This window comes from Motacilla alba, chromosome 14, assembly GCF_015832195.1.
Source record: "Motacilla alba alba isolate MOTALB_02 chromosome 14, Motacilla_alba_V1.0_pri, whole genome shotgun sequence".
NCBI classification, from domain to species: Eukaryota; Metazoa; Chordata; class Aves; order Passeriformes; family Motacillidae; genus Motacilla; species Motacilla alba.
The window spans coordinates 501,850-562,797 of record NC_052029.1 but is presented as its reverse complement, the minus strand read 5'-3'; the positions used below and the strand labels follow the sequence as shown (position 1 = coordinate 562,797).

The following is a 60,948-nucleotide window of genomic DNA, read 5'->3' as shown; positions in this document are numbered from 1 at the left end:
TTCATCCCTCTGCTCCTTCCTTGGCATGGGAACAGACAACCCAAAATCCCTCTTAGGCTGGGTTTGGTTTGGTGTGGTGCCATGCCATGCCATGTGGTGAATCCAGCTCAAAAGGAAAAAGCAGCACTGGAGGTGCCACCCTCACATCCCCCCGGCAAACGCGGGCACATTGGTGCCAGCCTGGCGAGAGCCTGGCGCCAGGGTGAGAGGGTGACTGCTGATTGCTGTGGGAGCAGGAATTCATTTGGGTTGTTCTGCATCCAGGCTCTGGCCCTTTGCCTTTGATGTTGTGTTCACCTCCCAAGTTTGCATTGAATTTTGTTCCTCCTCCTGTCGCCCTTTCCCCGAGGAAGAAATACCCCTGCAGCTCCACAAGGCAGAAGCAGAACTGGCATGAGAGCCTTGGTGTCCCCACTGAGGGGTGGCAGGGGGGCAGTGACATCCTGGGGAGAGCTGGCTGTGTGCAGCAACCATGGGACCAGAACAGAGCCAGGTTTGACTGAGAGCCCCCAGCCAAGGATGCCATCGCTCCCGGGCCTGCAGGTGCAGCTGCAGCAGCAGTGCTACTGCTGGTGGGAATGCCACGGTGCTTTCCAACAGCCCTGTTGTGGGAAGGACTTCAGTTACTCTTGGGTACCTGCTGCAACACTCCAGGCATGACAGGGAGCCCGGAAAGGTCACAGGTGCCGTTGTCACTAGTATCCAATGAGTCCTTCCCCTCCTCTGACCCACGTGGGCTTTGTGCATCCTTGTGTCCACTCACTCCACCGATCACAGCCACACCTGGGCCACCAGTGTGGCTTCACTGGCATCTCAGGAGGATGCTTGGCACACAGTCCCTCCATCGGCCCGGTCAGACCAGGGGGGTGTGGAGAGAGTGAGGAGGGCTGCGCAGTCCCAGGTGGGTGAAAGGAGGTGGAGGCTCTCGTTCCAGCACCCAGACCTTCCCTCTGTGCAAACCCCTAAGAGTGTTGGCACCAGCATGTGCAGGGGGAACCACACTGACTCCACCATGACCTCCATGGCTCCACCTGGGTAAGTGGAGGCTGAATAAATACATGCCGCAGGGAAAATGTAAAATGTAATGTTTTGAAAGGAAATTTGGTTGCCAAGAGCTTAAAAAAATATCCTTGCTGTGAATCAGCAATTTCAGGTGAAACCAAATTTATTGGACCTTTAGTGCTGGAGACCTGAGACCCAGAGACATTGAGTGAGTCCCAAATGAAGAGCATGGGAGGAGGAGAAGGAAGGAGAAGAGGGCTTGGCTCAAGATGCTGGACCACAATGCAGGGGCTAGGAGACTTCCAGCAGTTACAAAGGCTGGAGGGAGGGGAGCTCGGCCCTCGGGGCCCTGCTGCTCAGCCTCCCCGGAGACACGGCATCCCCAAAGCGTCACCACCGCCGCAACTCGTGCGTTCACGGCTACAAGGAGGCTCTTTGTTCCATGGCCACTCGCCTGGAAATGGAGCAACGAGCGGGGATGGGGCCAGATGATCTGTGGGAAGCCACCAGGCGGGAGTGGCAGCAGGGCCGGGGCTGCGGCTGGCACGGAGCTGGCACAGGAGGAGGAGACGGCAGCATCGCGGCGTGTGCGGCCACAGAGCTGCTCCGCCGGGACCTGGGAGAGGCACAGGGAGGCAGCGGGTGCAGGCACAGGGGGAAGAGCATCCTTTAGGGGCCCTTAAATTCCACCCTAGGCCCTGGGTCCCTGCTCCAAATATTGTTGCTGGTGTTGCTCCAGTCTGTTGGTGTCCTTGGGGCTTTGAAGCTCTCGCCAACGACAGCACCCATCACCACAGATAAATTCCATGGGGTAGGTATCTGGGCTCATCCCTGCCAGCCAGGATGCTCATGCCACTCTCTTTTTGGGCTCTGCACCTTGCAAGGTCCCCTCACTGCAGCCAGGCGGGGCACAGTGCTGGGAGAGATGCCCACTCCAGGTGAGGGCTGGTGGCAGCATGGCCAGACCCCAGCCCCAGACTCCAGTGAGCACCAGCAGGGCACAGACCTGAGCACCAGGGTGGGATGAGGCACCATAGGCCAGGCTCCATCTCCCCTCACCAGCCCAAATCTGGTGAACAAACTGCTGATTCTGCCAGTGGCCTGAGGGGTAAGAAATTCACTCAGTGACCAATTGCTCTGGACCCTAGAGGCAGGGATTGTCCTGTGATAGTGAAAGGTTTATTTGATCTGCTGGAAACACTGCTAGCAGTGACAGCCACCACCACAGAGCGATGACAATGATGACCACACTGGAAAGGAACATGTCCCAGTGTGGAAAAGCAGCAATGGGGGGAGTGGTGCTGGTGGTGGCAGTGATGATGATTGTGGTGCTGATGGCAGTTATGATGGTGGCAGTGGGGATGCTGGTAGCTGGTAGCAGTGGTGGTGCTGCTGGTGACAGTGCTGGTGGCGGTGGTGCTGGTGATAGTGGCAGTGTGCTCCCCAGATGGGACCCACAGCCCCTGCACCCACCTCTGCCAGGGCTCAGGACAGGGTCTGTCTCTGTGGCTCTGACCCCCAGCCCACTGCTCCTCTCTGTGCCTCCAGCCAACCTCTGCCATGGGCCATGTGCTGCATGTCCCAGTGAAGACCTGGTGACAGTCTGCCGCAAGACGTCTCCCTCTCAGAATCAGGATGCCCTGCTGCCAGTCCCCAGCACATGCCAGCCACCTCTGCCCACTGAAGTGCCAGGGCTCTTTGTGCTCAAGCAGCAGCAAGGAATTTGCCAAAGTAAATCCTGTCCTCAGCTTCCCTGTGGGCTCCAACAAGGCTGAGGTGGCCAGAAAAGTGGCAACACAGGGGAAAATGCAGGTGACCCTTGAGCAATTAAGAGACCTGGTGTTTTGGGACATGGAAAGCTCAGCCAGATTTGTGGCAGCAGGAACTGTTAATGACCCCCCAAATCCTGGGTAAAAGAATGGCATGAGTCACCCTTCCGGGATGGGCTATAGGAGCATCCCCCTGGGATGTTTTGGGATGGGTTTGGCTCAGGGGAGTGCCTGCAGGAGAGAGCAGGCGGCAGAGCCTATGGAGGGATGATACCACGGTTCAGACCCAGCCTACCTGCTTGCCTCGGTCCCGGGGAAAAGGATGGGCCGGGGGCTGGTTGTCACATGCAAGGGAGCAGGATCTATGGATGGGATGGAAGTAGAACTCCAACAGATGCTACTGGTACTGGACCCTCGGAGGATGTGGAGTGCAGGGGCTGGAAGGCCCTAGAGGGGACCCCCAAGCCAGCACAGCTGATGCCTCGTGGGAAGCTAGCAACAGGTCACCACAGCTCAGGCGAGGCGGCCTGAAAGGGGGCACAGCACGCAGGCAAGGCCCAGGATGTGCAGCGGAGGACATGGCACCGGGGTCACGGCACCTGGGCCACGGGACAGGGCACGGGGAACACGGCACACGGCGACGGGATGCGTCGTGGGGGATGCGGCACCAGAACACGGCACACGGACACGGGGATACGCGGCAGAAGCTGCGTCCTGGGGTCAGGTAACGGGACGCGGCCCGGGCGGTGCTGCAGGGACACGACAGGGGACAGGAGAGGGGCACGGGCCACACGGACACGACACGCAGACCCCCGGCCCGGGGCAAGGCCGCCGCCGTGCGGGCGGGGCCGCGGCGGGACACGCCCCTTATGCTAATGAGAGCTGAATCACGCTCGGCGGACCGCGGCCGTCGAGCGGGACGGGCTCAACCAGGCGGCGCGGAGGGGGGAGCGAGGGGAGGGCATCAGAGTCGGGTTGCCAGCGCAGCCAAGCTCCGCCTCTGCGATCTGGGGGCGGGCAGGGGAGCCCGGATACCGCTGACCTCGGCGGCGGCAGCGCCGCGGAACCGGGATCGGGGCGCGGGGAGAAGGAGTGAGGAGCGCGAGAGTGGGCGTCCCCCCTGCCGCGCGCGTGGTGTGCGCCGAGGGCGGGGCGGGCGGGGGCGGTGGGCGCGATCACGTGACGGGCGGGCCGCCGCCATTTTGTCCTGCGGAGGCCGTATTTAGGGCGCAGCGCGCGCGCCGCCGCCACTCCCGCCGGGACGGAGCTTCCGCGCCCCGGGCCCCGCTGCCGCCCGCCCCGCGCCCCCACCCCGGCTCCTCCTGCCCCGCCTGCTCCCGCCGCGCCTCCGCCATTTTGTGGCCGAGCATTGCCCGCCGAGGACCGGCGCCGCGGCGGAGCTTTCCGCCTGTCCCCCGCCCTCTCGTGCTCCGACTCTAGCGGCGCCTCGGCCCCGTCCGGCTCGCGCAGCCATGTCTTCCGGCGCCAGCCCCGAGTACGCCTCCTTCTTCGCCGTGATGGGCGCTTCGGCCGCCATGGTCTTCAGCGGTGAGCACCGACCGGCTACGGGAGGGGCCGGGGAGAGGGTGGGGAGGAGGGGAAGCACGGTGTGGGGGAAGTGGCTTCTTTTTCCCCGTCACTCCCTCGCTCTGGCGGGGCGCCCTCGTCGGCAGGGGCTGGAATTCTTCGGCCCTGGGGCGCCCCCCACCCCCTTCCCCGCTCCATCCGGGCTCTCGGGGGCAGCGGAGGGTCCGTGCCGGTGACGTCACCGCCGGCGGAGCCCCCGAGGCCACGTGACTGCGGCGGCGCCGCCCGGGCCGCCCCCCCACCCCCCTTCCTCCGGGCAGCCGCGGGTCGGGGGCCCCGGGTCGGGGTCCCCGCGGGGGCCCCGCGGGGCGCGGGCGCGGTGGTGCTAGGGTGTCGTGCCCGCCGAGTGCCCGGAGCTCTGCCTGCCCTGGCCTCCGCGGCGGCGGCGTTTCTCCCACTGTGAGTCGGACGTGATACCTGAACCATTCCCCGGATAACGCAAGACCGGTTTTTAACAGGATTAAACATAAATGTGCGGTCGTTTGGCGGGCAGGCCGCCTTAGAGACGTTAATGCCGTTGCAGGCAATGGACGGGCTCCTGAGCTACCCCGCGGAATGGGGATGCCGGGGCACGGGGGAAGCCCTGCTCCATGGCCCTCCCTCTGCGTCTCCAGGCAGCGAGCTCAGTGCGGTGTAAATTGGGTCATCCTGCGGCACTGCTATCCCCACTGAAGGAACACAGATGTAGAGACCATAAATGCTGGTTTACACCAGAAAGCCCGTCCTTTATTGCATTGTTTCTCAGAGCCTTGTTAAACCTATAGAAGGTGACTGGTGCTGGTCCTGCTCAGCGTTTGCTGGTCTCTGATGGATGCAGACCTGCTGTTCCCTTTGGGATCTAACATGGAGGAGGCTTCAGCTGTTTTTTTTTCCCAAATGCGGGTGTCACAGTAATTGGGAATAAAACAGTTAGGAACCAATCTGGCTTTCCTGTCTGAAGGCTTAGCCCATGTCTCCACAGATGTGAACATTCTTACTGCTCTTTGGCTCCTTTCTAGTACTGAATTCCTTGCAGCTCAAGCTGTGTAAGTGCTGTTGAGGTGTTTGGGATCTCATTGTGTTAATATGGCCTCTGGGATTGTGGCTGGGTCTGCAGGATGGATTTTGGGAAGCTGTTCTTGATTGATGCATGTGGGAGATGAAATCATGCAAAGAGCCAAGTGGACAGTGAATTAAAATTAGTGCTTGAGAGGAAGCTGTCTAGCCATGCTGTTGTGGGCACCATGGACTGGTTCCACACCAGCCATGTTTGTGACGTTAATTTTTGATAAAACAAAAGCTTGTTTAGGTGTGTTTAGTCTTGCTTAGTTTGTACATGGTAGTGGGATGCAGATGTCCATGCTGAGGGCAGTCAGTGGTCTGCCACCTTGGATTTCAGACATTGTACTCACGCTTGACAGGTAAAAATTTTCCTGAAAACTCAATGGTTGAAGTGACTTAGGAGCCAGAGTTGGGACTGCTGACCTACCTGCCTCTTGGCTACTGAAGATAATAGAGGAAGAAACTAAGACCCAGTTACTTGTTGGTAAAAACAGTTCACTGCATTTTGCAAAATGGTCCTAAACAGTGAGCTTTCCTTCCAAGAAAGGAGTTGCTGATTTCCTCTTGCAGAATGGATTTTGGAAGCAAAAGAACATGGCTGTATGGCTTTAGACACCACATTTGTGATGCGTGGGTGTGCTTCAGCTGCAACATCAGTGAGGGATGCACACTTGAGTCAGTGCTTTAACAGGAATTTGGAGTGGTGCTGGCATGTCTGAACCAGGAGAGAAGCCTTTCCTAGAAGCTGCAGCATCACAGCATGGTGCTGTGGGATTGCAAGGGGAAGGTTTGAGTAGGGGAATGCAAAGTCAGTGCCTAAGCTGTATTGATGAAGGTTTGGTATCTGTTATGTTGCAGCTGGTTTGTGAGAGGTCCTTGATGAAGAATCTGTCAAGTAGTCCTGGATTCAGTGAGCTCAGAGGTCTATCTTGACCTCAATGATGTTGCAATACCAGCAGGTCTGAGCCATGCAGGTACTCTTGCCAGGGCCGGTGGTGTGTTCAGGTGCTGGACAACAGGTTATAGATACTGCTGATGGGAAATTGTTTCTTAGATGTGGTTGTTCAGTGAAGCAGTTTGTATTTTTAAGGCAATACGGGAGAGGTGTCAACAGAGGATAAACTAAAACTTGCAGTGTTGTGTAGCTTTTGTAACAGGCATGTTGCATCACAGCGTGTTCTGATGGTAGTTGTTAAAAAAACCCCTGATTTTGAAGTAAGGAGCTAAATCTGGAGAAGCAGTTGAAACTCTAAAATTGTCCTGGATCCGTGTTAATTAGTGCAGTGAATCATGTCTGACTCATGCTATATCTAAAGATCACGTTCTCGTGGAGCTTGTAGTTCCAAGACATGTTTCTAGTAAACATGTTCAGGTTCTGTACTGTCCAGGCTAGTTTGATATGAAAACAAGCAACTTGGAGCAGTCCTATGTGCTATGTGAGTGTTACTTGCTGATGGTAAATAGATAGCAGAACTTGTTCTGGTCAGCAAGAGACAAGAGCAGGCTGCTGTGACCTTGGCTATCTTTGAGCCTGTCTGGTTATTTGCAGATTACAACTTGTTCTCATTGCTGCAGTTCCTTATTTCCCATGTGTGAAATGTGGTGGGTCAGGTGCTGTTGAGTGATTAAGTTATTGTAGCTTTTTCATGTGATTTGAGCACACCAGAATGGACAAGGGTGGTGTTGGGCAGAGCTGTCTGGTTCTGTGTGTGCTGGTGCTCTGTGCAAAGCTGTCACAAGTGTGCCCACTGTGCCCTGCATGGTGAGAGGAGTTGTCCTTAGGCCTGAACTCCAGCTGCCCATTCAGTGCCTTCAATAGCTGCTGCACTGCCAAGCAGCTGGAAGATTCTTCATGAAGAGAACTTTAGCCACCAGTGTTGAATTAATCCTCTGTCTTCTAATTTTTGCTGCAGTGAAATAGTACTTTTGTTTTAAACTAGGGCTTTAGATGTCGTAGCAGTCGGTTGGCTTTTAAGGGACATCCATGGTGAAATAGCTGGCTCAGAACATGTAGTTTGATGCAGCTGACAGCCCTGCACAGTCTGATTCTGAATGGCATCATGACTATAAACAGCTTGCATCCTCAAAGGCAAATGGCACCTGTGCTTCCCAAAAATACTGTCTGAGAGGTGGGGAAGTGGAACAGGAGAGCTGCTTGCAGGTAAAAATGAAATTGTAGAGTGCAGCTCAAGGTAATTTTCTGCTCAAAATGAGGGTGCTTGTGATGTGGGCAGGTGTGTGAGCGACCAGACTGTCTGCAATAGAGATTAGCTTCAGCTTTTGTCCTTTACAGCAGGTAAAGCAGTGGATGGCTAAGTCCTAAGTGCTGTAACAGAAGCGAGGTAGGCGATGTTTCTACAGCTTGAGAATGAGGGAAGGCGTCTCAACAAGGGCATCATTTCCTCTCAGTAAATGCCAGTCTTGGGAACATCTGAGAATGAGATGGATCATCATTATAAACCATTGGCTCTGCAGAACATGGCTTAAGCAGTTATGCTGCAATTTGTACTGTGACTTACTGATGGATCCCTGTGTCACCCTGGAGTCACTACACAGCCTGCAGGTACTTCCCCTGTGGTGGGAACACTGGGAGCAACGGTGGACATGAATGACAGCTGCCTCAGGACCTCTTGGTCAGCTTTTTTCCTTCCTAGAACTGGCCTCTTCCATCTCCAGAGCCTGACTGGTTGCACACAAAGTGAACAATATCCCAGCCTGACCAGGCTGTTGGGTACTCCTTGAAGCAGTGGTTTACAGCAGTGTGTGCTTCTCTAGTGAGGCATAACTGGCTGCACTCACTTCCTTCAGACTGTGAATCCTATGAGCCTGCGGCTTTAGGTCAGGCTGCTGTGGCCAGAGGAGTGTCTGCTGGGTGCAGGCAGGGGACATGAGCTGTGCCATGCCGCAGCAATGGGGCAGCAGAGCTGTGGGTGCTGCTGAGTGTTCTAGGCTCCCCTGAGACCTGCTGGTTAGGAAGGGGTCTTCCTACGTGATGTAACACACTGCTCTGCCAGTCAGTACCTGGAATACACTGGTCACCTGGTTTGTGAAACGGGTTGTCTTTAAGGTGTTGTGAGGGAGCCTCTTTGATGATAAAAATACATAAGAAGTGTCTAGATGGACTTTCCTGCTTGCAGAAGGACAAGCCTGTGCTCCTTGGTATAAGTGCATTACCATACTTACAAAATCAAAAGAGCTCTGTGTGCCGTGTCAGACAATCCAGAGTGCCAGTTGAAGCACTCTTGGACAGTTGACTGGCAGATCCTTTATTATTTTCCTTGAACTGCTGCTTCTGCTATTACAGCAATGTCTCAAGGAGCTGGTGGTTTTTTAAGTTCTCAGATGTACTGACCCAAGACTAAAAGGCCTGCCAGTCTTGGACAATTTTTGATAATGCTGTAGGCTGGCAGTGCTGGCAGCCTTTCATTACATTGTGGAAGAACAAAAAGTTATCCCTAATCCTGAAACAGGTGACTCACTAAAGGGTTCAGACCTTACAGCTTCCTCTAAGGCAACTTCACTGTTTACTCCTCGGATTTTCATTGGGGAACAGGCTTCAGCCAGTGTGATGGGAATTTGCATAGGCTCCAGTACAGTTCCCCCAAGGAAGCTTGTCTGTTCTGTGCAGATGCACCTGGGCAGAGCAGCAGGATTTTTCCAGAAGTATCCATTACTGTAACCTGAGGTGAAGCTGCTGAATGTGGTGGGGTGGGAGGGGCAGGGCCAGCCTGTGGGAAGCAGCCCGTTTCTTTGGAAGTGTCCAGGTTTCTGGTATGGCAAAGTAAGGATTGTACTTCATCTGGATGTCACCTCTAACATTTCTCCAGTCTTTTAAGAACAGCCTGCTCAGGGATGAATACATGCTGGTGAACCAGTGCCTGTCTGCTTCCAGGGAAGCCTGCCTACTGCAGAGGGCAGCCCATTTGATAATGATTAGTTTTAAAAGGCTCCAGATGTAAGGGCTCATTCCGAATGGTCCTTCATGCTTGCTGTGATGGTAACCAGTGGTATTATCCTAATTGGAAAGCTGACTTTTATTACTAGCTCACTTCTCATGCAGGTGAGTTCTGCATGTTAGTGCTCTGGAAATCTCACATGCAGTGCAGAAATCTGCTTCACCATGGAGGGACGTGGGAGGAATCCCTGGCTTTGAATGGACCAAATGCTGCTGGAGTGTATGTGGCTGGTTCTGAGCCTGTTCCTGGGATGAGCCTGTGTGAATGTATCAACTGGTGAAACTGGATCTGTGCTACTAGATCTGCTGACTTGGAAGGCTCCTCACAGCCCCTTTCTGTATCAAGGGAGTGACTTGCATCTGATTTAATTTCAAGGTTACTCTTTTTGTGTGACCTGACTGAGCACAGTCACCTGCTGGAGTTGGGAAAGGTTGGTTCAGGTGCTGGGACTGCCCTTGATCTGAAGAGCAGGATGCTGGCAGAGCCCTATGGAAAGCTGTGGCAGTGGCAAGAATACAACCAGTCTTCTATCTTTGACACTACAGCCTATCTGGCAAATGTCTGTCTAGTTTATACTTGATCCTGGAGCTGCACAGCCTCACTCCCTCTATCACTTTTAAAGGGACAGATATGGTGAGGTGCCAGGCAGCATATCCTCAGCCCTGAAGGGAGGGCATTTTGGCCCCAGGAGCAGTACATAAATCAATTCTGGGCAGTGAGTTCAAGGAGTAAATCAAGTATTTCACAAGGAGGTTAACCTTTGAAACAGGATTACTTGGGAGTATGTGGTCTTGAGTGATGTGCATTGCAACTTCTCTGTATTGTAATACCATTGAACTTCCAAATGGCACAATTCCTGGTTAGAGACCAGCATGGATTCTGTCTCTGGTGAACTAGATAGGTGGAATGCTTTTTGACCTGCCAGGTAAATGTTTTGACAGGTCTACCTCTTTAAAGGTAGTGTTTGGAGCTTGCTTGGCCTGTATGTTAGAGGTGAGGGAGCTGGATGAGCAGACGCAGAAACCCAGAGTCCTGGTATGAAGCACAGGTACAGCTCTTGTCCCATTTCCAGTGTCTGCCACAGAGATCTCCTCAAACACTGTTTACTGAGATTTTAGCAAACACATCCTTCCAATCGATCAGGGATATTTAAATGTAGCTTATGAAGTATATGTGCTTCATTTGTTTAGAGCTGCTGCAAGGTAGAGGTAGGTGAAGGTGTGCAGGAACATTGTCCAAGGTGTCCATAGCCCAGAACTGAGTGGCTGTGCCACTAGAGGCTGGGTCACGGTGGGAAGCAGGTATTGTCTTTGCCACCTTGCCTGTAATACTGAGATAATGTCAAAGATGCAAGGACTACTTGCCAGGCTAGTGAAGCTGCCTTGTAAGGTGCTGGAGATGTCTCTTAGTTGGGGTGATGGTAAAGGCTTCCTTGGGAGCAGATGTGCCAAGCTCTGAAGCGCTGTGTGGCCACCGGTGGGAGTTCAGTAGAGTTTCAGTGACGTCTAAGACTGTCATGTGAAGACTGGTAAACATAGGCTTTCTTTCAAACTGTATCTAAAACAAGTTCAAGGTATAAGATCTGGCTTCTTCTGGGATTTTGACTGGGAACTGACAAACTTGTGCTGCACTGCCCCTCCACAAAAGCTTGAGCAAGCTGACTTTCTTGTAAGTGGGGTTACAAAATCATCTTCTCTAATCCATCACTGCATTAATTGCAACACCCTTGAACAGCTTCATGCTTGGAGGAAGTGATGACTGATATAACTTTAAATAGTGAACTTCCCTCATAAGCCTCTGCAGTTTTGGGAGGTTTGTAAAAGATTGCAGACAGGAGAAGTGGTTTCTGCTAAATTCTCAGCCCAGGGTAGACAGTGGAACCAGGATTCAGGCTTAGTTCCAGCTCTTAAAAGGTGCTTCATCCGACAAAAAGGTTTTCTAGTTCAAGTCAGTGATTTCTTTCAAGACTTCTTAAGGACTAGACCCTAAACAGAGCCATCACTGATCCATGTGCTGATTTCCAGGTTCATCTTATATTTGCAGCTAGAACCTGCTCCTGGCTCAAGCTTCCTAAGTTGAGTTCTAGTTCTGAATAGCCCTTTACATCATTTGGTGCCAGTCAAGGTTCAAGAGCTTTGCTATCACAGAACAAATTGGTAGTTAATGAGACTTTCCTTTCAGGCTTTTTTAGCTGGTTTTAGTTTAGCTAAAACTGAGCTTCCTTCTGAGAATGATCCTTGTGTTAGTGCAGTGGTGCTGCTTGTATGAATGGTGTGGAATTCTAGTGCCAAGCCAGTAGGATGACTACTCCAAACATGGGCTTTATGGGAGTGCTGAGTGAGAAGCAGGGAAGCATATATCCAAACTCCTCCAAATACCTCCCAGCAATTCTCCAGGACAAGGTGCCCAGTCTCATTCTTTAATACCAATGTAAGGCAGTGACAGATCTTTGTGGAACAAGCAGGTTTCCCTTGGAGAAACCTTAGTTTTCTGTGGGTGGAGCAGACTTAACTATTTGGTCTCGGAACAGTACAAAGACTTTAAATGCCCACAGTTTAAGTATACTCCAGCAGCGTTTTAGAACAGATGCAAGAACATTTTCTTGCCAAATAGGATTGACCTCTGAGGACAATCTTGATGGTGTCAGAAAAGGAGACTGCCTGCCCTTCCATATGCCTGTCTCTGCTGCTTCAGGGACTTATTCCTGGCTGGCAGTTGACGTGCATATCATCTCTGGGTGATGGTGAATACAGTAGGAAGCTGTGGAGTTCCCAAAGTACTCCCCAGTAAGGCTGAAAGGAAAGGTGTCTTTTCAAGTACTGCAGAATCAAAGAGTGAGGTATTTGAGGAAGCTTCTGTGATGCTAATACAAAGTTTTCAAGGCAGAAGTTACTTAGGGGTAGTGCTTTGGACTCTTCCAGCTGGTCTCAGGTACAGGTGATAAGCCCATCATCCTGTGAGGGTCTCTGCATGCTCAAGTGTTGACAGAGATTATGAGTAAACCTTATACTTAAGGTGGTTGTGGTCCTCTATAACCTACAGGCCAAACTCTTCTTTGTAGTTCCAGTGGCTGGATTGACAAGTGAAGGACCGGAATCCTTCATAGGTGAGGTCACACTCTCCGTGTGCCAGAACCTTTCTCCAGTGAATGACGTGGAGCAGTAATATTTGAGTTGGTTTCTATCTCAGTGTGTCTGATGAAGCTGCAGTGGCACATTTAACTCCAGGGTCAGCGCATAGGCAAATGGGTTTTGTGGGAGAACAGGCCCCACAAAGGAGATCTGTGCAGCTGAACTCAGTGCAGGTGGCCCAGCTCTCAGCTGTGTTCTGCTGGGGTAGACAGATGTGCTTTGTTGAGCCTTGCAGTGTGGGCTCTGGGAGGACACAAACACTGGAGTTCCCCTTGGGACTTTTGAGTTTTGGTCCCTAAGCAGGGGCATGGATGGCTGCTGGGGGTGTGCCCTGCTGTGAAGCTGGCCTGGGAAGAGGTCCTTCTATCAGTAGTGTTTGAACAGCTCCTCTTGTTCATCTTTGGAATAGGACTCTGGGTAGGTCACTTCCTCATCCCTTAGGGGAGTATTCCTGGCTGTCATGTGACCATGTTAGTTTTGCACAATCCTTCCTTGTGCTGACTTAGCTGTTCTAACTGCAGCCTAGTGAAAGAAATGGTATTTGGGGATGTGTGTAATGCATTTTTTTTCTCTTACAGCCTTGGGAGCTGCATATGGAACAGCAAAGAGTGGCACAGGTATTGCAGCCATGTCTGTCATGAGGCCTGAGCTGATCATGAAGTCCATCATCCCTGTGGTCATGGCGGGTATTATAGCAATCTACGGCCTTGTAGTGGCAGTGCTCATTGCCAATGCCCTCTCACCTGAAATCACGCTATTCAAGTAAGTTGCTGCATCTGGTGGTTCTGTTTCAGACTGTCCTGTTGCTGTTTGATGCTCTGTGTGTGGGTGGTTTTGGCTCAAGGCCCCTGGAAGGGCTGGCAGTGCTAAATGTGCTTGGCTATGCTTAGGAGCATGGGCTGGATTCCACCTGTCCTGCCAGATGCCACAACCCCAGTGGAGTTGGCTGTACTGGCTGTCACAGATCAGTTGGGCATCCCACTGCTTGTGTGGTGGGGCTGTGGCTTGAAAGAAGCCGTGTACAGGCAGCACTGGGATAGGAGGCAAAGCTTGTCATGATGCCAGACTCTAGACCTGGATGCACAGGTGTTTCCAAAACTGTCTGAATAGATCTGCTGTTGCCTGGGAGATGCGAGTAAATAATTAATATTGCTTTTGCTTTGGTAAGTCAATCCTTGAGCTATACATCAGGCCTCTAGCAGCTACAGTCTGAAACTTAGTCTGCTCTTGGCTTCTGAGAACAGCTGGAACTGGTGTGATTGAGCCCTCTTGGAATTAAACAATGCTGCTGAAGTGTGACAGGTATCTGTGTTGCTGTACAGGCTGTACCTATGAGCAGTGTGCTTGGCCTAACAAGACATGGTCTAAAACAGCAGATACAAATGGTCCATTGCAATTACCAGGTGAGCAGACACTGATGGGAGCTGCTCCACAGGACTGCTCTCATTCTTGGAAAACCAAGCCGTTCCTGCCCAGCTCCTGCAGTGCAAGACACCTGAATGTGCTGTGGCTGTATATAAGGTTGCTCAAGGTTGGAGATGAGCAGCTACTAACAGGCTGCAAAGCACTGTGGGACAGGCATTGCTGCAAGTGTTAGTAAGTGCTGTTCTGACAGCACACTGAGCCTGCTGGTGGCCAGATGAGCCCAGTAACTCAGTTTTGTGTGTGAGCCACACATGAACATCAGGTGAAGATTCTTCACTGCTGCCTGTCTTTTAAGTATCAGAATTGGGAGTGTCAGTAAGCATTGCTTTGAGACACATTGGGTTTGTTGAAAGAGTTAGGGGCTTAAGGCTGGGTGTCTTGTTCCTTGCCACTGAAATTCTTCCATCTCTGTCCCACAGGAGCTTCCTTCAGCTGGGCGCTGGCTTGAGTGTGGGTCTCAGCGGTCTGGCTGCTGGCTTTGCCATTGGCATCGTGGGCGATGCAGGTGTCCGGGGCACAGCACAGCAGCCCAGGTTATTTGTGGGGATGATCCTCATTTTGATCTTCGCTGAAGTCTTGGGTCTCTATGGCCTCATTGTTGCCCTTATCCTCTCCACGAAGTAAATGTTGCGGTATGATGTAAAGAGATGTAACAAATCTACATTTAACAAAAAAAAAGCTCCAGAATGAAAATGGTTTCTCCAATGTGTACAGTTGTCCCAATTTGGTAGTTGATCTCTTGTAAATGCGCAATATATGTTAGTGACTCGTCTGTCCTGTGTGTACTTCAATATTAACTTGGATGGGTTGCTCCAGGCCTGCTGCATGGCTTGGGGTGGCCCATGTGCAATTTTCCACCCATTGCTGTTAGTATTTTATGTATAAATATGAACTAGAAATGTAATTTTTTTCTCTTCACTGGATGTTTATTTATAAAAGACTTGACATGTTCATACATCTATGGAGCAAGGATTTTCAATTTCCCATGCTATATATATTAATCTTATATATAGGTAGATTACACTGTGGGGTAAATTGTAAGTGCAGAGAATTCCTTGGATGTAATTTTGATTCTAAAGATTGCTGTAGTGTCCTGGTATTGGAGTATGAGAATTTTGTGTTTTATTACAGCAATTGTCCGAAACACTCCCGTGTTTCAATAGTAACTGCGTATGCTCCGGCATCAGTCGTGCACCCAGTGTTGGGTTACAAACTTCTACCATGTTTCCAAATAAAACTTCCTCACTACATCGCTGTAATGAGTCCCTGGCTCTGATTTCCAGCTGTTGCTGCTCCTTTGGGAAGAGGGTGAGGTCTCTTGAGGCAGGCAGGTTCCTGAAGTGACTGGGCAGCATGCCAGAGTGATGCTGCCAGCTCTGCCACAACTTTCTCTTTCTCCTAGGCCATGGCAGTGTGGTTCCCAGCTGGTGCCATGGGCCATATTCGTGGTGAGCAGGGATGCAGGGCTGTGCTCACCCTGATCACATCTGGCTCAGTGTGGTGCTCTGTAACCAGGGGTTGGGGAAGCTGCAGCCTGCGCCAAGGGCCAGGGAGAGAGGGTGCAGGCTGCAGCCTGTGACCAGGAGAGGAGCTGCCTTGTCATGAAACAAGTAGCCTGTCCTTGTGCTGGCCCTGCAGAAGCTGAGCTGCTTGGAAGCTGTACTGTGAATAGTAATTGCCTCTGAAGTACTTCAACAATAGTCTCATCAACAAAATGGCTTCAGTCAAGAACTTGTATTTTTATCTTTTATAAATCACAGGACCATTTGAGCTGGGAGATTCTGGTGCTGCAGCTGCTAAGTGCTGGAGCAGCCTCCTCTGGCCTGAGGATTTGAGTACTGCCAAGCTTATATGGGAAATATGTGTTGGACCCTTTCAGTGGTAAAGCCAAAATGTTATTATTCAGACACCTGGTGCTAGCAGTGCCTTTGGCATCAAACCAAGTTGATGTATTTGGAGGGATGTTTCACCTGGTTGGGAATGAAAATAAATATGTGTGTTTCGCCAAGATACCTGTCCAGTGAGTGATGCGAGTACCATGAAGAGCAGTGGCCAGAACATAAGGAATTCACTGAAGCTTTTTGGAGTGTCTAACCTGGCAAGGGTGTTGCCTAGCCCAGGCCTGGTGCCACTGCCTGCACCTTCTGGGTCTGCAGGAGACTGTAGCTATGAGATGGTTATCCTGTCTGGGTCAGCAGTAATTATTAACAAAGGAATGGGCTTATTTTTATTTTTTGCTGTTTGCTAGAATACTGATATCTATACGGTCACCTCTCAGTGGGCTGGTGCTGGACTGGGCTGGTTTTTCTTGGGCAGTGCTTTGCCTTGTGGCAGTGTTTGATGGTGGTGGGGCTGTACAAAGGTGTAAGCCAAGTGAAGGGAAATCCTGCATGCCTGCTGAAGCAGTGGCTGGCAGAAGGAGAAATTCCTTATCTGAAGGGTTTTGGTCATTCCTTTCCATCAGCAAAAGTAGACTAAATCTCTGAATTAGGCTTTCCCCAGGGGTCATAAACGTTTATAGAATCTGTAGGTTAATTGTGTCTCACACTGACTGCAGAGGGGGCTTTCCTGGTGCAGTGCGACAGCTTGCACCTGGGAGGTGAATCCCAAACCCAGGCTCTGGAGAGCATGCTGCAGCCAGCTTGCAGTTCTGCTGAGAGGAATGGTGTGGAAGGATAGGAGAGGGTCCTGTCTGGGGCTGCAAATATGCTTAACATTCTGTGAAGGGACCCTCCTGCCAGTCATGCATTTGAGAGCACAGGTAAGTGCTCTCATCTCCAAAAGCAATGAGCAATTGAAAGGCCCCCTGTTCCAAGGGACCCTAAGGTCCCTGGTAGGTTGGTGACATCATGCAGACAGTTAATAGGTACTTGCAGAACCAGTGCAGGGAAAAATCCCTTCAATGGCATTTTGCTTCATGCCTTAGAACATTAAACCTTTGTCATTAATATATAAACCCATGCAAGAAGAAAAGAGCTGGGGTGAGCATGGATTGGGGGAGGATCACTGTGCCAAGTACCTGCAAATACACCCAGGGACAAATTAACAGTCTCTAGTGCTTCAGCCGTTACATGTGATGCTCTCAATCCTCCTCCGTGATGACTCCCGGCTGAAAACTCCCATTTCAAGTCCTTTGCAGGTACTATTGCATCAGCACATTTCTCAAGTGACTCAGGCATTAAGAATATGAGGGACCTTTGGGGTTTTTGAAATTCTTTTACTGCCAGGAGCACACTGCAGATCAGAGGGCAGTCCCAGCTGGCAGGGATTGACTCAGTGGTCAGTTTGGAAGAGGGGAAGGGGGTGGCCGTGCTGGCACAGCCATGGTGCCTTTGTGTTTTGTGCGTGGCTGGGAGCGCTGCAGTGAGTCAGCCCTGCGGAAGGGAGAGGAGCGGGGCCTCTGCAGCAGCAGCACCACAGGCACGGGCCATCCGCAGTCAGTGCAGGCTCGGGGAGGTTCAGGACCAGATGCCAGAGCTGCCAGCACAGACAGTGCCTCCACAGAGCCTGCTGACCTTGTTCTTTGTTAACCCTTTCACACTGTTTTTTGTTTGGGGTTGTTTTTTTTTTTTTTTCCAAAGGCTGTGATTTATTTTTCGTTGCTGTTGGAGAAGCATTTTTCAGTACCAGCATTTTATCTGTGATTGCTCAGAGATTGGCTTTCCTGGGGAGATCTGGCTTACAGAGAAGCATAGGAACCTGGAAAAGTAAATAAGCTTTGGGGAAATAAAGACCTTGTTATGGGAAACTGATCCCAGAAACCAAGTTGCTGTTTTCAATTACAGAGTAACAGCAGAGCTAGTGACTGCAGCTCTCAGTGAACCTTATTTCCTTCCCAGGCTGGCCACGGGATACTGATTGGGGGGCATTCTGCTGTTTCTAGCCGACTGTACTGTCCAAACCATCACTGTGCTCAGGTGAGAGTTACTTGTCTCTGATGCACAGGACTTGCAACCTCTGGCCTTAGTTTTACAGCTATTAACCATATTTTATTTTTGACATGATTAAATTAAACCCAGAGCACATCTTTGCAATGCCACTTGCCCTGGAGTGGGAATTTTCTGTTTCACGGTCAAAGGATTTTGTCCCAAAATGCTTCTCCATTTTTGTTCCTGTTAAAGCTAATAAATGCTGTTATTTTTTCTTCAGTGAGAGACACAGCTTTGCAACTTGTATCAGTGGTTTTCAGCAAGCTGGTTCTTGTGTCACAACACAAAAGCACACAGGGAAAAATCCTGCCCTGACCTTATAGTATTTAGGGACTGAGGCTTTTGGCACCCATGCTGTACCCACAAGGTACCTACAGACCCCTGACAGCTCTCTCAGACCTGAGAGAGCACAAGCTGGGCAGGATGCAGCTCCTGGAGGACTGGTGGCTTGTCTTTGCCATTTTCCTTTTGCTGAGGGACAAGCTGCCCTCACCGCAGCATCAGGTTTGGCTCTTCAGGATTCATCAAGGAGATACCAGGGACTGTGTAAGTTCCAGAGCCTTTTCTGGCACTTTGAACTGCCCTGTCTGTGCTGTTACACCTGTGCTTTACTCCTTTGCCTTTGGCGGAGGGGAAAAGGGTGACTTGAGTGGCAGAGAGTGATTTCAGCCACCCTCTCCTAATGGCTGTCTGCATGAGTTAGGCTAAGGACAAATCTTGGAAAATCATGTATATTCCCAAGACTGGCAGTTTGTTCTAAGCAGCCTCCTGTGTGCCTTGGGACAATTTCTTACATGTCTTTGTGAATGCCTGTGAAAATCAGAAGACAAGGCCATATTTCAACAGCCCCTCATGCAGCAGCCGTGCTGGCCCCTGCCCCGGTCCTGCAGCTGCTCCATGTGCTCCCCAGCTCCTCCCAAGTGCGCAGGTACAACTGCTCTTGCTGCCAGGCAGTGAACCTAATTTGGGAATTGAGCCAGATTAAATATAACTCAACCTGAAGAAAAAAAAAAACACGTTTGCTAAAGAAAATGCAAGCAAAACTACAGCCTGTGATTCCTTCCGCCCGTTACTGGGGCAGTAGAGAGAAAGAATATGGAATTATTATTAGAGGAGTGTGCGGTATTGGTAATGCAAGACAGGGCTAATTTAATGCTGAGAAATAAAAGGAGAACATCCAAAGGATTAAGACTTTAGCAAAACATGCCATAAGCTGGGCTGGATGATATACCTGCAGCCTCCAGGAGCAGATGCCCATTGCTTGTCACGGGCTGTTCGGTTCTCCCAGCAGTGCAGACAGGAGGTCTCGGCACTCCAATCCAGGCTTGGGACTGGCAGACTGAGGATCTGTGGCTGAAGGGTTCTGAGGTGAAGCTGCGTCACTGCTCCAGGTGGGCTCAAGGCAGGATGTTTATGGTGGGTGTTCCTATGTTGGCAGTCAGTATTTGCCTTTACCTCAGCATCTCTTCCACTGCCAGCTCAAGTTACTGTCACAGCCCTGTCAGCTTTTGTGTCCCTGGGGAAGGGCCCTGTTTTGGCCACAGGCAGTTTGGGTGCTGTACATGCCTTCTGACATCCAAATTCGATTTAGCAGCTTGGATGGGCCCTTTCTTCTTCACAGACAGATAAGCAGGGCTGAGAGCTGTTTTTAGAATTCATCTTCTCAACTTCTAATTTTGGGGTCTCCTCAGCTCCACCTGCATGAAGCTAAAAATCATTCCCTGCAATACAGTGCTGGGTGTCCCAGATGAGCATAATTTCATGAGGAAAACCTTACAGCTCATCCACTTCCACCCCCTGCCATGGGCAGAGACACCTTCCACTGTCCCAGGTTGCTCCAAGCCCCATCCTACCTGGCCTTGAACATTTCCAGGGATCCAGGGGCAGCCACAGCTGCTCTGGGCACCCTGTGCCAGGGCCTCAGCACCCTCAAAGGGAACAATTACTTTCCAATATCCCATCTAACCCTGCCTTCTGGCAGTGGGAAGCCATTCCCCTTGTCCTGCCCCTCCAGGCCCCTGTCTACAGTTCTTCCCCAGCTCTCATGGACCCCCTTTAGGCCCTGGAAGGGGCTCCATGGAGCCTTCTCCTCTTCAAGTGAACCCTTCCAGCTCTCTCAGCCTGGCTCTAGAGCAGAGGGGTTCAGCTTTTGGAGCATCTCTGGCCTGAAACCATTCTTAGCCTCAAATTCCCAAAACAGTGCTGCACATTGTTTTCCCAGTCTCAGCCAGCACCATTCCCATCTCTCACTTTCAGGCCCCTTTCCCAGCATACTGCTGACAATAGGAGCAGCTTGTAGCATGGACAAGCACTGACATCATGGAATGATAAGCATGGCTCAAAACCTAATAAAAATCCTACTCCAGGCCAGACTGGGATATTACATTCATACACAATTACATTCCCCATCACTTTTCTTTTGTAGGAGAGATTCATCAGCAGTGCCAGAGCCCACATAAGCTGGGTGGAACTATACCTTGTCGACTTCCCTTGAGTACACAGGGGCTAATGGGCCCAGGGTGTCACGATGGGGGTCTTGGGATGGAGGTGTCTGGATGGGTTCTCAGCATGAGGTCTCACAATGCAGTCTAGGATGAGGATCTCCGGATGGAGTCTCACGAGGTGGGGGGTGTCAGCATGGCTTCACAATGGGGTCTCACGAGGAGTTTCGCCGCCGACCTTCTCAAGATGGCAGCGCCCTTCCCGTGATGGCGGCTCTCCAGGGCCGGTCACGTGCCGCAGGGCGGGCGGGGAATCCCGCCACGTGCCGAGCGCGCTCACGTGACCAGGAGTGGGCGGTGCTGCGGGGCGAGGCCACGCCCCCGGGTCCCGGTGCTCCCGGCGTGGGACAGCGCCCCGGGCCCGGCACTCGTCGGGCGCTGCGGCGGCGCCCGGCCGGCCGGCCTCGTGGGGCTTGTTCCTCACAGCGTCCGCTCAGAGTGCCGGGCAGGGCAGGGGAGGGAGCTCACCCTCCGCCTGCCCCGGGGGCGGTGCTCCGGTACCTCCGCCCCTCACCGGCTGTCCAGTCCCGCGGCAGCCGCTCGCACCGGAGCCGCGGCCTGGCCTTGCTTCGCCACGCCCGGTCCCTTCCCCCTGCGCCGGCCGCCAGGGGGTTCGCGCTTTCCGCCGGCTCCCGCTGCCCCGCGATGCCGTCCAACAAATCCGTCTCGGACGCGCCCATCGTCCAGTTCACCAACTGCCGCATCCTGAGGGACCACCAGCTCCAGAGGTGAGGGTACCGGCGGTACCAGAGTGGCTGGGGGTACCAGGGCTGTTGGGGGTACGGTGATGTCTGGAGGTACCAGGACTGTCTGGGGGTACCGTGTTGTCTGTGGGTACCAAAGCTGCGGCGATACCAGGGCTGTGGGGGCTCCTGGACAGGCTGCCGACCTGACCTGACACCTGCAGTGCCGAGGGACGGTTCCCAGTTCCCCCTGTGCCCTGGCTATTGGCCCTCCCCTGCCGCGCTCTACCATCCCATGTCACCTCCGCCAGGTTTTGGAGGGAGATGGGGTGGGTGTGGTGTACGGTCTCTGTTGTTTTGCCTCTTCTGCCAGCCCCTTGGTGCTTTGGCCATCATCACCACCACCTTTGAGGGGCAGTCCATGAAAATCCCACTCCTGTGAGTTTTGTAGAGCCAAAGCCAGGCAGAGAGCAGCTGTGCTCTGGCAGATATCGCAGAGCCCGTGGCTGGAGGTGCCGGTGGGATCCACTCTGCTCAGGATCACTATCACTGGGGCACAGCCACCTGCTCCACGTGCTGCAGATGGCACCAGAGCTTGGTGTGTGTGACTGTCCCTCCAGGGAGGACCTGTGGGTGCGAGAGGGGAAGATCCTCAACCCAGAGAAACTCTTCTTTGATGAAAAGGGCTCTGCTGATGTCCAGCTGGACTGCAAGGACAGCATCATCGCCCCAGGTTTCATCGATGTCCAGATCAATGGTACAGTGAAGCTACATGCACTCAGGGACTGGGGGCGTCCCGGGTTTGTCCATCCCTGACCCCCAGCCCCACTGTGGGTGTTCTGCCCATGGCCACGTTTCAGCTGCTCAAGAGTGGTGTAAGTCACCCAACCAATGACAAAGAGCAATTTTGCCTGTGGTAGCTGCCATTGTATAAGTGATCCCCTTTGGCCAGGTGAGGGTTTCCTCTGAACTAATTTTTATCTATATTTTATCCTGCCCTACCCTTTCCAGGATGTGGGAGGAGAGGGTAAGACTTCCCATAGGAACAATAACAATTAACTGCAACAGCTCTCTTCAGAAAGAAAGAGGGACTTGTTCTATGGTACCTAAAGTTGGAAGTCAGTTCCCTTTTCAGCTGGGAATTGTCACATTTTGCCCTGCATCAAAACAAAAAGGTTGTGCTTGCAAAATACTGGGGTGCTGTGGGGAAGAGCACTTATTGAGGGCAGTGATGGTGAGATTTGTGGAACCTTGGAATGTAGGACAGAAGTGCTGGTGGAGCCCTCTGTGTCAGCGCCCTACAAATGGAATATCTCCCTCCAGTCACACAACGTCTTTCTTCAGTGTTTCTGGGTGGAGCACACCCACTGGGGAAGCAGCAGTTTCACCCCTGTTTTGTTTGTGGAGCAGGAGGCTTCGGGGTGGACTTCTCTCTGGCTACAGATGACTTCAAATCAGGTATTGACCTGGTCAGTCAGAAAATCCTGTCCCATGGAGTGACCTCTTTCTGTCCCACCCTGGTGACCTCTCCTCCATCTGTGTACCACCAGGTAAGGGGCCTTCTCGTCTCCCATCCACAGGGTGATCAGAGACTGAGGATGGTATCAGGAGGTGGGTAGGCCAAGACTGGGATAGCTGCCAGGACAGAAAAGCCATGGGCATGAGGAGCTGGACTCTACCCTGGATTTCTTGTCCTCAACCTTTAGAATGCTGAGACAGCCATGTATCCCAAGTGAGCTCTGCACACCAAGGCTTGGAGACGGCTTTTCCTTTGTGGGTTGTGATGGTCCCAAGTGGTCCAGCTACAAATCTCCCTGCAGACCTGACATTTGGGTCTGATTTGGCAGGCTGGAGGGCCGTGTCTGTGTTGCCATGTCTGACAAACCCCTTTCTCTAGGTTCTCCCTCAGATCAGTGTAAGAAATGGTGGAGCCCATGGAGCAGGAATCCTGGGTAAGTGGATTTGTGCCTCTGTGTTGCTACTCTAGGTGGGCAATTATCTTGTTCATGGTTGAGGTGAAAGAAGTTACAGAGCACAGACAGGGGCTAGAACTCTCAGTGGGAGGAATGCACAGGTGGGCACAGACCCACCTTGTCCCTTAGTCTGTGCCTGGCTTTTACTGTGTTTTCTGTTGTCATACACACACTGCTCCAGCCCCTTTGGGGCCCCTTTGGAGCTCCAGCCCCTTTGGAGCAATGGCAGTGGCTTGGCTTGGCTTGGCTTGGCCAGTGGCCAGCACTGCATCTGTACCGTGCTGAGCTCACAGTTGCCTGAGACATGTGTTTTGCTGCAGAAAAATGGCATGAGTGTGACTGGAGCAGAGTAGGCACAGCAGGTTTCTTGGTCCTTTGCAGGGGAAGGAAGGGTCATGGTTCTTTGTTCCTGTTTGGACAGGAGCCCACCTGGAAGGGCCGTTCATCAGCAAGGAGAAAAAGGGTGCCCACCCAGAGCACTGCCTCCGCACCTTTGAGGCAGGTGCTTTCCAGGACCTGCTTGCCACCTATGGCTCCCTGGACTGTGTCCAGATAGTGACCCTGGCCCCTGAAATGAGGAGGAGCAGTGAGGTGATCCGGGAGCTCACCAAGCGGGGCATCTGCGTCTCCCTGGGTAAGGGCTGGGGTACCCAGGGCTTAGGGGAGCTCTGGCCGCCCCTCCCTTGGGGCTGTGGCATCTCTAACAGTGTCTCAGTGCAACTGGATGGGGTGGGATTCTGGTTGGAGATGACAGACCTGTCACAAATGGGGACCTCGCTTGATGCTGTCAGTCTGTCGTGGCAAGGGCCAAAGTTTGTATCGACTTAGGAGCCCCTGCAGTAAACACAAGGTGCTGTTCTAACACAGGGAAGAATAGCAGTCCTAGTTGCAGGTTTGATGATGTGGAAGGTTCAAACTCTGAAGTTCCACTGCTTTAGGCCTTATGTGACAGGTGAAATCATTTTCCAAAGGTTACTGTTGGTTTGATAACTCTGTTTTTCAACCAGAAGTATTGTAGGAACCTCTCCCTCCAACATCTGGCTGGCCTCTGACTTAAAACTGGCTGTGTTTTTCTTTTCCTTTGCTTCACAAACTCTTCTTTGTCTCAGATCATTGAAGAAGTTTTGGGTTTTTTTAAGGGGGGAAGTTATTCAGGGTGAAATTAAACCTCAAGTGAGAAGGGCATTCATACAGCAGACTATCTCTTATCCCAAAGCCACACAAAGAACTCCAAAAAGGCAAGGTTAGCCCACAGAGCTGCTGTCCTGTTGGGGAAACAGAAGTTTCTTTCTGGATAGTTTGATTCCCATATGTTTTCCTGGCAAAGTTCCCACTGTTGTGAGGGTGTCCTCTGATAATTCTCTACAAAACATTTAAATATCTGAGGCCAGCAGAAAGGTGTATCATTGGACCTCAAACTCAGCCTGAAGACAATATGCTGTGAGCAAGGCAGCATTGTGACAGCTGTGATATGAATACTGAAGGAGTTCAGGTGAAGCACCCACCCCCAGAGTCCCCCGCAGGTCATGGCCAGACACATGTGTGTCGAGGCTGCACCTGAGACCTCAGGTCAGGGTGGGCATTAATTAGAGCATAGTCCAGTGATGGAGTGTCTTTGCTCCTGTAGGGAAATCAGTGGAAAGATGGGCAAAGGAATTAGGCGTTGGTCTGTGTTCCCAGGTCACTCAGTGGCTAATCTGTCCCAGGCCGAGGAGGCTGTGCAGCACGGAGCAACCTTCATCACTCACCTCTTCAATGCCATGCTGCCGGTGAGTCCCCAGAGGCACCTGCCCTGCCCCAGGGCTGCTTTTGGGCTTTCTCTCCTGCTCCCCACGGGTCTGTGTTCTCCCCAGCTGGTTTTGTACCATGCTTTGCAACGAGGTTTTGGCACTGAACCTCTGGCTTCACATTCCTACTGCTGGATCTGAAAGAAAGTCAAGGATGTAGCAGACTCTTGAAGTTCATCACTGAGAAGGACTAGAAAGTGTTGGTGGGTGAGAACTGGACATGCCCTTGCTGTGTGCACCCAGACTCCCTCCTGTGCGTGAGCAGCAGGGAAGGAGGGGATTCTGCCCCACTCAAGTGAGACCCTACCTGCAGAGCTGCCTCCAGCCCTGGGGCCAACATCAGAAGGATGTGGAGATGCTGGAGTGAGTATGGAGGAGGCCACAGAGATGCTTCAAGGGCTGGAGCTCCTCTGCTCTGGAGCCAGGCTGGGAGAGTTGGGGTGCTCACCTGGAGAAGAGAAGGCTCCAGAGAGACCTCAGAGCCCCCTCCAGTGCCTAAAGGGGCTCCAGGAGAGCTGGAGAGGGACTTTGGACAAAGGCCTGAAGTGCCAGGACAAGGAAGAATGTTTTCCCCTGCCAGAGGGCAGGGTTAGATGGAATATTGGGAAGAAATTCTTGGCTGTGAGGATACTGAGACCCTGGCACCCAGAGGAGCTGTGGCTGTCCCATCCCTGGAAGCATTTAAGGTCAGGTTGGATGGGGCTTGGAGCACCCCGGAATAGTAGAAAGTGATGCTGCCCATGGCAGGGGTTGGAACAAGATAAGCTTTATGGTCCCTTCCAACTCAAACCAACCTGTGATTCTGTGATTCAAGGCAATGCCCAGGTTTGCCTGGTAAAGCTGCCAGGCACTGTGTGATAGAGATGGCAGCTGCATCCCCTGAAGTGAAGTCTCAGCCAGTGTGTCCTGGTCCTCCACAGCTTGTCCCCTCTCTCCCCTCGAGCAGTTCCATCACCGTGACCCTGGCATTGTGGGGCTGCTAACAAGCGACAAGATTCCTGCTGGGCGGAGGGTCTTCTATGGCATGATTTCTGATGGCATCCACACCAACCCCGCTGCCCTGCGCATTGCCCACCGAGCCCACCCCAAAGGTAAGCCATGACAGTCCCCACAGTGTTACCAGCCACTCCGAGCACTGTACCATCTCCCAGAAGACATTTGTGCTGCCCTTGCTGTCTGGAAGGTCACAGCTACATGTGCTGATCCCTCAGTCCTCTTGCTTTGGTGCAATGTGGCTGGAGACACCTGGTTCCTCTCTGGGAGGGTCAACAGGGCACAGTGCTTGGAGCTGCAGCAAAATCAGCAGTAGTGTTGACAAGGCCCCTTTCCGTGTGTTCCTCAGGGCTGGTGTTGGTGACAGATGCAATTGCTGGCATGGGGCTGGCACCGGGTCGGCACACACTGGGTCAGCAGGTTGTGGAGATCGATGGGCTGAACACCTACATCGCAGGTAAGTGCTGTCCTTGCTGAAGAGCTGGGGACAGTGCTGCCACTGGCACCATTACTGAGGAGCTGAGCACACCTTGCTGTCCCTGTTGGTGTGTGGCAGCGTTCGCGCCACCCTCTTGGGTTTTGATGCCTGGTGGATTTGCAGTGACTTGGCCTTGAGGATAATGAAACTCCTGGTAGAGGAGAAGTGTGCCACCCTTGTGGAGTAGTCTGGCCAGTTATAGCTGTCTGCAACATCTTTGAAAGCTTCATTGCCCAGTGTCAAGGGTGCTAGAGGTTCAGGGCATCAGTAAGGACAGAGAAGTCTTAGAGATGTTTATTGTCCCTTTTCTTAATACAACACTACCAGTTCCTGCTATCTAAATTCCATGAGTTTTAAATTCCCAAGCAGGTGAAGACTGGGAAGGTATTTCAGTGAAGGAGCATTCCTTTCTCCATTCCCTTCCTCTGGCAGCAGATGCCTGTGTTGTGAGCTGGTTTCACCCAGTCCAGCTGGTCTGATAGTGGAGCTGGGGATAACACCCACGTACCTCTTCCTGTGCTCCAGCAGGAAGTAGCTGCAGGCCCTTCAGCTTGGTCCTCCTGCCACACAGGATTTCTGTACTTCTGATCCCATTATGCTTCCCTAGTGCCCTGCTTCTTTCTGTGAGCTATGGGCGCTGCTCAGTGCCATCCTGTTTCTTCCCAGGCACAAAGACCCTGAGTGGCAGCGTGGCGACCATGGACACTTGCGTGCGACACTTCCAAGAAGCCACAGGTAAGAGCCTTGTCCACAAGTTGCTGCTCCCTATGTTGACACAAGAGGAGGTCTTGCTTTTGCTAGATGTGTTCATTCCACCAGGAATGTTCCCTCTCACCTGAGACATGGCAAGGGCTGGGATCAGTGCCCTCAATGAGCCCCTTTGAGGGGGAAGTTTCATTTTAACCCATAGAACTAATGAGAGGTGAACTCTCCTGCTTCTTACTCACAAAAGTGAATGGTTTTCTCTTCTCCATAGCCTAGGTATTCAGTTTTCCTATGCCTGTTCTCTCCTGTAGAGATATTTCCCTTCCCAGCTCCAGCTGGCTGTGCTGAGGGCGTTCCAGCTTGGGTCCGTCAACTGCCTGGTTGGGTGTTGCCTTGTCCAGGGGGATTTGGGCTGCTCTGGCAGTGGGGCTCTGGCTGCCCTAACATCTCCCCAATTCTCTGTCCAAGGGTGCTCGGTAGAGACCGCGTTGGAGGCGGCGTCTCTGCATCCCGCTCAGCTCCTGGGGATTGAACATAAAAAGGGGACACTCCATTACGACTCCGATGCAGGTACTGGTGTGGGCACAGCATGTACTGGTATGGAGACAATGGTGTCAGGGCTCACAAGTGCTGGAGCAAAGCAGGGGCTGCTTTGTAAGCATATGCTCATCCCCTGCTTTGGTGGGAGCTGCAGGGAGTCTTGCTCCACCTGGGATATGCTCTGGGCTTTTGCTCCAGTAGTTTTTCCCTTGGATGCTGTGGTGTATGGGAAACCCTTTGGAGTGCCCCCCACATCTCAGCTGAGCAGAAAGTAGAGCTGCCATTGCCAGGATTGCACTGCAGTGCCATCCTGGGGTGGGGAGAAGCCCTTCCCCAATGATCTCAGCTCTCCCCAGCCAACTCCAGCAGCTCCATTCTGACAGCTGCTTTCTTTCTCTCTTGTCCAACACAGATTTCCTAATGCTGAATGACAGCCTGTATGTGCAAGCCACGTACATTGCCGGCGAGGAAGTCTGGCGACAGGATGTGTCGGGCATGTGACACTGGGCTGTCCCAGTGCCCTCCAAGGCTCACTGGCACTGTGGTTAGCAGCTCTGGCAACCACCCCACTTCTCTCTTTTGTTTTTTTTTCCCCCAATTCCTTCCTGCAATCTCTCAAAGGAACCTCATACCAAAGAGCTGCATTTTCCAGCTTCCAGTTACAGCCATGCCTGCTAGGAATTTGTTGGTGCTCAGTTGGTGGTATGGGGAAAGAAGGCAGCTCTGTGCTGGCAAGGAATGCTAGTCCTGGAGTGACCTACAGGACTGCACAGCTGTTCTGCCCCCAGACAGGTGCTCCTGTCACCATCTGACAGCAGTGAGGAGTTGTCCCAGCCTTTGCACAGTTTATACTAACTGTGCACACACTAACCTGCTCTGCACCTGAGGCAGGCTCAAGCCATTCCAATTCTTCTGCCTGCTGTTTGCTTCCCTCCCAGGCAGCCATGACTTGTTAGACATCAGCTTCCACCAGCTCAGCTCGCAGCTCTTCCAGTGACAAGGTTTCTGTTGTGTAAGCAGAAGCTGAGCATCATATTCGGATCTCCTGACAGCTCTTCTGTCGTGTGTCCTCAGAGCAAGGCTGCCATGGCTCATTTACTCGGTGTCCTTGTGGGGCTGAATCCTCAGGGCAGAGATCAAACCCAGGAATACCAAGGCATTGCTGATCCTTTGTGCCTTTTTCCTGCATGGGCATTGAGTCCACAGAGCCAGAGATACGAACAGCATCCTACCACATAAAACAATGTTCCTTTCACTCCTTGCTCTGTCTGAATGGGTTCTGCAGGCTCTGTGCCAGCCATACCAAGAAGAGCCATTGCATCGCCTGATGGGTTTGTGCATTCCTCAGGCTATGGATGGGAAACTTTGCTTTAGGGGTTGCATCCAGACTGGTGGTGACAGGCTCAACAAGCCTTCAGTCCAGCTCAGGCACTGAGGGAGAGGAAAACTGCGGTGGATTCTGGCCTTTCAAGAGAGATACAATAGCTCATTATTTTGTGCTCATTATCTTCTCCAATACTTGACTGTCAGATTTTTTCCTGATGCTGGGACACTTTTATATGAAGGCTGAGGCTGATTTCAACCCTACTCAACCACTCAGAATAAGCCTCAAGATAAAGTCTCAAGACAAACTTGGATAAGGCTCAAACCACTGAGGTGGTTTTTGTAATGAGGAGAGGGCTCAGACAATGGCTAAGTCTCAGTGAGGGTGGAGATTGTAAGACAGACAGAAGTCTGGTTAGGATTGGCAGAAGCGTACCGATTTTTCCAGTACTATTTTATAATCTTTAGCAGCAACATTTGGAAGTGCTTCCCCAGCACTTTAGAGCCCTTCTGTCAGCCTTGGAGAATTTCTAATATCAACTGCCAATGTGAAGAGAAATTATAACCTCCATGGTTTGAAGCATTTGAGAGACACCAGACCCTATGCAGTGACACGCTGTGCTGCTGCAGTTCTGACCTCACGGGGATCTTCTGGCTGTTGTTGGAAACAATCCAATAAGGAAAAATGTCTATGAAACAAGGTGTTTAACTTTTTATTTACATAATTAAATAATCAAAAGGAAATCTAAAACAGAAGTGGGATTAGACAGTACCAGTAGGTGTATATTAACAGGTTTTTTGCCTGCCCTGGTGTTTGCTGGCATGGCCTCTGTCAGGCTGGCATGTGAGGGGCCAGGGCTGGTGTGGGCGCTCCTGCGGGGATTTGGCCCAGGGAAGGCGGCACCGCCGGATATCCGCGGCCCGCTCCGTGGGCACACGTGTGTCCGGCACAATGTGGGGCTCAGGGGAGCAGGAGGGAGGCGCAGGGCTCACAAACGCGCGGCCGAGCTGGGCGCCGGGGACTGCGGCGCGTCGGGCCCGGGCGCTCTCGGGCGGAGCGGCAGTGCGGGGAGCGGCCGGAGCTCTGAGGGCGGCGCACACCGGCCCGGCCCGCCCGCCCTGAGCCCGCGGCCGGCGGCGGGGGCAGGCCCCGCGGAGGGTCCGGGGGGCTCCGAGAGGCCCAGAGTGGGCCGCGAGATCCCGTTGGGGGTGCCGGCCCGGGTGGGGCTGCTCCCAGAGCCCACACGAGGCCCGTGACCGGAGGTGGGCGGCGCGGTGAGGTCGCTTCCTCCGGCGGCGGCGCGACGAGCCCGGCCTGGAGCAGGTAAGGTTCGGCCCTCGCCGAGCCCCTCTCACCGTACCGGGCCCGGGCCCAGCTCCCGCAGGTTCTCCTTAAAGGCTTTCCCAGTTCTGGTGCCTTTCCCAATCCCTGCTCATCTCCTTATCCTGAACGTTCTTTTCCTTCCCAGTGTTTCAGTGTGCCTTGTCCCCCGGCGGGCTGCAAACCTTAACTTCCACCTGCTTATCAAGAGGCAGCCAGCGTAGAAGTGCAGCACATGGGGCCTCAAGGGTTTGTGTTTAGGCTAAACAAAATTCTGTGTGTTACCAGAGCTGTGCTAAAGGGAAATTTCCTGCTGTGGAGAAATTATGCTATTGCCTAAGCTTCAGGAAAAATGAAGCCCATTTGGGGCTTTTAAAAAGGGACAGGTGGAGAAAAGATGAAAAAAAAAAATCCATGGGAAGTCCTGGCTTGCCAGGTGTGGTGGGGTTTCCTGCTAGTAAGAGCTGTAAGTTTTCGTAATGCAGAGGGCTCATTTTGTGCTCTCCACACAGGAATGTGTCCCTGTGCTGTGCTGATTTATGGTATAAATGAACTGTTACACAGCACACCTCCAATGTAAAGCCAGGTCGGATCTCCTGTGAGAGGGGAGGAGGCCTCAGAAAACACAGTTTTGGAATCAGTTTTGGAGGTGAGAGATTTATGCTCCTAATCATTCTGCCTTCCCCACACAATGTCCAAGGATCCCCAAGGTGTGTTCCAGGAGGAGCTGGAGTGGTGCATTTCACAACTGGAGGCAGATCTCCATCTCACTCCACACCCCAAACTAGGTATGTTCCTCTTTCCCAGCCCACACCCCCCATATTCTGGCCTTGGGTGTGATTTAGTAGATGTGGGTGTTTTTCTGTTTCTTCTCTCCTTTATATTCCCTGTTCTTGTGTTATTTGGGATTTATTGTAAACACAGGACAACACTGGGCTTTAAAGACTGTGTTTCTGGAAGCAGTTTTATCTTTCATTCATTTAGTGTTTGTTCTCCCTGTTTTCTGTATTCTTCGTCACATTCTTTTTTTTCCCATATAATGACTTGTTTGGTTCTGCTACAGCTCTGCCTTTGTTTTTCATCTTAAGGAAATACTGTGCCAGCATGTCTGGCCCTCAAACACCAGTAGGTTTATTTTTGTGAAGCTTGTTGCAGGGAAAAATTACATGGAAGATAAAATTCTATAAGGTCATAGTTTGATCTCCTTAGTCCAGTTTGTAGAGCTGCAGACACATGTCCTGCTGCTGGTCAGTACCTAACCTTGGCAGAGGCCTGTGAACTGTAGTAAGATGCTCAGGTGAGTGTTTGCTGGTTCACCTGAGGATGGAGCAGTGACTGATGGGGCCTACACCTTGTGCTTGAGCATCAGGCTCCAAGAAGAATTAAGGCTTGCGGGAGAGGGTTGTGATTGTTCATCCTGGAGAAGAGAAGGCTCTGGGGAGACTTCAGAGCCCCTTCCAGTGCCTAAAGGGGCTCCAGGAGAGCTGGAGAGGGACTTTGGTCAAGAGATGGAGGGACAGGATAAGGGGGAATCGCTTCTGACTGCCAGAAATAACGCTTAGATCAGATACTACGAAGGAATTGTTCCCTGTGAGGGTGGGGAGGCCCTCGCACAGATTGCCCAGAGCAGCTGTGGCTGCCCCTGGATCCCTGGCAGTGTCCAAGGCCAGACTGGACGCAACCAGGGGCTTGGAGCAACCTGGGATAGTGGAAGGTGTCCCTGCCCATGGCAGGAGTGGATGAGCTTTAAAGTTTCTACCCAAGCTATTCTGTGATCAGACCATTTTGTTAGAAATGTGTCCTGTGCTGGTCCCCAGCAGCAGGGAAGGTAGCTCCTGGAGGAGAGGAGATGGAGCACAGAGCTCACTGGGGCTGCAGCTCCTCCTGAGGGGCAGCAGAGGGGCAGCTCTGATCTCTGCTTTCTGTGACCAGGGACAGGACCTGAGGGAATGGCTGGAGCTATGTTAAGGGGGTGATTATTAGGCTGGATGTTAGGGAAAGGTTCTTTTCTGAGAGGATGGTCGGGCACTGCAGCTGGGAGAGGTGGGATGTTCCCATTCCACAGTACTACTCTCGGGTGGTTCTGTGGCTTAAAATAAGTGGGACAAACACTACAAGACTATATTTAGTGCTTCTGAATTGAGGTCCTGGGGACCACTGTCACAGAACAACTCTGATTTTTAGAGAATTTGTTCGAACATAAAAGCTTCAGATTTGTTGCGTTCAGACCGGTTTGTAAGCAAGAGCAAGAGTCCTGCTTTCCAGGGTATGCCCTCTATTTAGATTTTTTCCAGTTTTCCAGAGAAGAGACTCTGAGTTAGGTTCTGGGATTTGTCTTTACCTTGAGGGAGAGATTGCTAAGCCCTCTGTAGCTTCTGTGCCATTAGCAGTGCACTTACTGCAGTGTAAGAGTCCGACTGTAAGTAATAAGCAGTTAATATTTTTTTTCCCCCCTCTGTAGGAACATCTCACAGTATTTGAGCTTCTGGAAGCACTTGGACTTCCCTTTCAATTGAATGCTAGTTATGGATTAGTTAGACATGATATGAACACAGGAGCACATTATGAGAAGAGTCAGTCATCAGCATCCCACAGTGTGGATTTTAAGGCCCACCATAAACTGTTTCTTGTCTCTCTTGGTATTTTCTGAGTGCAGCAGAAGAGACCCAACACATTTTCAAGGTCCTGCACTTCCCTGAGACTCCTCTTGCAGAGAAGCAACAAGTGATGAGCAATGAGTTTGGGGATTGTCATCTCAAGATGGATGAGGATCAGAAGAGCATGGAGAAAGGTGAGCTTGAGCTGTCCCTCGGGGGATGGTGAGATTTGGTTCTTTTCTGTAGATTTCTTAGGTTGCAGCATTAATTGAGCCACCTCTCTGGGCAGTGCCTTAGAGTGGAAGCTGCAGTGGCACCTCCACTGGTGCAAGAAACTGGTGCATTGAGAACACCAGTATTAAAACAATATTCTTTGTCTTTTCTAGACATGACCCCTGATGTTGTGGAAGTACAGCCAAGCAAGGGGCAGGCTGCAGATGGTGTGAAACAGTCTGACCCAATCCCTGAGGCAAAGCCAGAGTTGTTCACATCATCTGGCAGCAGCTTCCGATTTGATTTTACACTTTCCAAGATCAACCCAGAAGCTGACCCTGGTGACAGTGGTGCTGAGCAGTTACAAAACAATGTCAGAGCCACCAAGCAGGAGAACTGGAATGGCCCCTTGAGGTTTGCTGCCTCTGCACAGGAACCCAAGTTTGCTTTCAACTTTGCCATCCCAGATGAAGACTGTCCTCATCTTCAGTTACTTCCAGCGAGCCAACATACAGAGCACACAGCAGATTCTTCACTGCCTGCTAAATCAGCAGCTCTGCCACAGGCTGCAGCCTTGCAGAAGCCTGAGGTGACTCAACTGACAAGGAATACACCCAAAGAGGATAGAAGCCATGTCACATCAAAGATCCCCCAAACAGAGACAGCCCCTGCAGATGAGGCAATGACAGCGAAATCAACAGGAGGTGGAGCTGCCCAGAAGAAGAAAAAGAAGAAACAAAAAGCACCTGTCAGTAAAAACAAAACAGAAGAAACTGCGACCAACAGGAAGGCAAAGGCAGAAGCTAACAGCTGTCAAAATACAGATACTTCCCATCAAGATGAGAAGACCTCTCAGGTAATTAAATACTGATGGGATCCCATTATTTATAAACCCTTGAACTAAAGAGACACTTTATCTCTTTGCGCAGATGAACAATTAGCATACTGCCCTGAGATGGAAGCTGAAAGACCACGTTTGCTGCTTACGTGTTCCAGCTTTCTCTGCTACACAGCTGAGGAACCTGACCAGAGCAAAGGAAGTTAATGTCCTTCAGATTTGTGCTGAAAGATTTCATGTTTAGGCTTGTGACAGCTAATCCTGGGGAGCTGGATGCCATGTTTCCTTAAGAAAATAAAAATAGGAAATGGAGGTAACTGTCTTCAGTTGGTGCCAAGCTGGTGCCTGTGGGTGCTGAGCCAGGCCCTGTAGCTCTGATGTGTGTGTTGCAGGATGAATTGCTTTTGTAGTATAAGGAGCAAAGCTGAGGCACAGAACTGCCACCTGTGTAGCCAAGGACCTGTGGTAGAGCTCAAGGGTGCTTCCGAGAAGATTCCTCTGTAGGGCATGGCCCAGAAATCAACTGAAATTGCAAGTTATGTGTAAACACAACATTAAGGCACACCCTGAGGTTTTCTGTTCTGCTAAGGTCCAGGTCTTCATTTTATTTTACTTTTCAGCACTGGTGTAGGCTTTACTAACAAACAGTGCACGTTGATCCATACTGTAACACAAGATTGCACAAAACCTTCCTTTTCTTAATACTTTACAAGGAAACTGCACTGAGTTTTCACCTGCCTCTGGAACATTTCATCCAAAAGTCTGCTTCGCCTGCAGTCCTACCAATAAACACTGCTGAGCACCAGAGACATAGGAAGAGTTGAAGGTCAGGTAAAGCCCTTCCAGTCCTTTGGAAGGACACTGTTGTAGGTAAAAGGAGACAGTGCGAGGGCATTTGTATTTATATGTACATAATAGTTAGGAATTGCTTCAGTCCCAGGGTGCAGCCCTGTTTCCCTGTCCCACTGCTGAGTTAGCTGGCTGGCTTTGCTCAATGGCACTTGGCTTCCTTCATCTCCATGGGCTTCATCTTCCTTGTCCCTCTTGCATTTCTGGTTGAGCAAGCACAGAGGAGCTGAGAAGAAAGACTCAGCTTCTGATTTTGTCCATTGTTTGCTTTTTTTTTTTGATTTTGTGCAGGTCTGAGGATAGGGGCTTTTTGTTGTTAATGTTTATTTCTCCCATCTGTAAGTTTCTTTGAAAGCTGAACAGCTTTCCAGAAAACAGCACCTTCTGAATGGCAGCCACACATTAAATCCATCTAATAGAGATAGTGAGTGCAACTAAACATTTGCACAGTACTTTTAGTTTATCTGATGAAAAACACTGGAGGGAAAATGTCATGAAGTCTATTAAGTGATCACCAGAACATAATATTTGGAATAGTCCTGACTTTATGGAGTTCCCTTTCATCCTGTGGAGGAACTGCTGCTGTAATTTTTGGGTGATTTACTTCCTCTTGCTTACTGTGCCTCATGTTGATAGCAGTCAGATGAGCAGCTGTGGAAAGAGGTGGACTGGTGTGTGAACCAGCTGGAACTCGGCTTGAAGACACAGAAACCCACTCCAAAGCAGGGTAAGCATTGAAGTAAAGAAGAGCATTGGCAGGAATGCAGGGGCAGAGTCAGCAGGGAGCCTTAACCTGTGCGTTGTTTCTCCTTTGCTGCAGCTGAGGAGGCTCTCAGGGCAATCAGGACACTGCGCAGTGACAAGGCTCCGCTGGTGAAGAAGCGTCAGCTCATGAGAGCCATGTTTGGAGACTACAGGAAGAAGATGCAGGAGGAGCTGTGCAGAGAGCTGAAGCTTATGGAAATAGGTAGGAGAACTTTGCATGGTGAGGAGGAGAAGAAAGGGGTTCAATCCTGCCCTATGCTTTGCAGACTGAGGCCTCACTATATAGGGATGACTGAACGTCTCTTTATTTTTTCTTTCCTCTTTAAGCTGCAAAATCTGCCAGGATTGTGGAGTTGAAGGGAAGCATCCGCAAGAAGAATGGCCACTTCATCCGGAAGTGCTTGGGAGCTTGCAGGAAAAGCCAAAGTTCAGCAGAATCTCCTTCAGAGTCACACAGGACACTTAACACAGGCTTATTCAATTTCACAACTCCCCAAGAATTTCACTTTAATTTCTTCTAGGAAAGTCACTTTGACTAAAACTGTGCCAGATCTCCTGTAAACTGAAGAACGGTGGAAAGGTGCTGTGCAGTAGGAAATGTCTTGTGTGAATCTCTGTATCTTCTTCCAGGGTGCCTTATCTAGAAGTTTAAACCAGATCTGCCTACTATGCATATGACCCCAAAATTCAGCGTATATAAGTGTTCCTCTGTGCTCCCACTGGAGAGAGGCACCTTTGAAAGGGTCAGCAGTGTGGAAGGATCTGTTTTCTTTCCTGTAGAACTGACATTAACTGTAGAATCTGTCTTCTATACCATGAGATTTTCCCTTTCTCCCGTTGCTTTTAAATAGAGCAGAGCCCTTCTAGTAGCTGAGGTGGCAGTGCATACAGCATGGAATGGTTTGGAATCAAGAGCCAGAGCAGTGGATAGCTGAGTGGTTCCACTCCCCGAGTCTATCTGAATGCAGCTTCTGGCATCCAGCAAATACCAGCAGTGTGTCATCCCTGACATGGAGGAGCACAAGCTCAGGGTCACTGGGGAAAAGTGAGTGAGGCCCATTTTTGCTCATTCATCTCTTTCACTGACAGGTACAGACCTAGAATAAAACTGCACATTATGATTTAATCCAGCCTAGAGATGTAAGGACAGTTGTTTCCAGGAAAACAGGGAAAATTTTTGTTGCTGAAGCCAGGTTCTGGACAGCTAGGAAAGATGTACAATCAACTCTTAAATAAAGTTTACTTTATTAGTAGCTCAGTTACAACCACTAGTGCCTCAGAGGGAAAATTAGCTGCATGCCAGCCTGGGTGGTGGTAAAACAAACTGTCACAGCCCAAAGACTCTCTTCCATTTGGTTTGTATTGAATTTTGGCTTTTTGAATGTGTGTCTCCAGTCAATAAAGCTTGAGTCATTGAACCCATCTCTTGAGTTCATGCAGAAGATCTTCCCACCAAGCATATAAAATGCTGAAGGAAGAGAAGTGCTGTGAAAGGCTACATGGTATCAGTGTCCCTAGGGAGCAGTGCTTTCCTGCCTTTTATGGTCCAGTCAGCCTGTGTGAAAAGTGGGAAATGGGAGTGTAGCCAGATTCCAGGGAGTGCTGAAAGATGGTGAAAAACATTGGCGTGAAAGACTAAAAACCTGATTGTGGCTCTAAAAAATTAATTTTATTACTAAGCTCTGATGGCAGGCAGTTGCATCTGCAATACTTTGTTATTTCTTTTAAATTTTAAATATTTTAAAATAATATTTTAAAGAATTCTTGTCTGGGCAATAAGAAGAAACTGAACCTGGGTAACATATGATGAGGAGAAACAGGTAACATATATGATGAAGAGAAACATGGAGAAGTGAATTTGTCTTTTGGAAGTCAATAGATGAAAACCGGAAATTGAGGTCAGCACACTTTATTTGCCAAGGAGCACTGCTGTTACTTTGAATGTATAGAACAATCTTAGTAACTTTTTTTGATTTCCAGCATTTTACATTCAACATACAAAAGCTGTGTCCTTGTCAATGCTTTTCATGTTTTCATGCTGTTTACTGAGATTCAAGAGCATCGTCTGCGTGACTTTGGAGCTACAGCTGTTTGTTTCCCTGGCTGATTATGCAGGAAATGTCTGGGAAATAGTTATTTTTTTCCTTGTCATGTCTCAGGTAAAGCTAGAGCTGCTAAAATATTATAAAATCCTTGCTGCAGAAGGCTGCAGAAGTATTCTCTAAAGCATTCTTACATAATTACTTGTGTTCATGCTGTTCATTAGGCATTCACAATTAAACTAAAGATACCAGTGAGGTGTAACCTGATCCAGCAGTTATCTTCAAAGGGGTCAGAGAAAACTTCATTCCAATATGATAACAAATGTGGTTTTCCGGAGGTCTGAATAATGCTGACCTGTAAAACCAGTTCCTTTTCCTTTTTCTGTTCCTTCATTAGTGGACGACTTAATATGTGTTTGTGGGAAGGCAGATGTTCATCAGTGTGATACATCGTGTTCCTGAGTGTGTGTCGGCTTGGCTCGGTTCCACGAGTCAGCCATGGAATCTTGGAATCTTTTATAGTCAAGGTGATGCCTCCTGAGTTTTTGACAGATGTGCCCAAGTCACTTCATTAGTGATTGTATCTTGAAGAGGTGTCTGAAACTACAGCAGTCTGTACTTCAATTCTAAGCTTTGCTGTATTATATTTGTTTGAAAGGAAGCAAGCAATGATATTAGAAGTTAGGAAGTTCCATGGCTGCTCCATCCATCCTTTCCCCTTTTAGAAGGGCCACAGTTCAGTCTTAATGATGTTTTTTAAATGCTGTGTTTTCCCCTTTTAGCATTTCTTTCTTTAGGATTTCAGTGCTATTTAGGGTTTCTTATTACAGCAATGTCAGGTTTGGATCAGGGCTTTGCTCTGCTAGTAACTGTGAAACCTGTGGCTGGAGGTTTGGTCTATGACCCAAAGCATTAACGATGTATAGCAGTGAGGGAGAAAGGAGATATTCTGATCTACCTGGACATCTCTGACCCACTGTTCTTACTTTAAGGAATGTGTATCAGTTTTGATAAAAAGTTGAGCTCAGTTCTGACCTGCCTGTTTCTGCATGCTCTCCTGAGATTTGTGCCTGGCTTTTGAGTTTGGTGCCACCAGGGTGACTGGACTGGGAATACTGTATCTCTTTGCTGACTGGTCACCTAACTGTAGAGCAGCAGTGCCAGGCCCAGGCTTGTAGGCAGCAAACTGCTTACATAAGTAACCAGCACAGCTGTGGGCTCAGAAATGAATTAAAGACAAGGCAAAAGGGGATGGGAAGTACCACAGTGCTTCTAGAGCAAAACTTGCCTCACAGCATCAGTCTTGGAGAACTAAAAGCTGAGGATCAGCTTCTAAAGAGAATAGGGAGTTACAGGGACACTGTAACTTGTCTCAGACCATTCACTGTAGCAAAGCAGGGGAAATGTCTCACTTTTGGGAACAAAGTGAAGAATTTTAGGGTTATTTCTGTGGCAGGGTGAGGCCAAAAATGCACACAGGGGCTGCAGAAATCTGGGTGTGATCTCTGCTCCTTTTAGGCTTGTTACCCTCCTCTGTAAACAGACCCCCTGGGAAAAGGTTAGGAAATGCAATCCCGTTCCAGACAGACTCTGCCTTCAGATTGCCCCCTCACAGGCTGGCCCTTGTCCCGGTTGGCATTTTGGCTGCTACCCTGGACACTGGGCACTAATCAGACATTTGTCCAACCCCTTCTCCTGAGCTTGGTCAGTAGAAATGCATTTATTGGTCCTTGGGCTGCCCATCTCTGAGTAACCAGGGAGCAGAGTCACCAAGGACCAGCCCACAAAGAATCTCCAAGGGATCTCTACAGAGTTCAGCTGGAATTATTTTCAGAATCCCAGCAGAGACTTCCTCTCCCAAGACCAGAAAGAAGCCAACATTGGTCCTGCTGATCCTGTGTTTCAGGTGACAGATGTTGCCTTGTCTCACTTCAGTTTTCTAGATGCTGAGACTGTGGACTTAGCATCCAATCACTCCTAAAGGATAACACATTATCTTCATTTGGGGAGGGAAATCCTAACTTTTCTTTGAATTAGAAAGAGGAAGAACTTACCGCTTCAGGAAACTGGAAAATTCTAACAGAAGGAGACTTAAAGATCAATTAACCTGCAGCTCTGTAACAAAAAAAAGAGGAGAGATGCTGCTATTTTAAGACCATACAGAACTGTACCAGATGATCTTGTATCTTTCTGCTGCCTGAATTTTTTCTGCTCCTCACTGTTTCTGCATCTTTCATCTTTATAACTGTGGAAGGTTTGTAGGACATGCTGCTTTAGAAAATCCAGCTGTGACATCCCCAGTGGTTTGATTCCTGACCGCAGTCCTCCTGTGCATGTTGGCAGCTGGGGAGTTCTGACCACTGGCAGTGTTTGGTCCATTTGGCTTCTTCCCTGTGAATACATCAACAGGCATGATCAGCTCCTGGTATCTCACCTCCGTAATGGAAGAAGTCTGGGTTGTGTGTACCTCCTATTATCATCATGCTTATTCTAATGAAACAAAACCCAGATGTGGAAGAAGCCAGGAAGGAGAGGAAAAGCAAAGTGTCCCTGCCACCCTCTTCTTCCCCCAGTAATGCTGGCAAACTAGAGTATACTCAAGAAGAGCTGGATAAGTATCTGGAGAAGCTAAACCATGTCTTCTTTGACACAGAAGCCAGAAAAAGGGCCACCATGATCAGAAGTCCCTCCATCGCAGAAGTGCTGATGTGTCAGAAAGTAAGGAACACTCAGGAAAGCAGGTGAGACACTCATCATCTGTCAGGCTACACAAAAGTTCAGGTAGGAGACTTAAAATGACTGTCAGACTCAACCCAAGGTAGAGCTCCTGGCTAAGGTGGTTAATCCTGGCTGATACAGTGAATCCTGATGAAATGCATAGTCTGTGAACTTGGAGGGGGAAGAGGTGGGAGGAAGTCTTGTTATTTTGAAAGTAATGCATTCCTATTTTTGCACTGCTTATTTCAACATTATGCAGTCTTCCAGAGAGAGCTCTGTGACTCATGTGGTGTATATGTTACACGTGAAAGATGTAAATGTTGGCATTAGCATCTATGCATGTGTGTGTAGCTATTATGTAAATTACTCCTTCCCATAGAAACAGGCATCATTTCGTACTTCAAGAAATTATTGTGCAGCACTTCAGCTGTTGCAAATCTCCCACTTTCCACTCACACAGCAGTGTTTTGCCAGTTTTCCCAGCTAAGGGTCTGGCCCAGTACAGTACAGGAGCTCTGCAGACATTTATCTAGAGGCCACTGCATGGTACTGAGCCATAGGAAATACTTCAGGAATTTTTCTTCTATGCACAATGATCATGCAGTGTACTCTGTAAACTGTGTACTATACAGCGAAAGGCCCTATTGGGAACCTGCAAAATTCTCTTTGCCTTGACCAAAGCCCTGTTTTAGGGGCTGAAACAATCCAGGTCTCTGTATTTTTATTATTAGCTTCATTGCAATACATCAGATTTTGCCCTTGAGATGACAGTTTTCATGGCAGCTCCGCGAGGCTGTGGCACTTTATGCCAGCAGCTGTTTCTCCCACTTTCTCCCCATCCAGCTGCTGTTTCTATTCTTCATTCCTGAGACATGGATCCCTTAGTGCCAGTACCCCACTGTGTCTTGGAGCACCTCCTGGGTCCAGGTGGGAGCACCAGCATGAAGCCTTCAGTGCAGAGGAGACCTTGCTGTCAATAATGGTGCCCTGCCCAAGAATCGAGAGACAGATGTGAACAGCCTTTGCAGTGAGCTAGGACGTTGTACCTTCCCAAATTCTCCAGAGCTGCCTGAGCTATCTGAGGGAATTAGTACAGCCAGTTGAAGGCAGAGGGACAGATACACAAAATGTGTGGCTGTTTTTCAAAGCACATAGGCAGGATGAGTAATTCAATTTTACTTAGTAATTCAAATTTATTTAGCAGCCGATTTAATTTACTGAAGAATATGCTATTTTATTAGATCTGCTACAGAAAAAAAATAGCAATGATTTTTCATTGTAGAAATGGATCATGTTGCAAAGTAACAGTGCTGGCTTATTTTTCTGCTATGGTTAAAGATGTTACCAGAATACAGACTGGGGAGAAAAGATGCTGTGATCACTTTTCACACAGTTTAATCTAGTGCTAGCTGGCTTCAGGGAACATTCACTTGCTTAGAAAAAAAGGAAGTTTGCACACACAAATCACAGTACAGTTCACGTTGGAAGGACCCCCAGTGGTTCATCTGATCCCCTTTCCCTGCTCAAGCAGGGTCATCCCAGAGCACATGCCACAGGATTGTGTCCAGATGGTTCCGGAGTATCTCCAGTGAGGGACAGTCCACCCCCTCTCTGGGCAGCTCTTCAGTGCTTGGTCAGTGCACAGTAAAGTGTGCACTGTGTCTTCCTCATGTTCAGGTCAAACTTCCTGTGCATCAGTTTCTGCCTTTGCCTCTTGTCCCACTGCTGGGCCCTGGAGCAGAGCCTGGTCCCTGCTCGGAGCCCTCCCTGCAGACAGGGACAGACAGGGATTTTTTTGTCATTCATTAGACTCATCTAAGCTTTTGCCTAGTAGGGTAGAATTCATATTTTCTTAAGAATTCCTATTTGTTGCTATACCTTATGATCTAAAAATCCTTTCTAGATTCCTCCCCATTTCCCACTTCCTGCCTGTTCTTGTGGAAACTGTGCAGTCCACTCATCAGAGCCAAAACAGGAACAAATGAATGGATTCAGAAGTGCAGGAGGGAAAAGATGGGTGTCTGTCACACAGAGCAAAAGTGATAGAGCAGTAAACAGATTATTTGGGAAATAAATTTATTCAGAGGGTTTCCTGCTTCATTAAATTTAATCAGAGTTATTTTTCTGGTTGCTTTAGAAGCAACAAGAAATGAATGGTGGCAGATGGCTGAGAGATGTGGGCCTCCCACATGCTGGAAAAATAGATTGCCAGCCAATCTGCAGGACATGCTATGGGTGGCAGAGCACTTGCGCCCACTGGGACAAGGCAAGAAGTGGAACCCTTTACATAGCCATGGATTTAGAAAACCCACAGTCCCAGCTTTGAGCCCCATAGGAGTGGGAGGTCTGTGCAATGCCCCAGTCAGGAGTCATTTCCAAAGGGTCTGTGTCCTGTCACAGCAAGAATTGGAGTTCAGAAGAAGCATGGCTGGAGTGTCTGTCATCAGGGACTGTGAAATACCCACTGGGTACGTTAATGGTGGCTTGTCCAACTCTGATGGGCCTATAATTGTGTATGCAGAGTTTGACATGGGTCAGCCTCTGCTGGAAGTGCTTCATAGTCAGCAATCTCCAGTGCTGTCCATAACCCAAATACAGAATCACAGAATAATTTGGGTTGAAAGGGACCTTAAAGCCCATCTTGTTCCAAACCCCTGCCATGGGCAGGAGCACCTTCCACTAAACCAGATTGCGCTCAGCCCCATCCAACCTGGCCTTGAACACTTCTAGGAATCGGGCAGCCACAGCTTCTTTGAGTTGTATCCATGGAAATCCTCATGGTGATGTTTCAGTATCAGCACAGATTCATGTGAGCACAGCAGAATGGACAGAATTGTGAGGAAAAAAAAGATTATTCACCTGCACAAGGTTCACTTCTATTGTGTAGTACTGGGCCTTCTCACTTCTCCAGGTCTGACAAGTAGCAAACTTTCTGCAGTGCATTCCTGGTGGATTTGGTGTGGTTTTCTTTATGCTGCAAGAGCCTCTGCACCTTCAGTCCATCACTTGATACAGTCTGCTTCCTCAGCCCATCATAGGCCCTGAAAACTACCTGGATGACTAAGACAGTCATGTGATTAAATCTCTGTGGATCTCATGGAGCAGTGATAGACACCTTAAATGACATTGCCTGAGGTAATACTGTTAGGATGTTTCTGTAATCCTCTCTGCCATCTAAGCCCTGCCATCCCCACTGCTCTAGGAGGTCTGTGTTGCAGCTGTTGTGTCGCAAAGCAGAGAGGTTTGGAGAGAGAGGATATCTGTCATTACACCTGTGCAGCTTCTTTGCCTGAAAAGTATCATTTGCTCTCAGGAAAGATCATCTGTCTGCCACATGAGTGTTTCAGGGTGCTTTTGATCTATGTATAATAGAACATCCTGAGCTGGAAGGGACCCACAAGGATCATCAAGTCCAGCTCCTGGCCCTGCAGAGACACCCCAACAATCCCTTGTGTGCATCCCTGGCAGCGCTGTCCAAGCTCTCCTGGAGCTCTGGCAGCCTCGGGCTGTGCCCATTCCCTGGGGAGCCTGGGCAGTGCCCAGCACCCTCTGGGGGAAGAACCTTTCCTGACATCCAGCCTAACCTGCCCTGGCACAGCTTTGTCCCATGTTGTCTCTTGTAAAACTACAGAGGGGAATGAGGTGAGAAGGATGAGATCAGCTAGCCAAGCTCCCCTGATCAATGCACAGTCAGCTAGAGCATTTTTGCCCAGGGCTACATCCAGTCAGATTTTTAGTATCGCTATCTGGATACTGGATGTCCTCTAACATATGAAAAATCAAGCACTTGTGCAGGAAAAACAAAACACTGTTTCTTCTGAAGGTTCTGCTTCTCTTCAGGTCTTCCATCTCTGTATTGCATCTAGATGTTTCCCACTCTCTTTAGCTCTCTAGCACACACTAACCTCAGAGAAGTAATTTAGGCAGATACAGGATATGTGTCTGGAAAATTAAGTTTCATGTTTGTGCCTCAACCCTGACTTTGAACAGATATATTCCAAGCAGAATGAGCTTCTAATTGTCTCTTTCAACATGAGACATTTCTACCCTCTTTTTCTTGCTGGTGAGAAAACCTAGAGCCTTCCAGCAAAATGATCAGAGGTTCAATAGGTTTGGAGCCCATCATCAGTAACAAGCATTTATTTATAAGTACAGAATTTCCTTCTTGAATCTCTTTCCTACCTCAGCAGCTGGTGACACTTAAGTAACAGCTATATTTGTAGTCTAGAAGATTAGGATTTCTTTTACTTGCAAGATTTAGCTTCCAGTTGGCTGAACAGTTAATTGTGTCACAGTCTTTGAGTGATTCAGAAGCTCTGTAAGGATCCAGCTTGTCCCAGCAGTCTGTAATGTGAGCCAGCATTCAGTGATATGTGCGTGGATCCACCTCATGCATTCAGAGAGGACTGATAACTGGAGAGGAGCACTTGATGGTTCGTGCTTTGTTAGGCAGCATGTGGGAGGTTTTTGTGGACTTGCTTTCAGGACTTGATAAAAGAATATTCAGAGAATAAGTGAGTCAATATTGTCATCCTATACACATTTCCATTTTTAGGTTTGTTGAATTGATTTCCCATTTCAGAGTGAATGTAGGATTCAGGTTAAGGGACATAAAAGGAAGGGTATAAAGTCACAAATTAGTAGAAATATTGAAATGGCAAAGGAAGGATATTTACAGCACTCTGTGGACCTTTGCTCTCAAAAGGCTCCAAGAGCTCTGCCCCTAGATTGTATTTGTTCAAGGACATTGTGTAAATAAGTTTCAACCTCCAAGTTATTCATAAGCTGACTGTATTGCTGCATACGTTGCCCATTTGGTATCACTGAGGGGCTTCGTGATGAGGCATTTTTAATCATATGGCATGTGCTCAGAGACCTGGGTGAGTCAAAGTGAAGGAAGAGAGAGAGAACATATCTACTAAGAAGATGGTTGGTTCTTGGGGAAAAGTGTGGAAAAAGTTGATGTTATTTTAGGGGAAATATAAACAAGAGTTCATTGGAAGAGTCTTGCCAGTGTTGATTAACATCCCCTGCAACTGAGCTAGTGCTGAGCTGTCACCTAAAGTTTTGCCACCTACTTATGGTGCTACCAGTCATGACACAACTTGTTTATTCTTTCCCAGCTGGGGCTAGGAAGGTCACAGCATCTGTGTCATATTTGCCATGTCAAATCTGGGGATCAGTTCAGTGCTCCTGCCTTTGACTCTGGTTGTTAGATAGGACTTTGTAGTGTGCTTTAGAGACCCCAAAAAGGAGTTAAGAGCAGCAGGAGAAAATGACCATAAACAAGCAAGTGACCTCTTACTACAAACAAAATCAGCCTGGTTTCATCCTTCTAGCAGGTCATGCCCACCAGTGTGCCCTGCCAGGTCTCATGTCAGGAGTTTGTCCTCCAAGCTCTGCTCCACAGTGACAGCATCCCAGCCCTTGGCAAATAGGAATCTGTTTAACTGTGAGGGATTTTTGATCACTGTGTTCTCTGTACTGTCCTCCAAGTATCTGGAACTGTATCCCTACCAGCCTCTTATGGGGAGCAGAAGTAGCCTCAGGCATATTCACAGTACCTAGCTGCAGACATTAGATGTAGGTGCCCTGGAAGAGAGGTGTGGTTTGGAGCACTGAAGGTAGGAGCAAAAGTAAAATGCCTAAAATTACCTCAATTAATTAACCATACACCAACTCCCTTCCTTTAGCTGGCCCCTAGCCTGCACCACTCCCACAAGCCATGGCATTGCCACTAGAAGAGTTGTGAGTGCAGATGTGCAGCTCAGGAGTGACATTCTTCAACAGTGAACAGCCTGCAAGTGCTTTAAAGAGATTTGCCTAAATCTTTAATTTGTCTAATGCAAGGCATACGTGGGAGGGAAATTCCTGTGTGCAAACGTAGGTACCTAGTGGTTAGATATGCAAACCCTGAGCTGCCCCTGTTCTGCCTCTCAGGAGGATGTTGAAGAGCTCAAGGAGGTCTCCCCTCAGTTCTTCTCCACACTCAACACACCGAGTACCCTCAGCTGCTCCTCATCTCCAGACCCTTCCCTGTCCTCATGGCCTCCTTTGGATGCTCTCCAAGGGCTTAATGTCTTTTTCATATTGCATACGGGACTTGAGGTGAGGCCACCCCAGTGCAGAGCAGAGCAGGACAATCCCCTCCTTGGTGTCCCCCAGGACAGTTTTCTCTTGACTTAGCTGCTGGTGGAGCATTCAGGTGCAATGTGTTGATCTCTTGGAGTAAATCTGAGGAAGGATGGAGCAAATCACCACTACACTTGGTTGCTCCAAAGCCCTGTCCAGCCTGGCCTTGGACTCTTCCAGGGATCCAGGGGCAGCCACAGCTGCCCTGGGCAACCTGTGCCAGGCCCTCACCACCCTCACAACCAAGAAATTCTTCCTAGTACCCAATCTCTAGTCACCCTTTTTCAGCTTAAAGCCAGCACCCCTTGTCCTGTCGCTCCAGACCCTTGTCCAAAATCCCTCCAGCTCTCTTGGAGCTCTTTTAAGGCATTGGAAGAGGCTCTAAAATCTCCCAGGAGCCTTCTTTTCTCCAGGTGAACACCTCCACCTCTCCCAGCCTGTCTTCAGAGCAGAGGGACTCCAGCCCTCGGAGCATCTCCCTGGTTCCCTTCCTGTCTGCTCCTCTTCAACTTCTGGCCTCAAGTTGTGGGCATCTCCACTGAATGGTGTTCCCAGGAAACCCACAGCTCTTGTTTGGAAAAATCTTGGAAAACCTGTCTGTTGTTTAAAACCTGTCTCTCTCCAAGCAATGCCCTCAGGCTGCTGCTGCTCCCCCCCTTCCAAGGGGCCATTCATGGGGCACCTGGTTCTGCCATGACTTGGATCCTGCTTCCAAAGGCAGGCTGCTGCAGGGTATGGACAGTCTGACACGGGCAGTGTTGAGTTACAGTCAGGCCCCTGCAGGAAAGCAAGACTGTGCCACTATGACCAGTTCAGATACCCCAGCAGAAAGCAGGAGCCCTTGGCAGTTCTTTAAGCAGAGACATCAAGTTAATGTCACAGCACACCTTTGCCAGAAGGAAAGTGCAGTCTGGGATCTAACTGGATATGATTTTCCCATCTGTTCTGTATTTTTCCATTTGTTTGTTTGTTCCCTCTCACCTGTTGGACCTAACCTGCTGGAGGAACATCAGGGTTTGGATGTTAGAGAGTGAGAGTGAAGCCCAGATGAGCCAGCCTTTCCCTGGGATGGTTCAGGTGGTCTGTTTGGTTGATTTAAAGCCCTTGGGTGGGTGGTGAAGTTCAAATATCCCTCTGGAGGGAAGGCAGTGCTCAACAAATAGCCCACATAGCAGGCCCCCAGCAAGTGTTGCCTTCGGGAAGGTTTGCATGCTGAACAGGAGTTGTTGCAGCTCAAGGATCAGGTCTGTTCAGCTGCTCAGACTGGCCATTCCAGTAAGAAACACAGATCTTGCACCAGCTCACGTACAAGGAAACCTGGTGACCTCCAGGAGCTCCTCTGAGTTCAGAAAGGGTAATTTCTCAGGCATACAAGGAGTGGTCCCTAAAGGGTACCTGCTCACAGGAAAGCCCATCTGTGACCCAAAATGCTATCAGCTGTTTGCAGTACCTGTGCCAGGGTGTAGAATCACAGAACACAGAAGAGTTTGGGTTGGAAAGGACCTTAAAGCTCATCTCGTTCCATGATGCAGTAGGGTCCTGCCACATGGGATATGGTTGCTCCAAGCTCCATCCAATCTGAACACTTCCAGAGATGAGGCAACCACAGCCTCTCTGGGCAACCTGTGCAGGGGCCTCACCACCCTCATAGGCAGCAATTTCCTCCTAATAGCCAATCTAAATCTTTCCCAGCTTAGTTTAAAAACATTCCCTTTATCCTATCACTGTTTGCCTATGTAAAAAGTTGCCCCGCCTCTCTTTTATATTCCCTCTTTAGGCACTGGAAGGTACTCTAAGGTCTTCCTGGAGCCTTCTCAGCCCCAGTTCTCCCAGCCTGGCTCCAGAGCAGAGGGGCTTCAGCCTTTGAAGCATCTCCATGGTCTCCTCTGGACCTGTTTGAACTGGGACACATACTTCTTGTGCTAAGGACCCCAGAGCTGAAGGCAGCTCTGCAGGTGGGATCTCACAAGGGCAGTGTAGAGGGGGAGAATCCCCTCCTCTAACCTGCAGTCTGAACTCAGCCATATAATTAAAACAAACAAACCAATCAAAAACCACTTTAATGTGGATGCTCCCATACAATCTTAGCATGAGAGCTCCAAAGTCACTCATGTCCAGTTCCTGGTGTGTAGCTCTGTGGACAGACTGCAGAATGCTGTCAGTGCTACCTGCAATCATTGAGAAGGAGCAAAGCAAACTTCAGCCCTCAGGCCTGCAAACTGACTCCCACTGCTTGGATCTTGCTCCTTCTCAACTCTCCTCCCTCACTCATCCTCATTTACCAGGTTAGGTACAGGCAGGATGAATACAGGACATGTGAGATAACATGGAAAGTAGGGAGCTTTGGGCATGGCTCCAGTAGGCAGCTTGTGATGAATTAAAATGAGATTTGTGCTCCACATTCAGATTTTTTCCTACCAAAGACATGAGATTTTCTGAGCTGGATCCTGTGGTGGACAGGGAAAGAACAGCGAGCACCCAAACTGATGGAAGAAAGGGCTCAGCAAAAAGCTACCACAGCAGAGGACACAAAAGGTAGTGCCAGCAGGGTTTTGACATAGCATTGGACTACAGGCAATAGTTTACATCTGAATTAAATCAAGTCAGAGTTTTTTTATTTCCCCCTTATGACCGCAAAAAGGGTATGATTTTTGAAAGGTTCTTAATTTTTCTCTCTCTAAATTAAATTTTTTTCTTAATGTTTAAAATTTGCTGCCACTTCATGGACTCTGTGTTGTGATTTCATCTGTTAACCCAAGTAACAAAGCATCAAATACTCCAGCACCTGTGGGATCAATGTAATCAATCTTGCCGTTGATAAACTCAATCCCTGAGGAAATTTGTAGGATCATTTTACCCATTTCGTTTCCAAATTCACCTTTTTTCCAGATATACTGTGGCTGCTGAGTTGAATTGATTAGAAAACGACATCTGCATTTTGAGGTATTTGCATTTATCATTCAGCTGGAATTAGGAAAGCCTCATCAGGCATTACAGGTCTAAGTGAGCGGGTTCCTGGATCTGTTCTTTCAGTGCAGGAGGGTGAGATCCAGCTCCTGAAGACTTGGACATGTCTGCAGGCAGCTCTGATGCAGCTGCAGGAGGACAGTGTGTGTTTAGATGGGTTTGAGTGCTAATAGTTGTGTGTTGTTAGAGTTTACTCCTTTGTTTTATAAATCTCTAATATTTCCTTATTTGGAACACATCACTCACAATAACTTTGTTTACGGGTTTAGGGGCAGCACTGTTCTTCTCTGTGCGCACGTCAGTCACACTGGTGGTGTTTATCAGAAGATTGAACTGTGCTTTTCTTGCTCTTTCTTCCAAACTGTGGAGCAACCAGTGCCAATTTGCACAGTTATCTTTTAAGGGAAGTTATCTGTTTTAAGGAAAAAAACACCCTGAGGAGAATAACTTAGCTCTTCATGTGGTTCCACGGCAGCATAACTGAAGGCCTTGGGCTGGGTGTGTTGTCTCCGTCTCTGTCTGGGAGCCTTCTCAGCAAACCCGGCTAGCCCCGGCCAGCACACAGTGGGGGGGCAACCCCCAAAGTGGACCGACATCAGGGGGGGGACACTCTCTCGTGCCCAGGGGTGCTGGTGGCTGTCAGGCTATTTGCCTTCGCAGCAGAAGAGGCATGCTGGAGACAGTGGTAGAAGCAAAGGCCGACTCTCAACTGGAGGCTGTGGGGCTTCTACCCCGGATTGGGGTGACCCTGAAGGATGGAAAAGTCTCTCCTCCAACCCGTGCCTTCAAAGAAAGACTCAGTAGTCCTCTGTTGTCCATTCTCAAGGTTGTTTATTGTTGTTTATCTAAAAGATTCTTCTCCCTGAACTGCTGTGGCTCGTTCAGCAGCTCAGACAAAGGCACACTGCCCTCCCAGGGGGCTGGTGCCATCTTTTATATCATATATTACGTACTACATGTTTATGCTTTTCCTCTAATGCCTACTATCTATATTGAATGGTGACTTTCTACTCTAGACCAATCTGTGAGTGCCAACATCACCAAAGACATGGAGGCTAGGAAGGAGAAAGAAAGAGGACAGGGCACACTCAAATCCCTCCATCTCAGAACCCCTGACCCCCATGTACAAAACTTGGACCCCTGCGTACAAGGCTTAAAACCCCCCTGTACAGCACTCTAAAATCCTTCCTTTCACTTCGTGATTATCTCTACTATGCTATCTAAACTTTTGTGTGTGGCTTGTAATTCTTCATACAGAGTTGGTAATTTGCTCCACGGGCTAAGATCAAAACCCCACGCATGTCTTTGGCTGCATGCCAGGGTCTCAGAGCCCCCTGCCAGAGGCTCTGGCCATCCAGGGCACCCAGAGGGATGTTTTGGATTCCGACAGGAGGCCAAACCAAGGTTTATTCAGGGCCCACAGCAGGACCCCTGTTACCTCAGGGTGGGCCTCTAGCTCAGAGCACCCAAAGGAATGTGGAGGCCAGTTTTAAGGATGGGAGGAAACGGAAAGTATATACATTGCTTGACCAATAAAGATCCCCCAGGCATCAGGCCATGGGGAATGGACATTTGAGATAACGTATAGGACAGTAGTTGGGGGCCTGACCCCTGGCCCCTGACAAATCACTTGACGACTTTTGTCCAAAAGTTCTGGATATAGGGGGTAGGATACCAGGTGATTGACAAGGAAACCAGGGAGGGGGCTTTGGGGATGATCTCAGCAAAAGGAAATGCCTAGATAGGCAAAAGGGAAGGGGCACACTCTGGGATAAACCGTTTGGGAACAGTAAGGGAATATAAAATCATGCGATTACAAAGTATTAAAAAATATAAATGCACAATACTACAGTGTTGGACACCACATTGCTGGGTGGCTTGTCTGAAAACAGCCATGATGGTGCTGAGAGCAGGAGGGTGACAGTTCCATCCCCATGGTGTTGGTGTTAATCGGAGCTATGACCATTAAAGCCCTGCTGCTTCATAGAACCATAGATTCACAGAACATGAAATCATTAAGGTTGGAAAAGACCTTTAAGATCATCAAGTCAACCATTAACTCAGCACTGCTTGCTGTAACCTATGTCTCCAGGTACCACATCCACAGGTCTTCTAAACCCCCCCGAGGCAGTGACTCTACCACTGCCCTGGGCAGCCTGTGCTAGTGCTTTACAACCCTTTCTGTGAAGAAGTTTTCCCAATATCCAACCTTAATGTCCCCAGCACAATTTGAGGCTGTTTCCCCTTGTCCCCTGGGAGCAGAGCCCAAACTCCCTCTGGCTGCACCCTCCTGTCAGGGAGTTGTGCAGAGCCAGAAGGTCCCCCCTGAGCCTCCTTTTCTCCAAGCTGAGCCCCCCCAGCTCCCTCAGCTGCTCCTCATCAGACTTGTGCTCCAGAGCCTCCCCCAGCTCTGTTCCCTTCTCTGAACATGTTTGAGTACCTCAATGTCTTTCTTTTCTTCTTCCTCTCTCAGACCCTCAGGGCAGGTCAAGGGGCACCTGATGGATTATTCCTTTCTTGTTTTGTTTTTGAGCAGGAAAAAACACTCCTTCTGGAAACACTGAGAATATTGTGGAAGAGATTGGAGAGTCAAGCCAAACAAGATTGTGGCTGCTGAAATCTCCCTCTCCCATGCAGGCATTTGCTTCTGCTACTTCAGCCAAGAGTGATGGGCACTGCTCCTGGCTTTGCCATCTCAGGCATGAATATCTGCATAGCAAATATTCAGGGTCGTTCTTAGCATCCAGAGTCCAGCTCTAAGTGCTTGCATTATCCATCAAGCAAGTGGACATTTCCCTTTGGCCCATTTGTTTTTGAAGGAAGCAAACCTACAGCAAACCAAAGAGCTGTCTCTGGGCATTGCTTTAATGAGGCTCAGTGCCAAGGGATGGTTCTCCTGGACACTGTGTCTGCAGAGCCCTGAAGTGGGATAGTAGGATGGTCAGTGGCATGGCAGATAACCCTGGAGACACATGGCTCTGTGGCTGGCATGCTTGGCACATAACACCTGTCGTGTGCCCGAGGGTGGTCTCTGGCTGCATGTGGGGCCACATGCAAAAGAGAGAGGGTGGCAGTCCTCATCCTGACCCACAATCGCCAGAGGCTCCTGAGGCAGCAGATACTCTTCGTCTTGCCTTCCCTTTCATTTTGTCACTCTCCTCCAGCCTAGCCCACTCTGTGGGTGCTGGATCCCTTCCCTAAACTTTTCCTGCTCAACCTGATTTGCAAATAGGTCATTGGCTTCAAAATCTAATTTAACATTCTCCCCTTACAAACTGCCTTTCCTCCATGTAAAAGCAGAGGGCCCAGAAACTGGCCCTCCACAAAACATTGCTGGCAATTACTCCTGATGGAAGCTTTTGGAAACTTTATTGTTTCTGTCCACAAGCATAACAGGCATTTTGACAAAAAGCTTTAATTATTTTGACAAATAATTAAATCTGAGCTTTGTTTTACTGCAAATCTGTTGCCAAAATTGATTTGACCCAGCTCTACAGCCATGTAGTATTGTGTGTGCTGAAAGGAAGGAAACCATCTTAATTTTATTTTTCTCTATTATATAACACCCAGGTAAAGTTGCTTTATTAACTTCCTCATCCTGCAGATTTAAGCTTGGAAACCACAACTTATTTATATACCATAGCTTATTTATGTACCTCCTTATGATGCTAAGCGTACACATATTTAACATAATCACTGTTTACAGCAGTTCACAATGGGCTTGCTGACACCTGCACAGAGTTTACAAGGGTACAGCTCTCTCTGCTCTGCTTCGAGGGCAAGCAGTTCAGCAGACAGTGGAAACAGACCAGGGTGAGAGAAGACACCAGTGCCAGTCTGCTTCCAGGAGATACCGCGAGCGTTACCAGTAAAAATCGTTTAGATCCATGGGATTCTTGTCTTGGCTGTTGCTCTTATTGCCTCCCTTTCCTGTCTTTCCCTGCACTTCAGGACTCTGCTAAGCTCAGCCATGTCCTTAATGGGTTGGGGTGAAAAAATAACTGCTCCTGCTGGTGTTGGTGGCTGCCCGTGGGAGGTGTGCTGTGGGGCAGGATTTGGCTAGGGGATGGGGGAAGCTGTGGAGATAGAGATGTGAAGGAATACAAGGAGTTCTGGGATATTTTCCCTGTTAGTGTGAGGCAGGAACTGTGACTGTATGGGAGAAGAAGAGCTGAGGAAGGGGTGATGTCATTTTCTCCCTGTGTGAAGGGGATGTCTCATGACTGATTGGCAGAGTGGCTTCTGTCATTCACTTGGTGTCTGTGTGTCTGAGGGATGGGACAGTATCTTGTCTGGGAATCTTCATGGAAATGGAGAGCCCGTTCCCAGTATGCGGTCCCTGGGTGGCAGCAGAGCTCTCGGTGGAGCCTGGCGTCTGTCCAGCATCCCATGGCCTGGAGGTAGGGCAGCTAGTTCTCCGTTATCTGAGCTGTCTTCAGACAACGTGCTGGGGGCTACATCTGAGGGGAGGGGGAAAGGGATTTTTTCTGTTGCTGAGCCACTTCAAGCAAGCTTAGGGACTCAGAGTGAGCCAGGTTGATGGACCAGAGCTGAACAGCCTGTCACAGAGAGTTCACTCAGCTCCAAACTTTACTGTGATCTAAGTGACAGGAAAGGAAGAAATGGCGCTTACGGAAACCCAGTGTGGGCTCCTACTGCCAAGCAAGAAGGAGAAAAAAAGGAGAAGTGTAAGGGGGATATAGGGCTTATAGAAAAAGAAAGAATGCTTGTTATGTTCTTCAGCCCTTAAAAAGCTTTTCCTTGGGATTTTATTTCTTTTTTGTTTCAGTGGTGAATGCTGATACAGTCTGAGAATGGTCTTGTAATCCACAGCCTGGGGGAGATGGTTTCACACCTTGTAGTAGTGCTGTGTGCCCAGTACGATGCACAGTGCATAGAGGAATGTATGTGCATATACAGATCCATGTGTGTGTTTAGCTGGAGCATCTTCTCCCACCTTCTCCAGCACAGGTTTAACACTTGTGATAATTTCAAGGGAGTAAGCACAGTTGAAAAAGCACACTTACGGTTAGGTATCCCCTGTGTATCACAAATATATGTACATACATTAGCTGCATATAGTGCATTAGGATACTGTATACGTGTATCTTATTATGTACTGTTACCGCCAGGTACTGACATGGTTTCACCTTGCTTTGGCTCTGCCAGGGAGATCACACCAATGCTCTGTCATGGCAATTTAGACTTGACCCAGTCTCCAAGCATCAGGTTATGCTGGCAGCTGAAATAACCTCCCGCAGGCATCCAAAATATCTGCTGATGTATAATTGCAACCCTCTCCTTGGCAGCTGAAGTTCAGAGGAAAATGGGGAGCAGGGAGAAGGGATGCTCCAGACTTTTGGACATGGGACCCTGGTGAATCATGTCAGCCCCTGTCCGCCACATCAAGAAGAAGGTGGATCAATGGGATCTGCTTCCCCAGAGTGCTGCAGCTGGCAAAGCCATGTCCTGAGTCTCAACAGGGAGCCAGGGCCCAGCCCTGCCACTCCATTCTCAGCTGGTGTCCAGGGCCAGGCAGATGCTCAGGCACCTTCCTGTCTGCTTTTAGCCCAGAGTAGAGTAGGGAAGTATATTCAGATAGTCTATCTCCCAGGAGCTGCTGAGCAGAGAGGAAGGTGTCCTTTTCTGTCAGGGCCACATGCAGCAGAAAGCAAGAACTCCTCATGCTTCCTGGTACCAAGGGTTCTGTGCATGTGTCAACCCCCTTTGGAGTCTGTTCAAACACTCACTGGACAGGCTCAGCCTTTCATAGCTGGGATGTCCCTCAGGAGTGGACACTGAGCCCTGCATACTGAAAAGGCCATTGACAACTGCTCTGCTGTGGCGGCTGCTTGTTCACAGCATGAACACATCTCACTGTGCTGTCACAGCTCGCTGCTGCAAGGTTCAGCTTGGAGGACTGAAGGCTTTGGACTTTGCACCAGTGACAAGATGGGCATTTGGGCTGGAGCCATTAGTGAGCAAAGAACTCTGTGACTAGTTTGTCCCAAAGCTGTTCTGTGCTCCCCAGGCCTTGGGTGGGCTGAACTGCTGCATCCTTAGTCCATGAGCACCAAGATGAGACCACTGGTGACAGTGTACTTCTCTCCAAGGGTGACACCACTGTAGTTTTTTCTTTCTTTATTTTGCAGCTGTTATCCCCCACTCAATGACCGGTTTGGCTTTGGTTCTTTTCTTACAGGCCTGAGACTGTGTCACGAGCCGCTAGTACTAGCAGGGGTCGTGATGGTTCATTAACTGATCTCAGAGTGCAAAAAACAACACAGAGGGGATTTCAGTATTAATCAAAACAAATGCAGCTTTTATTGAGTACCCACAGGAAATGCGATAGAAGGATTAGAAAGGAGATAAAGGAGAGAGAGAGAGAAAGAGTGGGGGGAAATAGCTACCAACGGAGAGATGAAATCCTCCTGGTCTAGCCAATAGATTCATCTTGTCATGTCAGGGAGGATCTCAAAGTCTTTGGTTAACTCAGGGGTCTATTATAGTTTTCCGCCGGGAGAGGAGCAGGATGGTACGTCAAGGGAACAGGTACAGGACAGTGCAGAATAAGTCCGTTGAGAACAAGTACAGACAGTCCAGTTCCAAACAGGACAAACCAGTCCCAGCAGTGAGCAGGGCCCATTGTTTCAGGACTGGTTCTGATGGGAAACCAGTCTTGGTCCAGCGCACACACCTGCAGGCAACACTTGGCAGACATTGCACTTCAGTCAGCCCAGCGCCCCTGTGTTAGAATTTTAAGGGAATCAGTCTCAGTCCTTGGCAGGGGGGGGTCTTCCTGAGGCAGATGAGAGATTTTCCATGGGGGATCACCAAAGTTACCCCAGAAAGTCGAACTTCCTCTAAAGCGGGTGGCATTTGGCCAAGAGGTGGGGAAATTCATGGGCTGTTGTGATGAGCGGGGATCGTGAAGCTGGTGTAAGACCATGGTGACACAGCAAGCACACCTGCAAACAATCACTTGGCGAGCATCCACCTCAACCAGTCCAGAACTCCAGTCAGGGTCTTCAGGGTCTTAGTCTCTGTCCTTGCGACAGTCATGAGGAAAATGAGTTAAGCTTTGGACCGTCTCTTACAGACTGACACTGCTTAGAGCTGTACCTGGTAAGTGTCCCCCCAGCACACACTGCCTGTTTTATATCCCTGCATTGGCTGAAGGGCTGAAGTGGCCACAGCCTGTGACACCCATCTGCTGACAGTTCTGTCCATCCATCATGTCCCATGGATCAAGGAACTGCAGAGCTCAAGGGCTGGCCTGACATCCTGGGTGTACTGGTTGACAGGCGGCTGAACATGAGCCAGTAGTGTGCCCTGGTGGCCAAAAGAGGCCAGCGGCATCCTGCACCAGGAATGTATCATCCTGTATCAAGGGCCTGTGTCAGGAATAGTGTGGCCAGCAGGAGCAGGGAGGTCATTCTTCCCCTGTACGCAGCACTGGTGAGGCCACACCTCGAGTGCTGTGTCCAGTTCTGGGCCCTCACTTTGGGAAGGACGTTGAGGGGCTGGAGCGTGTCCAGAGGGGGCAGCAAGGCTGCTGAGGGGCCTGGAACACAAGCCCTCTGAGGAACCACTGAGGGAGCTGGGGGTGTTCAGCCTGGAGAAAAGGAGACTCAGGGGTGACCTTATCACTCTCTACAACTCCCTGAAAGGTGGCTGTAGTCAGCTGGTGCTCGGTCTCTTTCTCCAGGCAGCAACTGACAGAATGAGAGGACACAGTCTCAAGCTGCGGCAAGGGAAATACAGGTTGGATATCAGGAAAAAGTCTTTTATGGAAAGAGTGATAAAGTTCTGGAATGTTCTGCCCGGGGAGGTGGTGGAGTCACCGTCCCTGGATGTGTTTAAAAAAAGCCTGGATGTGGCACTCGGTGCCAGGGTTTAGTTGAGGTGTTGGGGTTGGGTTGGACTCGATGATCTTAAAGGTCTCTTCCCACCCAGTAATTCTGTGTGATTCTGTGAATTCTCGGAACCTCCAGCTGTGTTTTGCCTTGTACCATATCTCCAGATGGGTTGGAGTCACAACGTATGCCTCTTCCTGCCCGGTTTGTTCCTGCCTGGAGCTGCCAGAGGATAGGCTGAACCCACCTGCCTGGATTGCCCACCCCACAGGGTTCCCACCTAGGTTTGGATGGTTCCATGGATATGATCTGTTTACCAGATTTAGACTCTCTTGGTGCTGTCAAGCACAGTCTCTGTGAGAGCTGCAGAGCTGGCAGAGGATTTGTTTGGCCCGGGGCTTTCTGGAGCCACTCAGAACAAGCATTCCAGAAGTGCTCTGTGTCATCATTGTTGTCCTCTGCCTTCAAGTGACATTGGTGCTGAGTAGATACTTTCCTTCCTACCAGGAAAACCTGTCAGGGCTTGCACCTGCTCCTCCTCCTCCTCCCAGAGTCACTGCCTATATCCCATTCTTGCAACCTTCAGACAGGTCTCATTCCCTTTTCTTTTGGTCTCATTCCCTTTTCCTTTCTGTTTCCTGACAGCTCCATCTTCCACAGTTTGTGGCAGCAGCTTGCAGCAGTAGTGCCCTGCATCCCTCCTGGAGGAGGCCTGGAGTGAACCAAGGGGTTTGGTGAGGTAGGGTGGGAATGGGATTGAGGTATTTTTAAAGGTTCCCATCCACCTGGGTGACAGGATCATTTGGTGTTGCAGTTCTGTTGCAGCCAAGGCAAAAATGCTTTTTGCTTGTGCTGAGGCCAGGCCAGGTACATTTGCTGTTTCTTGGAGATAAATATCTCATTTTTTTAGGATAACTGCAGTCTCCATCCAACCAGGCACTCACTGACTGGAGATAGATGGCTCCGCAGCAAGCCCTTCCCTGCTCCTCTCAGCAGCCATTGCTTTCCACCCAGCCCATGGCCCTTGCAGCACCCCATGGCACTAAGAGAAGAGGTGATGCCAGAAAAGAGGAGGCAGCATCTCAGGAAACACCAAAGCTCTGGCCTGGCCAGCCTCTTTGGCCCATTTGGTGCAGTGGTTGCCTGTCCCAGGCCATCCAAAGCTATCCCACAGCCTGGGACTGAGTTAGCTGAGGCTGCCTGCCTTGGCCTTTCTGGCACAGGACACAGGATTTGTGTGAACACTGGTGGAATCAGGGGTGGGCATTGTTCCCACTCTCAGGGTCCATCCCAAATCTGTCACCTTGGGCTCTATTCATGTCTGTGAACAGAGAGGAAAGCCAGACTGTGCTGGTGCTGAGCAGTGCTGCACAACCTTTGTCAGAGCTTTTATACCTGTTGAGTAGTTCTCCAAAGAGCCCTCCTACACAGCAGCAATTGGAAGTCAGAGTAGTTGGCTGTGTCACTGGGAGTCTGTGGCAGATGCTGAATGGGGGAGAAGAGCCACTGCAGATGGCAGAAGTGTTTTGGGCTGCTGATCCACTCCATTGCCCTGCTGAGCCCCAAGTGCCACATCTGCTTGTTTTTTTAATCTGTGCAGGGATGAGGACTCCACCACTGCCCTGGGGAGCCTCTGCCAGTGCTTTACAACCCCTTCTGTGCAGAAATTTTCCCAATATCCAACCTAAACCTCCCCTGATGAAACTTGAGGCCGTTTCCTCTTGTCCTGTCCCTTGTTCCCTGGGAGCAGAGCCCAACCTCCCTGTGGCTGCCCCCTTCTGTCAGGGAGTTCTGGAGAGTTGAGAAGGTCCCCACTGAGCCTCCTTATCTTCAGGCTGAGCCCCGCCAGCTCCCTCAGCTATTCCTGTATTCCTATTCCTATCAGACTTGTGCTTCAGAGCTTTCCCCTTTCTCTTCTCTGGACACACTCCAGCCACTCAAGGTCTTTCACATCATGAGGGATTCATCTATTTGATGTTATTAGCCTTTCTGCCTCTGTGCCATGACCTGGCAGAGGTGGGAGCAGAGCCTTCCTGAAAGCTGGTATAGGGATGCTCCTCCAAGATGAATGCGGAGGTTTTAGTCTCTGCTTTGGCCCCTGAATGTCCTTGGTTTTCTGGGCTGAGGTGTGAGTTCTATGGGAGTCCTGCCCTTAGCGCAGATGAGTGGGAGGTGAGAACTCCCCACAGCTGGGCTGAGACACTCAGCCAGTTAAAAGTGCCTGCTGCTGGGCTGGCAGAAAGGTGTACAAAGGAGCATCCACTGTCCTTTCCATGGTACAGGTGCCAGGAGGAGCCTGTGGGATGCACAGCACCAATAAGTGTTGTGTGCTGAGAGAAGAAAACAACTCCCAGCAGAGCTCTCAATTCATGGCTGGGGAAGGAAGAAGTTTGAAGTGGATAAATAACAAGGATTTCCTCTGGATTTCATCTAGAATAGAGGCAGGTGACCAGCATAAAGATACTGAAAATAGCCTTCAGGTAGACAATAACAGCTCACCCTCAAGAGCTTTTGGAGCAGGAGGGGTAGGTTCAATAGGAAGGAAAGGTATGGGCCATACTTCACCTGAGGCAGCAGATCCTGCTGGAGGGACAGTATCCCCCAGAACTGGGCTGATCACCTTGGGAGCATTACCTGTGTTCCATGGGACATGATCAGTCCCACGTTTTCATTCGTTGCCTTCTCTCATGCCAGTGCCAGTGGCAGAGTCAGCCCGTGCTGGGTGCTGTTGCTCAGGTATGGAAAACGCCAATCATTTGGTTTTAGAATTTTAAAATTTTAATAGTAATAAAATGGTTATAAAAATAGCAATATAATTAGAGTAATAAAAATTTGAACAACTGAGATTAGGACAATACGAGACAATAAGAACAAAGAGTTACGGATGGTCTGGGTACCTTTTCTCGGCAAAATAAGCCCAGAAAAGGACACCCGTTAACAGAAGATTAACCTTTAAAAACAATAGCCTGTTGCATATTCATACACATCATACATAATGCATAAATTCCATTCAAACAAAGGATTCTGTCTGGTCAGCATCAACTTCTTCTTAATCCTGATGGCTTCTTCAAGACTGAGGGAGGTGGGAAGAAGTTCGTTTCTTCTGCTAATGGAGCAATAAATCCTCTTTCTCTGAAATATTTAGGTGTCCTGTGGCTGCTGTCTGGTGCGAGTACCTCATTCCTTTCTTTAAAAGAATATCCCACATACATAGTTTCTATTTTAACATTATGTTATAACGTAAAACTATATTTGAGAAAATTAATACAGCATAACTTTCTAACATAACACATATAATATTCATTTTAATATGTTATACATAAAAACCAAATTAGGCCAAATCAACAATTTGCAAAAGCCAAATTAAAAGTTAACAAAAATAAATAGAATTTATTTCGCATATCAGAAAGCAATTTTTGCCAGCCACGAATCAAAGGAGCAGAGCCGAGCCCGGGACTCGACCCTGGGTGAACACAGCTCTGACCCCCTGGCGCATCAGAACTGGTGAGTTCACAAAGTCTGTTCATGTGAGTCCAGGTTTTAAACTATTTTTCTTGCCTGGAGCCCCTTTTCTTTTGTTCTTTTCTTCGTTGGTGAATATTCATATGGTCCTCCAGTGTTAGAAGAATCCTATCTGTCGAGTAGACGGAGCAGAGTCCAGAGAGCCACTCGAATATTCATGCAGTTCCCCTGTCCTCTGTCCGGTGGTCGCAGGCTCCTGTCTCCTACTTGGACAAAGCCACCTTGGAATACACAACACGCGTCCGGGAACACGTACATGTAAAATAAGGGTTACGGGAACCGCGCTTTCACGTGCTAGTGAATTT

The 60,948-nt window shown here is 49.7% G+C and overlaps 3 protein-coding genes and 1 long non-coding RNA gene across 7 annotated transcripts; 3 read left to right on the top strand and 1 right to left on the bottom strand.

Annotated features, from left to right (window-relative positions):
- Positions 1-3,699: 3,699 nt before the first annotated feature.
- ATP6V0C (ATPase H+ transporting V0 subunit c) lies at positions 3,700-15,166 on the top strand. Its single transcript, XM_038150941.1, has 3 exons — positions 3,700-4,319; positions 13,065-13,248; positions 14,331-15,166. The coding sequence occupies exons 1-3, from the start codon at positions 4,244-4,246 to the stop codon at positions 14,533-14,535; spliced, it is 465 nt and encodes a 154-aa protein (XP_038006869.1). The 5' UTR covers positions 3,700-4,243; the 3' UTR covers positions 14,536-15,166.
- LOC119706827 lies at positions 14,533-20,446 on the bottom strand. 2 transcript variants are annotated; one of them, XR_005258610.1, is made up of 2 exons: positions 20,317-20,446; positions 14,533-19,537 (listed from the first exon to the last, which is right to left on the bottom strand). It is a non-coding gene; the product is annotated as an uncharacterized LOC119706827 (long non-coding RNA). The 2 variants fall into 2 exon arrangements; XR_005258611.1 differs by having other exon boundaries at positions 14,533-19,561; positions 20,317-20,422.
- Positions 20,447-20,463: 17 nt separating this feature from the next.
- AMDHD2 (amidohydrolase domain containing 2) lies at positions 20,464-29,573 on the top strand. The gene is made up of 11 exons (XM_038150936.1): positions 20,464-21,069; positions 21,645-21,781; positions 22,435-22,574; positions 22,922-22,976; positions 23,419-23,631; positions 24,678-24,766; positions 25,731-25,875; positions 26,127-26,234; positions 26,922-26,990; positions 27,429-27,530; positions 27,913-29,573. Exons 1-11 carry the CDS (start codon positions 20,489-20,491, stop codon positions 27,999-28,001), a joined length of 1,728 nt encoding a protein of 575 aa, XP_038006864.1. The 5' UTR covers positions 20,464-20,488; the 3' UTR covers positions 28,002-29,573.
- Positions 29,574-29,713: 140 nt separating this feature from the next.
- On the top strand, positions 29,714-37,352 carry LOC119706825 (UPF0488 protein C8orf33 homolog). 3 transcript variants are annotated; one of them, XM_038150939.1, is made up of 7 exons: positions 29,714-30,147; positions 30,657-30,793; positions 32,801-32,935; positions 33,128-33,810; positions 35,278-35,368; positions 35,462-35,608; positions 35,734-37,352. In XM_038150939.1, the coding sequence occupies exons 3-7, from the start codon at positions 32,872-32,874 to the stop codon at positions 35,925-35,927; spliced, it is 1,179 nt and encodes a 392-aa protein (XP_038006867.1). In that variant the 5' UTR covers positions 29,714-30,147; positions 30,657-30,793; positions 32,801-32,871; the 3' UTR covers positions 35,928-37,352. The 3 variants fall into 3 exon arrangements, with proteins under 3 accessions (XP_038006867.1, XP_038006866.1, XP_038006865.1); XM_038150938.1 differs by lacking the exon at positions 30,657-30,793; XM_038150937.1 differs by lacking the exons at positions 29,714-30,147; positions 30,657-30,793 and adding an exon at positions 30,794-30,932.
- The last annotated feature ends 23,596 nt before the right edge of the window (positions 37,353-60,948 follow it).

Coding starts and splice junctions, on each gene's coding strand:
- ATP6V0C (XM_038150941.1), top strand. CDS start 4,244: ATGTCTTCCGGCGCCAGCCCCGAGTACGCCTCCTTCTTCGCCGTGATG. Junction 4,320..13,064: donor GGCCGCCATGGTCTTCAGCG/GTGAGCACCGAC, acceptor TTTCTCTTACAG/CCTTGGGAGCTGCATATGGA. Junction 13,249..14,330: donor CCTGAAATCACGCTATTCAA/GTAAGTTGCTGC, acceptor TCTGTCCCACAG/GAGCTTCCTTCAGCTGGGCG.
- LOC119706825 (XM_038150937.1), top strand. CDS start 30,836: ATGTCCAAGGATCCCCAAGGTGTGTTCCAGGAGGAGCTGGAGTGGTGC. Junction 33,811..35,277: donor AAGATGAGAAGACCTCTCAG/GTAATTAAATAC, acceptor TCATGTTGATAG/CAGTCAGATGAGCAGCTGTG. Junction 35,369..35,461: donor GAAACCCACTCCAAAGCAGG/GTAAGCATTGAA, acceptor CCTTTGCTGCAG/CTGAGGAGGCTCTCAGGGCA.
- AMDHD2 (XM_038150936.1), top strand. CDS start 20,489: ATGGGGTCTCACGAGGAGTTTCGCCGCCGACCTTCTCAAGATGGCAGC. Junction 21,070..21,644: donor AGGGACCACCAGCTCCAGAG/GTGAGGGTACCG, acceptor CTGTCCCTCCAG/GGAGGACCTGTGGGTGCGAG. Junction 21,782..22,434: donor CATCGATGTCCAGATCAATG/GTACAGTGAAGC, acceptor TTTGTGGAGCAG/GAGGCTTCGGGGTGGACTTC.